At 36.2% G+C, this 65677-nt stretch overlaps 1 protein-coding gene, 2 long non-coding RNA genes and 1 pseudogene across 3 annotated transcripts; 2 read left to right on the top strand and 2 right to left on the bottom strand.

The window, feature by feature from the left end:
* Window positions 1–2417: 2417 nt before the first annotated feature.
* Window positions 2418–3554, bottom strand: LOC112034491 (STOREKEEPER protein-like; annotated as a pseudogene).
* Window positions 3555–11979: 8425 nt separating this feature from the next.
* Window positions 11980–16685, top strand: LOC112001571 (uncharacterized). The gene is made up of 3 exons (XR_002881798.2): window positions 11980–12130; window positions 15179–15558; window positions 16347–16685. It is a non-coding gene; the product is annotated as an uncharacterized LOC112001571 (long non-coding RNA).
* A 16520-nt stretch (window positions 16686–33205) lies between these two features.
* On the top strand, window positions 33206–34259 carry LOC136062113 (abscisic acid receptor PYL2-like). Its single transcript, XM_065760803.1, has one exon. It carries the CDS (start codon window positions 33397–33399, stop codon window positions 34009–34011), a length of 615 nt encoding a protein of 204 aa, XP_065616875.1. The 5' UTR covers window positions 33206–33396; the 3' UTR covers window positions 34012–34259.
* A 17267-nt stretch (window positions 34260–51526) lies between these two features.
* Window positions 51527–52836, bottom strand: LOC136062106 (uncharacterized). Its single transcript, XR_010623937.1, has 6 exons — window positions 52545–52836; window positions 52255–52347; window positions 52025–52138; window positions 51861–51926; window positions 51677–51746; window positions 51527–51603 (listed from the first exon to the last, which is right to left on the bottom strand). It is a non-coding gene; the product is annotated as an uncharacterized LOC136062106 (long non-coding RNA).
* Between the last annotated feature and the right edge of the window lie 12841 nt (window positions 52837–65677).

Genomic DNA, 65677 nt, shown 5'->3' with positions numbered 1-65677 from the left:
AAGCTTATTCTCCTGGATCCACGCCGAGGATACCTTGTCCTCGGCCTGACAAAGGTGATTTTGGGGAGAGGTTAACCCCAAAGTAAGCTGTCACTATCGCATTGAATGCACTCAACCAACCCCCCTGGCCGCATTAATGGGGAGGTAACCCCTTGGCAGGATAACGTTGGTTAGAGTGAGCCACTTGAGTGCCGATAAGGCCTCTGATGGGACGGACAACCAGAAGGAAAGCAAATAGACGATCAACAGATGGAAGCAGGAGATAGGAAGATGAAAACTATAAAAGAAGAGCTAGTTAAGCCAAAAGGAGGGGGGAAAACCTGAAGGCCTCCTCGGCCTATGGCCGAGGAGCATTCCCCTATTTGTAAGGAAACACTTAGCCTTTTTTATAAGAAAAAGTTTGAGCGTGGTGATCGACGGCCAGCACCTAAACCTGTCAACCCACTCTCTATAAATTTATTGTTTGGGCTTATTGGGCTGAAACCCAACACTCAATTCAAATTGGGTCCCTACATTAGTTATTAGAAAACAAAATAAAAAAATTATTGATGATAAATAAATGTTAAAAATAAAATAAAAAATAAAAAACCAAAAGAAGCTATTTCTATCTTTTAACGTGTAGTAATAAATAAATAAATAAAGGATTAGATGGACCTAAACCTTTACTTTAAGTATGTTTGGCACTGGCTTAATAAGCTAGCTTTTTTTTTACTATTTAGCTTATTTTTGCTACTATTCATGGTTCTCGTTGCACTTTTTGATACTATTCATGAATCCTATTGTACAATTTCAACTACCTTTTAACTTTATTTATAATTCTTTTAGCAAAAAAAAAAATAGTTTTAGCTAAATAAGTTGTTTCCAAATGAACTCTAAGACAAAGATTAGATGAAGAATTTGGATTGTAATCAAATTAAGATTCTTATTAACTTAAAAATTATAGGAGATGAAGATAAGGAAAAAAAATTTATATTTATTTTTTTATAAATCTAAAAAAAAAATTCTGCAATTTTTACATGTAGTAATATAATTTAAAATATATATATATATATATATGGATTAGATGGACCTTTTTAATATGTACTATGTTTCTTCTTCTTTTTAATTAATATTTTTTTTATAACTTATGTATTAAGAAAATGATTAGATGAAGAATTTGGATTATAATCAAATTAAGATTTTTATCAACTTAAAAATATAGGAGAAGAAAAATTATATATATTTTTAAAAATATAAAATAACACAATACGAAAGAACGTATAAAAAAATAAATTAATACACGTCACTACAAAGCCTAAACATTCAACATCTATACACACAAAACACAAAAGAGAAAAGAAAAGCCTAAATATTAGCTCTACTTGCCAAGAAGAAAAAGAAAACCCTAGAAAAGAAAAAAAGAAAATATTGATAGTATATTTTGTGGTTTTATTGTGTTTGGACTCAAAAATTAATTTCTTAGTTAATTAGACATGCATGAAAGTTCAATTTCTTATATATTTTCTCAACAATCAAACTGACAGTTTAATAATAAAAAATTAAATACAAACAAAAATAAAAGTATGCAATCTGTAACAATTCTCTAAATTGGATTAAACTTAAGGACATTAGCTTAAACAATTGACAAAAAATACACAAAATCTATTCAATTTGATGGAAAAAAAAAAAAAAGTAGAGTAAACAAATACATACTTGCAAGGTTATAGGTAGAAGAAGAGAAGAATAGAGCAAAAGAACCGTATGATTTTGGTAACAATTATGAGTTACTTGATATATATATATATATCTCCACATTGAAGAATTTGAAATGAAAAGAAAGTCTAATGTTAATCTAATATTAGTCTGTAACCCTGTGCGTATGCATGACTAGAATTAAAAAAATTCACAATTATACACACATCTGAGGTTAAGTTTTTGGGGCTAAATCAAATCTAACACCTAGCTATTTTGGTGATTGGCAAATGCGTAAGTTTTTGGGTTTACCCTACCCAATAGGAAATTCAGGTATTGGGAATGGACATTTTTCCAACACATCAGAGGTGTGATAAATTGTTATTGGCTTTAATTTAAATTCACAACTTAAATTACTTGTATGTCCTCTCATAACATCCTATCACTTATTAGCATAAACAAAGCTAAAGAGCATAAACATTACGAACAAAGCAAAAGCTCACAGCCAACAGAGTACAGACACTTTGAATAATACTATCGACAGTAACACCAAAATATTAAAGCCAAACTACAAACAAGGATGATAGCATAGTTGCTAGGAGCTACTCCTAATTCTAATATTCCAAATTTTAAATACTCTTTAATCCCAAAATCTTTTCCTATCTACCTCATCAAGCTTGCCATATAGCAAACCAACATTTGGGGTACATCTTTCAAAAGATCATTATAGCTGCATAACTGTAATCCACCAAAATCAAGGAATAAATCTTTGGTATTAAGGCTAAGATTCCTCTGGACAAAGTCAGCAAATCACAGAGGCTGAGTCTTCAAATAGAGACTGACAGGGCATCATCAGAAGTTCAATAAAGAAAATTGCATAATCGGAAAAACTAACAAACAATTTGAGGAAACAAAACAAACAACTTTACCTGGCCTTTGTATGCCTCGAGTATCAAGCTGGCCTGGTCCCTAATCAACTCGGCCTGAGTGACATACATTTGCAACTCAGCCAACTCCACCCTCTTCCACCTCTCCTCCAATTCCAGCCTCTTCTGTTGACCAATCAATTCAAGTCCTTTCTTTATCAACCTCTCTTCCAACACCACATTCTTATTAAAGCTTAACATCCTATTCAAACATCTCCCCGAAACCCCATCAGCGGCAGCGCAGCCCCAAATTTTCTTCGACAGTTCATATGTCTTTCACTCGTGGGGTTTCGAAAAGGTTGGGTCTTTACCTTTCTTTCCTCGCCCAGCATTATTGCTGTACTTCTTCCTTAACCTTTTCATCTTATCCACCAGTTGGGCCTTCGTAACTTCCACGTGGAGACTCTTCTTAACGAACTCGTAAAACGCAGCGCCATTTGCGGCGGGATCCGAGTCGTGTATAGCTCGGTAATCAAGCATCCCTTTTAGTAATTCTATTTCATTGTCATCGCTCCACAGCCTCTGGAAAAGCTTCTTCTCTTCCGCACCGCCCTGGGATTTTGGTTCCGGGTCTGGGTCTTTCTTCTTGACCCGCTTCGACGGCGTCGCATCCCTTTCACTGTTTGGATGCTTCTTCTTCATGATGGAGGATCTCGTGGATCTGGCGTGTGTGGCTTTTACCGGAGTCGATTCCGGTTCCATGGGTTTGGCTTTTGATCCGGATGATGAAGAAGAGGGTTTCCTCGGTGGAGTGGATGGTTCTTCTTCTTCAGATGAACTTTGTTTTCCTCCTTCTTCTTCTTCTTCTTCTTCTTCTTCTCCTCCTGCTGCTTCTTCTTCTTCTTCTTCTTCTTCTTCTTCTTCGTCGTCATCAGAGAAAGTTTCTTCTTCTTCTTCATTAGAAGATGAAACAGCCGGTGGATCATCCCGATGAGATGGGCGTTGTTTCCGAGCCATTAGAGAGAGATATTTGTTAGGGTTTTGGAAGTTTTTTTTTATTATTATGATGTTAGGGTTTTGTGAATCCGTGGTGTATTTGTACTTGTAGAGTTGTACTTGTATTTGACGATGCGAAGGAGAAAAGAGAAGTGAGTTCTGGCCATTTTATATTTAGTTTTAAGACTTACTGGGTCTGTTTAGATACAGCTAAAAATTAAAAATTAAAAATTAAAAACTAAATACACGATAGTAAAATAATTTTTAAATATATGAATAATATCATGAAACTCATTTTTAATGAAAAAATTACTAAAAAGTAAAAATTATGGGTTCATAAATAGTGCATAAATGCACTGTTTATGACAAAAAGTCCACAAGTGCGGCTACTGTTCATTGAACAATATTCGCACAGTAACCACTTACTCCCTCACGCGCCTAAAAAAGAAAAAAGTCCAAAACGTGATTTTGGAAACGCAGCCACAAGTTTCATCACAATCCAAACACTTACATTGGGTCTGTTTGAATACAGTTGAAAACTGAAAACACTATAGTAAAATAATTTTTAAATATGTAAATAACACCGTGAGACCTATTTTTAACGAAAAAGTTATTAAAAAGTGAAAATTGTGAGTCCATGAACAGTGCACAGATGCACTGTGCATAAACAAAAAGTCAACAAATACTGTTTAATGAACAATAGCCACACAGTAACCACTTACTCCCTCACAAGCCTGGAAAAAAAAATGTGATTTTGGAAATGCAACCGCAAGTTTTATCACAATCCAAACGCTCACATTCTTGACCTTTGGGTACCATTCGTGGAAGCTGAAAAGCTTGAAATTTTTAAAATTGGGCTTTGTGCCTAGAGGCATGGGGTGTTGTAAAATTGTAATTCACAACTATTATGTATTGGCTTTGATTCTGTGCTAAATTTAATTGTAATTTTATTCAGTCATTTTTTTCGGTATTTATGTGAGGTTTTTAATTGTAAGAGTTGTGTATGAGAGACTGTGAATGCTCAAACTTAAAGTGAAAAACAAGTGGATTTCGCGAAAAGTTCACAAGAAGCTATCTCACGAAATAGCCACATGTAGAGCACATGACTAGAATGCGAAAAGTCATGACAGCCTAGAGTTTTCGCGAGTGTCTCGCGGGTAAGACTTTCCTACGAAATACTCACGAAACATTTTGTTTGGCTATTTTGCCATGTTTGCTTTGTCAAGTCTTTACCCACACTATATGTACTCTCATTACCCCTATATTGTAATGAGTGTTTTTCAGAGAGAAAATCCTAAAAAATATACTCGAGAGTTAAAAATTGTTATACCCACAATCATCTATTCATTTCCTTGTGGTTTTCCTCTACTCCTACCTCTCCATATCCAAATCCTTAAGAAATTGATAGCTTAAACACTTATCACATCCAATCTGAGTGTAAAGTGAGATTTTGGTGCTACTGGGAAGTATTGGAAGAAGTCAATCGTTAGCGGATGCAATCGGGTTGAATTGTGAGATCCAGGAAAGTTAGAGAAGACAAGATTCTGAGAAGCCAATTGGTAGCAAGAGATTGGAGGGCTCAAGTAAATGGGGTAGACTAGGCTTGGAGGGTCTTTTGTTATTCATGTACTCCAACTTGTTCTCTAGTGGATTAATTTACTGCTTGGAGGGCAGCGGTGAGGTTTTTCGCTGAATTCTTCGATTTCCTCTTCGATAACACGTCTCGGTATTATCTTGTGTTTGCATCCTTTTTCCTTACTCTTTTATCTTTCATTTTATTGTTGATATTTGATAAATATGGCTTAGAGTAGTTTTATTAGTTGTTTGCATGCTTTTACTCTTATTCCACACTTTATTTAAGTTAGAGTAAAAGTAATCTAACCGTAATTTTTAATTGGGAGTTTAAACAAGTTCTTGTGTATTCACACAAATTCGAGCTTTCAGGTGTGAACTCTTATGATTGGTTCAGAGGTCCACATGGAGGCGTAGAGTTTCAAAGCCTACACCAGCAGGCAGGCAGGCACCTTATAAGTGGAATTTTTTATTTTATTTTTTTTAAACCTTCAACTTCTATATTCTATATATCTATCTATCTATATAACCTTTCCCAAAAAAAAAAAAAAAAAATCTATCTATCTATAGTTTATAATTTATAATCTACAAAATCAACTAATCTACTTCTACTTGGAAACACTTTTAATCTTTACTTCAATTTCACTTATGCCCAAGAAGTGTAGTATCTCAATCAGTTTATATGTATGTGTTCAAGGGAGAATAAGAGAGTGGTTTACACTCACATACACACCATTTTCATGCTACACAAAATTCTGTATGTTTCTCAAACTACACAAAAGTAAAATAAATTAGTAGATTTTTCCTGGAGGATTTTTTTTTTTTGGTGCATGCTACAACCTTAAAGAGTAGAAGTGTTCAAAAAAAAAAAAATTGCTNTACGACCTAGGATCCTTGGCTCTGATCACGTATTTAGGAGTGAGAAAGACTTTTGGATCGGTTTGTACCCGAGGATCTTGTGAGCGACTCTAACTTGGTTGTCAGCTTCGTTCACAAATACCTCTGTCCTAAGTACATTTTCCAAGTCTTCCTTGTTAACCAAATGGAAGTGCCGTTCAAAGACATGTGGGTCTGCAAAAGAAAAAACATGTTCTTATTAGCAACCAAACAATGCAAATTGCGATAGCACAAAGGGCTAAATCTCTCCTACTCTAATACCCCACCTGGCTCCCCCTCTACTGTCGGGTAATGGAGGCCGTCATGCCACTCCACCGACACGATGGGAAAGTCCCTATTTAACCCCTTGCTGGACTTGGGGAGGCACTGAATAAGTCGAACCCTATCGTCTCTTGTCTTCATGTAGTAAGATTTACCCTTTAGGTGTTGGAGGTTATAGCACAAATTTACATCGTGGTGGTTAACCTCAACCCCATTTTCTCATTTAAGGCGTCCACACAACCCAGAATCCTGAACACGTTGGTGGCACACTGGGTGGGAGCCAATCGGAAGTGCCTAAGGTAGTCTCTCATCACTGGCCTATAGGGATGCTCATATCACTACGTCACTAACTTCCCTCCTAATATACCAATAGGGAGAAATAGATCAAAAGGGTGGGGGGGGGGAACCAGGCTCATTCAACAATTATCACAAAGCTCCTTGGACTATGTTGAGGATAAACTTTCTTAGATAATCTCAGTTCATCTATGTATGATTGTGATGACTATCGTATTGACTGTTGTCCATGCACTAAAGTCTAGTTCTTTGTCCCACTATCTACAAATTCATTGTATTGGGCTAGTTGGATTTGGACTCACTCGTCCAGCGAAAGAAGTGCTCAAATCCAGTCCCTACAGATGTATATAGACATGACTTAGTTGTGCCAAGTAAAAGAATATAGAGCAGTACCTAGAACCAGTTCAGAACATTCAATTGTCGATGGACAAACTTAGCTATATGCAAGAAGAAGACAAGGTTGGGTTTGAAAAAAGTATGCTTAAATAGTTCCCCCTAAAACAATTGGGTTATAGTTAATGTAAATGATAATCCATATTTGATGGAGAACTTATGCCTGTAAGGTCTAAATGAAGAGTTTCGTAGACTAATTGAATCATAACTTAACCTCAATCCCATTACGATATAATGATATAAAGCAACATTATGATATCATCTATAATTCAATACTAAGTTTTACCAAAGCCAAAACCTCTTGTATGAATTGTGTTCAAGCACAGGAATTGCATGATTAAGTTGAATCTATGATACTTGGAAAATAAGGAAGATTTCATCAAAGTAGTGTAATGCTAACTTAAGCTTCTCCAATACTTATAGTTTTTATTATTTTTTTTTTCTACAAAACAATATTTTTTAGTATTCATGGTGTTTTTCGCACACCTATTTCTAGTTTGGATTTCCTAATATATGCACATTCTTCTAATGGTTTCCCTTTATTTAGATATTTTATTTACTGCGATCATAATTAGCCCATAATAGAGATCTTAGGCATGTAATCGTTACTCCTCATAATAGGGCGTGATGTTCATTCTTTTCTTCTTTTTTTTTTTTTTTTTTCCTAATGGGAGTAATGCTCGTTATTAATACTTTCTCTCGGCATTCTTCCATAGGCGACTAATGCTGGACTTAATGGTAAGGTTGCTTACGTGTCATGATATCAAGGCTCTCTTTTTTTCTTTCCTTTTTTTTTTTTTTTTTTTTTTTTTTGGAATTGATATCAAGGCTATTGTATGTATAAGTTGGTTGATTCTCTTTTGCACATCAGATTGAGTGATAATCTAATCTCAAGCTTGTATCATAACTTAAGTTGGACAAAACTTAAATATAGTTCTTTTAAGTGTTTTATCTTAAATATTATTGTTGAATGATATTTGAACATTGAATATTTCAATTGAAAATGCTAGAAAGTGTCAAATAAGTTACAAAGTTTTTGACACAATATGGTTGTATTGACAAGACAACGAAAATGGTGCTATTTTTTCTAAGTACAATCAAATTAAAATATGTTATTAATTAGTCAATAAAACCACATTATTAGATTTAATTGAAAAATATAAGGTATGACACTCCAATAAATGAAAAATCACATTTTACTCTACGTTTTCCTTCTTCCATTCTCCATTCTCTCTATTTCCACCCCAATTCCTTCTTCCATTCCCCATTATCTCTATTTTCACCCCAGCCATACATTGGGGAATCCAATTTTTCCAAAGAATTGAATGCAGCACTGCTGCACTCAGCACTAGGCCACCTCAATAACCAGCTACTCAAAAATAAAAGTCCTGGGGTGATTGTATTTGTATCAGAAAGACAGTTACTTTTTTCTCAAAAAAAGAAAGAAACTCAAAAAATGAAATTAAAGGAATATCAGACGTTGTAGGCGCAGGACACACTTTTTCCTACTGTATACATATGCTCCAAAGGCAGATGTAAAGTAATAAGTTTTTAATTTTTTTTTTTTTTATAATGTACCCTCAAAACTTTCAACCAAAAATTAATTACTGTTCACAACAAGTGAGGCCTATAGTGAGGTAAATTACTGGCTCAGAAATTTTTTTAAAGTGCAAGTAGCCGGACTTGAACTAAAAAGCATATCTAATCGAACCCGGTACAAGCACTTTAAGACCCAGTATTCAAGCAACTCGGCCAACCCCCGGATTTTAATAAAATCTTTAACCCCAAAAAAAAAAGTTTTTAATAAAGTCTGATGGACAAAAAGGTCTTTAACCATTCAAGTCATAGTGAATGCTCGATATTACAAATGATTAGAGTTTGTTTAAAGCCCAAATTTTAATTACAGTTTGATTAATTTTAATCTAAACACACTTGATGTGAAATATACATAATTAGCAAAAGAATCAATCAAAGCACTCAACGATTGCATGGATTAATATATAAGTGCAAGACAAATATGTAAAGGGCAGTAGGTAAAAGAAACTTAAACCTAAGATAACGTGACGATGTGTTATCGAAGAGGAAAACCGAATAACTAAGTGTAAAAATCTCTTTGCAACCCTTAAAACTGAAATGATTCACTAGTGAATAAGTTGGAGTACAAAGATATCAAAAGGACTCTCAAAACCTAATTTATTCAAAGTACTTGAGCATTTTAAGCTCCAGCTACCATTGGACTTCATTAGTTATTGGGATCCCGCAATATCACTCAATTAAACCGCCAAGCCTCATTGGCTTATTTTGGCAAATTTAAAAAAAAAACTTTTTTTTTTTTGGTGTTTTTAACCAAGACGTTTCCGATTTAAAAAATTATAATTGTTATTAGGTTTGGGCTGATTGACAGCCCACCAAATCATGGGCTCCTTCCTGCATGCAAGCTTTGAATGGAATCCCTTGCTTTTGCGAACTCCAAGATCCAAACATATGAAAAGGAGTTTCACAAGCTGACCTTGGCCCATATCTATTGGGCCCAACTTCGTCACATGTACTCCTTGATCTAATATGGGCGTATGAAGTGGAAAATGCAGAACGCCTTGGCCCAACGGAAAGAGTCACTACAATTCTTATCCGGTTGTCCTAGAAGTCTAAGACCCCTGCCCCCTTCCCAAACCCTCCCCAAAAAAATAAAAAAAATTCAAGTTGCAAAGCTCATTACGTGAAATTTATTGTGTTTTATTTTATTTTATTTTTTTTTAAATCGAGGGTGTCCGAAACTTGTACTCCTATTGCTTCCTTGAGTCCTCGTTCCACATATACTATGTAATTACTTTAGAAACTATTAGGCTAACTCTTTTGAAGTTATGTATTGTGTTAATTAGATGACACAAAAAATGTCTATTTTTACATCACTAGGAGGTCAAATCAATTCTCCACAAATTGAAATTATTTAGTGTAGCAACAACTATCAAAGTTTGTCATGACACATGCACTCAATATTTGTGAATGAGTGCGTTATTTCTATCAACCAAAAAAAAAAAAAAACATCTTTCTATAATTGTCCCATTTGAGACTTGTAAGTTGTGACCCTTCTTGTTAAAATCTCTCTTTCTTTATAAAGTAAAAACTATAGTATCTTCGTTCTTTTTTTAAAATATAGAACTTATTAAAAAAAAATTTGGATTTTAAATAAAAAATTATTAATGAATTAATTACAGAAAAATGACTAGTTGATGCCTTTAAATATTATACTATGTGCGCGTTTGCCTAGCAATGAATGTGCATTTCAGCTGCTTTTGGGGTTTTTTTGGGGTTCTCATGGCACTGTTCATGGAACCACCAAACTCAACAAAACATGCATACCCATGCATTTTTGGGTCATACAGCACTATTCATGCCTTTAAAAATTATTTTGCTACAGTGTTTTCAGCAATAAATCTTCAATTTTCAACAAATAAGCGGTATCTAAATAGACCTTATGTGTTAGGTTATGGTTTTTACATAACGTTTATGTTGTCTTTATTCTGTGACAAAAAATGTTGTAATTTCATTCATTTATTTCCTTGTATTTTGTGGGATTTAATTGTAATGGGTTAAGATTTAAGTGGTGAAGATTTGATCAAAACAGTTGAATGTCACATAAGGAGCATATGTCGCAAGCTGAAGAGTCAATATATCTTGCAAGTGATCTTGCACTTGGCCAACCCATGAGATGACCTGCGAGATGCAGACGGATATTAGGATTTAAGTGTGACTCTTATACCCTTCACTTATACTATATATATCTTTATTAACCACAAAATTGTAAGACAACTATTCAGAGAAAACTCTAGAGATGTTTCTACAACACCCACCATTTTAGAGAGAGTACTCATCCTTAAGTGAGAATTTATTTATAGTCTCTTCTTTTTCCCATCTTTCATTGTCATACCTTGAGAGAAGATTTGTATCTAAACACAACTCACACATATTCAAAGTTTAAAGAGTGTTTTGGAGCTTAGGAAGCATTGGGTATTTATTTTATAAACACACCAAAAAAAAAAAAAAAAAAGAAAAGAAAAAAAGTTATGCTACTAACTAGTTCTTACAAAAATAAAAAATAAAATTGCTACTGCCTATAAAAAAGAAAAGAAAACTAAGGTTATATTTGGTAACAATTTTTTGTTTTTTATTTTTAAAAACTTGTTTTTGGGAATATAAAGAAAAAAAATTTATTGTATTTTTGGAATAAAAAGCATGTTTGGTTAGTTGAAATTAAAAAAATAGTTTTTTTGAAGAAAAGACAAAAATACTAAAAATGTGTTGTTCTTAAGATTTGAACTCTAATGTTAACTTATTAAATGAGACAAATTTATTAAATCAAATGCATATTTTCTTTGACTTTTGAAAACTAGTAACTGAAAATAGATTGTTTTCAGTTTCCTTCACAAATTAAGTTTTAAGAATAGTTTTTATTTTCTGTCTATTTTGAAATGTCAAACAAGTTTTTTAGTTTCAAAAATAAAAAAAAAATTGTTTTTGAAAATAGAAAATAAGGAAAAAAAACAGTTACCAAACATACCCTAAGATAATATGTATAATAGAAGGACTATATTAAAAGAGAAGCATAATAATTTAAACCCTAAATAATTTGTTTGTTACGACCATAAGTATCTACAATAACAAATGGAACTAGAAAATGCAAAGATCATTGCTTGCATGCAAGAAGAAACCCACTGTTTGTGGCTAATAATTAACCTGCATTCACCTCGGTCATTTTCACATTTAATTAGCCAAAGTGAAGATTGGTAAAAACATTAATGCATTATTTGGTTACAAAAGAGGGAAGAGAAAAGAAAAGAAATGAACAATAGAAAGGAAATGAGAAAGGGGTCATTCTATAATACCCACCTTTTTTTTTTTTTGCGTGGGTACGGTACCCACCCATTGATCTAACCCTTTATTAGTTTATTTCACTTGTTTTCATCCTAGCCGTTTATGTGATTTTAATGAATTACCAGTTACCAGTTAAGCAGGTAACCTATAAAATCAAACACAGGAAAAAAACAGACGTTTCTTTTTTCTTTTTTCTCTCTCACCTCACCGTCTCGCGTGCTCTCTCTACTTCTTTGTTGCGTTCTTTTAATTTTGCTTCTCCTCATCGTTCTTGGCCGATCTTCACCTCAACTTCATACAAATCTCAGGTAACCATTCTTCATACATTTTCCCTGGATTTATCATCAAGATTTGGGTTTTTGAATGATGGATTTAATTAATGATTTATTTAAATTGAATGTGTGAGTAGGATAGGTTTTTTCTTCATCCCTTCTCCCTTTTTCCTAAATTTATCGTCAAGATTTGGGCCTTTTTTTTCCTCTCTCTCTCTCTCTCTAAGAATTTTGGAGTAGCAATGTTGTGAAATCTGAATTGAAGTTTCGTAATAGGCAGATTCGAATTGCAAATCAAGCCACTTGCTTCGAAATTTCCGCCAATGGAAACCCCATGTGAAAATTTCCCATTGAAGAATCCTTTAGCAAGTTTGTAATGTGAAACTTTAATTTTTACGTATTTATTTAATATATAGAAAATTTGATTTCATGACATAAATCTTAGCACTCATTCTGGTTTTTCATTTATGATTGCTAGTGTATCTTTCTTTTTGTTCAATGGCTTTGAAGTTCTAAACTATGTAAATTAGTCAGTATGGTGCATAGAGGTGGAGGATCCCAGTATATGTCATTCAATGATAAATTGACACACATAGTAGTTGGATCTCCTTCAAAGATGTAATAAGTCCTTGACTCTTTTAAGCAAAAAGATTATTTGTAAAAAAAAAAATTTGGTTCTTTCTTTAAGCAATTCTTTAAGGTCCCTTGCTAGTATGGTGACTTATGACATTGATGTGATATTCCTTTTATTCGTATTGGCTCTTTGTTATGTTTGCTGTGTTGGGGAATATCTTCCCTTATTTGTATTAGCTTCATCTCTCATTTGCTTTTGTAATTTCTTAGTGAGAAAAAGGAGTTAAGGAGCCTTGTAGCTTTGGGTGTTATTTATGTAGTTAAACACTGCAGGGGCCTTTTTTGCTATGTTGGGCCAGGCTGGCCCTTTGTGAATGTAGGCCCAAGTGTTCTGGGTTGCAGGAGTCGAGACCGGGCCAACTGGAACTCAACTTGGTTGGTTTGTGCGCGAACTATGCCTCGTCTGCCAGGAGAGTACTTACTGCAAACTGAGCTGCTCCAGAGAAGAGCTTGCGGCAGGCAGATACAATTGACAAAACAAAATCATATGTTCTGGAATGACCAGATAGTTCTTTTAACAAGAAATGACCAAACTACAATAACATTCAACAATCTTTGACAAATGAACAGTAAGGGCAAATAGTAATGAAGATTTAATCCACAGTTTATGTAAATAAATTTAGTTTTGGCCCGCAGGAGTAAGGCCAAAGAGAAAGAACGCCCCTTCTCAACGCGATTAACCTCCGAGGAAAGGAAAACGGGATTCCTGCTGTGGAAGTTAATAGGTTTGAGAGAGGTGGGCCTGAATGGGGACTTCTCAAAATAACTGTAGAAGAGAGCAGTGATTCGAGAGGGAGAGAAGGGAAGGGGCCTATCGGTGCATGCCACTCTCACTCGCTCCGTTTTTTCTCTCTTTCGCTCTTTCTTTCCTAGTCCTTTTTTAGTGATTTTCCACTTTTATCATTTTTAGTATTATCTTCCTCTGTTTTTCTAAGCAAGTTACAGAGTATTCCTTTGTTAAGTTGCATAGTATTGCTCTCGTACCTCCTCACCTTTCTTCCTCCTTTTCTTCTTTTTTTTTACACATGGCAGAGGCGCCCTTTTATAGAGCCTGCCGAGGTCGATTTTTTACTATTCTACCCTTTAACCGTTTTTCGTCTAGTCTGGGCGCACTCGCAGACCCTTACTGTTGTTTGCGAGCCCCTCTGCCACAGACATAGACAACGATTTGTCTGTTAGTGCGCCGTGGCACCTTGTCCTGCCGCGGTGATGTTTCTCTCTCTTATCCCTTATGGCATGCACCCATTGGTCCCACTCAGCCTTGCCTCTTTTGGGTGATATGCCATCCCAGCAGGATGTACTCCCCAAAAGAGTCTGAGTAGGGACCTCAAAACAGGTCTTCCCCTCTCCCCACCTCCAAACCATGCCCTCTTACCTCTGACCCATGACCCTACCATGCCCTGTATTGGCTGGGTACAGGCTGGTGGTTTCTGGCCTTGTGCGTGGTTTATGTCTGAAGGCTACCTGCTGTTCATGCATCTGCCGTGGGCTGGAGACATTGCTTGCATTTGCCTGCTGTCCGCTTCTGGCTTCCCGCGAGTTGCTGCTCTGATTTCCTATCCCCATAAGGCCTGGGCTTTGCTGTGTACTGGGCCTTGTATTCCTTTTCAACCCAATTCTTTTCCCACTGTGTTGTTTGGCCTTTCCTGCCGTGGCAATTTGTTCCTGCTAGGCCTCTTTTCAGGCCTGCCGTTCCTTTCTTTCCCCCAGTGGCTTAATATGGCCACTGGTGTCCTTGCTCGTGGGCTCCAGCGTCCCTCTCTTTTCACTTGGGCTTATCCGGCCCTTTTACTTCTTTTGGACTCCCTTGGTCCATTTACTAATTTTGTATCCCATGGGCATTTACTAACTCAATTGGGCTTCCTCGGCTCAATTTCCTCGTTCTCATCCTTGGGGCTCATGGGCTTGCCATTATCCCCTACTTTCTTTGTTTACATTGCTTTAGGCCTGCTGCGGCCCATTCTTACTTTTTCATAACATACGTTGCCCATGGGTGTCTTTTCTTACTTTCCGGACCCATTGGGCCCGCTTGCTTCCTCAAGACCCATTTATTCATGTTATGGGCCTGTGTCCTACCTTTCCTACCGCTTGGGCGTAACAGTCTTATTTCATGCTTGCCACCTTTATTGCCTGTTTTGCTGGGTTGGGCTGGCTTTATAGAAATGACCCTCAACAAACACACATGGCTAGAAGATTGTGATTGCGAAAAGTAAGAGTCCATGTCCTACTGAGATACATAGCCTATGATCTACTTCTTCCAAAAGGTTTGCTTATTTCTATATTAAAAGTTCTGGTTTGTGTGCGAGTGTTTTAAATTTCACATCCTAGTTCAAGCCGAACTTATATCGTTATGTGGGCTGTTTTATTTCTTTCATTTGTTTGATTGGTACTTGTCAAACTTTTGAATATGTTATACATTTTAATCTTACCTTGTAAATTGTGATTACATAGATTCTGTTTGCTGCACAAAAAGAGCAATGGTTTGAGCAGCCAGCATAAATCAAAGTAAAAACTCCATAGTTCATCCTGACATTTCATCTAATCAAGTACTGGGGAATAGGAACTCTGGAATTAGATAGCTGTCATTGGAGAAAAACAAAGAAGAGAGGTTAGAAATCAACATGAACCGAGATAGTTCTCTTAAAGCAACTTCAAAATTTTTTGAACAAAGTCAACTTCCTATTATAAATGGTAAAGGTAATGGTCAATTGATGGATAAAAAAAAAGGGTCAAAGAAGACACAACATGATTCAAGTGTTAAAAATGAGAAGCCATCAAGTTTGTTCAAGACGAGAGTATTTTGCTTCTCAAAATCCTTTCCTGAGGATAGGGTAAGTTGTTAAAATTCCTTCAATTTTGAACTAAAAAAACCATGGCCTTTGTATAATTATCACTATTTAGAAGTTCACTTATGTGCCTTTGGTTGTAAATGTGTATGTTAAATTGTAAATGTAGGGAAATGTACACTGGTATTTTTAATAATTCTTGAAAATATTATCAATGTCATTTGCAAAAAGAAAATTTGTGCACTAAATAGGACTTGGAATGTGAAACTTGAACTTGCAATCTTGCAAACCTGCCTAAAACTAAAGGTCTCTGGTTGCTATGTTAAGAATTCTATATTTAATGGTAGAGAACATATTGCTTATATATTAAATAATTTGGTTTGGATTAGGCTTCTGAGTTCTTTCCATTAACTTGAAATCAACCTCTTAATATTTTTCATCATAATGTTATATACACATACACACATTGAATCCCCCTAGGTCTGGGGCTTTAGTTTGTGTGTATCTTAATTAAAGTTGGCGCTATAAATTATCAAATAAGATTCTATAGATTGGCTTGAACACTGGAAGCAATTATGGATATGTTGTCAGATTTTAAAAGAAAAAGTATTTGTTGACTTTGAGAACTTGATTGCTCTTTTTACACTTACTAGCGTGCATTTTTTTGGGTTTTGCTAATTGTTTCTGATTCTTAATATATATATATATATATATTTTTGGTTAAATATATTTTTTATTATGTTCTTTCATTTTTTTGGTATGTAGTAATCAATTTGAGACAAGTATTAAATATTCAAATGTGTTTAACTGTTAGCTATGATCTCTTCTCTCAGAGGGCTGAAATTGTTCAATGGGTAATAAGGAGGAGGATTGGTAGTGGATGATCCTGTGAAACAAAATATGCATGTTACATTTTCTACACATGTAGATGGATAGTGAAGCTAGTCATCAACTATAGCTGGAAGGTTTAAGGACAAGGTGGACGCCATCCATTGACAAGATATTTACAGACTTGGTTGTTAAGTATATACAACTTTTGAAAGAGCAAATTAGTTTTAGTTGTTGAGAAAATGTAGCTATAGTGCATGGATTCTAGTATGATATTATAGAGTTTTTAGCCAAAACAAAGTTATTAGCAAAACTTGATTCAATGGCGAAACTTAATTCATTCATGCTTGGACTTCATTTGTATGTTAAAAGTTAAACTATGACATTTTTTGTTGAAACTATTAACTTAAAATTTAACTATTAACTTGAAACTATTAACTGGTATTGCGGTTCATGACCTTCAAATTTAACTTAGGAGTACAGTTATGTGTAAATTCAAAGTTTTGTAATCTTAAAATGAATCATAACTTACCCACAATGCATTCCAATGGCATCTTCCACTAATTATGATGCTATAAGGAAGGGGTGGACAAGAGGAAAGAGAAGGTTTGGACTTTTTAGATACCTAAATAATTTATGCATTATTTCTTGCAATGCTAGTAGTGATGGATTATTTCTTGGTAACAGTGCCATACTAATGAATGAATGATGATAACAGATAAAAAGAATTCAGTGGTGATGGATTATTTCTTGGTAACAGTGCCATACTAATGAATAAATGGTGATAACAGATAAAAAGAATCCACTTCATTCTAAGTATATCACAAATCAAGATAAGTATGCTTAAGAAATTCTATAAAGCCCAATAGTATTTTAGAACACATTTCCTAATGTTCCATCAGTTAAATAGAGGATAATTCCATTGACAAGACAAACTTATCCAAATAAAAGTGGTTTCTTCCATCTACAACACATCAGAAAATAAAGATTATTATAGAATTTTGTACATTCACACACTACTTTTAGAAAATTGACCTTTTAACAGCCAATTATGTTCAAATTACACATTCCAATATTTTATAGGAACAAATACCAAATGGCTTTAGAGTGAAGAGCTTGTATAAATTTTGTGAAACCCTGAGAGAGAGAGAGAGAGAGAGAGAGAGAGAGAGAGAGAGAGAGAGAAATAACTGCTTTGTGGCATTGATAAATCTTCAACAACGAAAACATTTCATTGCCATTAAGGTTCTCTCAGACTTAGCTAATGGAGGCTCTGCTGACTCAAATGAGGCTCACACTTATCGTTATGGTCGAAATGCTAAACTCTTGATGACAAAATTATTTTGATAAATTTTTTTAAAAGGATTAGGTTATTTGTTTTGGGTAAAATTGGTCAATTGTGCTTAATTGTTTTTAGCTTTTCTATTGGTAATTTTTGTTATTGTGGAAAATTTTTGGGATGTTTATTTTGTTTTAGATGGGTCTAAATGTAATAATAATTTTATGAAACAAAATTGCGTAAACACTTTAGTTGGGGTGGTTATACTTGTGTTAGACACAGTTATTTGGGACACTTCTGCACACGTGGATCTAATGAAAATGCCTAAAAAATATATAACTTGGTGTAGTAGCCTTGATTGATGACTATTTCATACTGGATTTGTAGTTTAAATTCAAATGTTTACTAAAAATTTTAAAATTGTTAACAATCTTTGGATTGGATTTTTTGCATAACTTACTGTAAGGACTCAATTTGGATTGGACCCAGAATATGAATGGGTTTTCAGCCCAACAAGCCCAAATAATAAATTTGTAGAGAATGGATTGAAGATTTAGGCGCTGGCCGTCGTTCACCAAGCATGAACTCTCTTCTTTTATTAAAAAATACTTAGAACTTATTTACAACTGGGGGGATGCTCCTCGGCTCGTGGCCGAGGAGCCCTTTTTCTTCTTTCTCCTTTTTTCCCCCTTTTTACTTTACTCGCTTTTCTTATATAGTCTTCATCGTCCTATCTTGTTCTTCCATCTGTTGATCATTCATTCGCCTTTCTTCTGGCCGTTCGTCCCATCAGAGGCCTTATCAGTACTCAAGTGGTTCACTCTGATCAACGTTGCCCTGTTAAGGGGTTATATCCCCATTAATGTGGTCAGAGGGGTTAGGTGAATGCATTAAGCGTGAGGGTGACAGTTTGCTCTGGGCCTAGCCTTTCTCAAAATTATCCTTAGCATGCCGAGGACGAAGAGGTCCTTGGCGTGGATCCAAAAAAGAGGTTTTCCCCAACTTAGCCTTGGATGGTCAGTCTTTCTCGGCGTGGGCCTTAGGCCTACTATACGATGGACTGAGGCTATCAGGCCCACGGGCCCCACAATAGCCCTTCAAAACCCTGCTGCACGTTCCCTTGGACGGGGAGGAGGGTTTTGATACCCACGAGCCCTCTAGACTAATCGCCCCACTTCGGTTCGTGCTAATGCTGGCGACTTTTCGACTGCCCGATGTGCGTTTTTGGCATTTCAAGACTTAATGTGTGCCCACATTAAATTTTGGCGGCTCCACGTCTCCCACTTTCAACGGTGTGATGGTAATTGTTCAGTGGGGATCTCCTGCTTTTATGGGCAGGCGGTTACATTTGGGGAACCTAAGAGGGAGTATAAGTATCTGTTTGAACAGCCTGGTTTCCTCATTTTCGCGCTTACAACCATTGATGCGTATGATTTGAATCTGGTTCAACTTGCACACTAACTGAATAGAATCATCATATTTCTGTAAGTCTTCTTCTTCCAGTGACCCCAAATTTTCCTTGATTCTATTCCTCCTTTTCTTCTTCTGGAATCTTTAGTCGTCCTTAGGGGATGGGTAAGTTTAAGAAGTTGGTTGAGTCCGTCGAGATGATGAACAAATTCATTGTTGACTATAGAATACCCAATAATGTGAGTTTGAAGTACTGTGAAGAAGGGGAGTGGTACATTAAGAGGAGAGAGGGTGAAGTCGTGATCCCGATAGTCGTTTTCGTAGAGGGGGGGATGAGAATCCCTATGAGGCCAGTGACTCTCAATTACCTTAGGCATTTCCGCCTGGCTCCTACCCAATGTGCCATGAATGTATTTAGGATATTAGGGTGTGTAGATACCTTGAATGAGAAAATGGGACTGAGACTGACTCACCACGATGTGAACTGGTGTTACAACCTTCATCACCTAAAGGGTAAGACGTACTATATGAAGACAAGGGACGATAGGGTCCGTCTCATCCAGTGTCTTCCTGATTCCAATAAGGGGTTGACTCAAGATTTCCTCATAGTGTCGGGAGAGTGGCACAACGGTTTTCATTGCCCAACAGTGGAGGGGGAGCCAGGTAGGGTATCCGAAGTAGGAGACAATCTAGGTTTCAGTATTTTTATTTGTTTACAACTGTATATCCGCTTTGGTTGATTGACCACAGGAGTTTCACCTTTCTTTTCGCAGATCCGCACGCCTTTGCACGTCATTTCCACCTGGTTAACAAAGCGGACTTGGAAACTGTTCTTAGGTCAGAACTTTTCCTGAACGAAACTGATAACCAGGTCAGAGCTGCTCACAAAATTCTCGGGTGCGACCCAGCTCAGAAATCATTCCCAGTCCCAAAGCACGTGATTAGAGCTCGCGACCCTCGGCTTACGCAGATTACCGTGGTGGAGGACGGTTTTGCATTTTTTGAGGGGTCTTACATACTTGAAGGCATTCTGCTAGCAGGTCCCTCCTTATCCCAACAAGTAACGGTGGCCGAGGAAGGACTATCTAAGAAGGCAGGGGAGGTGGTTGAACTGAGCTCTTCTGAGGACGAATATAGTGTGTTCAATCTAGCTGATCAGTCCGAGGATCCCTCTGGTGATCTAGGAGACCCTCATCTATCCGAAGCCGATCTCCGGTCCCTAGGAGTTGGTACTCAGGCTGAGATGGGTTTAAAAAGACAGCCCCAAACCAACCTTTTTGACCTGCTCGAAGGCGATGCCAAGAAGGGTACACCGGAAGAGTTGCAGCCCCAGCCCCCAATACCTCCGCCCCAGATTTTAATTGTGCAAACCAGGTCATCTTCTGTCCCCATAGTATCAGACCCTCAGACCGAGTCTCATGACCCAAAAAGGAAGAGACTTTCCAAGGGTAAGGAGCCAATGGATGGGAGCAAATCCCATTCCCCGCCCGAGGAGGGTGGATTTCGCAGGCCTCCAAAGCAACTGAAACTCGGTGGTCAACAGAAAGGTAAAAAGATCATCCAGCAGTCCGAGGCTCAAGCCTGGCTGCCTGCTGCCATGCTCCATGATCAGCCCCTGATGGATAACGCATCGATATGGGAATCTCAAGGAGCTGAGGGGGCTCTCATAGTCGATGCCCTGGAGAAATCTCTTCTTCTTCCCACTGACATTGTCGAGCTAAGAAATATGAGTGGGTCAGAGGTTGTCCTTGACCTTAAGAAATATCTAGGCATGGTGGGTCCTTTGGTACCTATTTACTTTATTCGAACTTTGTCGCTTATTACTCTCCTTTCTCTTTACGGAGTTACTTATTTTTATTGGCAGGCTATCCAGGCTCTTTTCAGGTTAGACGAGGAGGTCGATGGCCAGAGCGGTGCCTTAGCGCAAGAGCGTGACAAGTTCTTGAAAGCTGCCAGTACCCTCAAGAGATCTAAGGCCGACCTAAAAAAGGCGACTGAGGATCTGGAGGAGATGACAAAGGCCAGGGACACTGCTGCCTCCGACCTAGCTGTGGCTAGGAAGCAAGCTGAGGATCAAACCAATAGCTTGCAAGACGTTGCGAGCCAACTACAGACTGCCAAAGGGGATATTACCTACCTGAAGAAAAAGTTGACCGAGGCAATCCATGAGAAAGGTATTGCCGAGTATGCCAGGGACGAGACTGTGAGAGCCAAAGATGAGGCGATATTTGCAAAAATAGACGCTGAGCGCTCTGTAGAACAGGCGGAGGAGGAGGCTTTCGCAAATGGGGTGGCTAAGACTGAAGCCACCCTTCGGGCTCAAGTTCCTGCAGTGTGCAGGCATTACTGCTTTCAGACCTGGCATAAAACCCTCAACCAAGCAGGGGTTGATGCCTCATCTGACCTTAGGAGGGAAGATAGGGTATATTCCCCTATTGCAATTCGCGAGACTGCCCCTGCTGCTCCCGAGGAGGGGTCCTCATTACCAGCGACTGAGAGTCACAATAAGACCGCCGAGGATATAACTTCAGCTGACCAACCCCCCAAGGAGGTTGAACCCCAGAGAACGTTGGGGGGAGTTAGAATCGAGGGTCAGGAAATACTACAAGACGTGGCGAGGCCTCCTACGGACCCTTCGAGACAAAGCCCTTAGGCCTTGGCTAAAGCCTTTGATTTGCTTATCGAATTAATTTTCCTACTGAGTTGGGGAGACTGGTGTATGACATAGGATAATTCTGTTTATTTTCTCTTTTATTTCATTTTGTTTCTTGCATCGGTGGCGTTGTAAGGAAATTGTATACTTTCTGTTTGAACTGAATGCTCAATACTTTGCCTCCAACTACAGATATTTTCTTTTACTTGCTTTACTCTAATATTCTGCTCAATATTTGTATTCTATTCTGGAGTTAGTCTCATGAGATCATCTGTTCTCCTTCAAATATAAATCTAAAGACCGTATTATAGCTTGACTCTAGGTAACGCTTTGGTTTTTCTCCAGATAGTTATTTTCTCCATAGGTTTGGGTCCAAGGACCATGTAATACCTTGGTTCTGTCTAGTACTTCTATTTTTCTGTAAGTATCTAGTTTTCCATAGGTTTAGGTCCGAGGACCATGCAATACCTTGGTTTTGTCTAGTACTTCTATTTTTCTGTAAGTATCTAGTTTTCCATAGGTTTGGGTCTGAGGACCATGCAATATCTTGGTTCTGTCTAGTACTTCTATTTTTCTGTAAGTATCTAGTTTTCCATAGGTTTGGGTCTGAGGACCATGCAATACCTTGGTTCTGTCTAGTACTTCTATTTTTCTGTAAGTATCTAGTTTTTCGTAGGTTTAGGTCCGAGGACCATGCAATACCTTGGTTCTGTTTAGTACCCAGGTATAACGGTGTGAATAGTTTTACATAGGCTTGGGTCCGAGGACCATGCAATGCCTTGGTTCTGTCTACCACTTCTATTTTTCTGTAAGTATCTAGTTTCCCCATAGGTTTGAGTCCGAGGACCATGCAATACCTTGGTTCTGTCTAGTACCTAGGTATAACGGTGTGAATAGTTTTACATAGGCTTGGGTCCGAGGACCATGCAATGCTTTGGTTCTGTCTACCACTTCTATTTTTCTGTAAGTATCTAGTTTCCCCATAGGTTTGAGTCCGAGGACTATGCAATACCTTGGTTCTGTCTAGTACCCAAGTATAACGGTGTGAATAGTTTTACCATAGGCTTGGGTCCGAGGACCATGCAATGCCTTGGTTCTGTCTACCACTTCTATTTTTCTGTAAGTATCTAGTTTCCCCATAGGTTTGAGTCCGAGGACCATGCAATACCTTGGTTCTGTCTAGTACCCAGGTATAACGTGTGAATAGTTTTACCATAGGCTTAGGTCCGAGGACCATGCAATGCCTTGGTTCTGTCTACCACTTATATTTTTCTGTAAGTATCTAGTTTCCCCATAGGTTTGAGTCCGAGGATCATGCAATACCTTGGTTCTGTCTAGTACCCAAGTATAACGGTGTGAATAGTTTTACCATAGGCTTGGGTCCGAGGACCATGCAATGCCTTGGTTCTGTCTACCACTTCTATTTTTCTGTAAGTATCTAGTTTCCCATAGTTTGAGTCCGAGGACCATGCAATACCTTGGTTCTGTCTAGTACCCAGGTATAACGGTGTGAATAGTTTTACCATAGGCTTGGGTTCAGGACCATGCAATGCCTTGGTTCTGTCTACCACTTCTATTTTTCTGTAAGTAGGGGTTTGTCCTCGGGCCGCTTTTACTGGAGATGATTCTCTTTGGGTCGGATTATGATCTTTACACGTGGCGTTGATCTCGCCTCCAGCTCGAGCCCCATCTTTTTCATTTGTGAAGCGTCCTTTGTCCGTTCGTGTTCCGCGCTTGCTTCAGTGCGCGAAACGCGCCTTCATTAAGGTCCTCGTGAATTAACACGAGTCCAACGGTCTACGGCCCCTTGGAATTTGGTAGCTTCGTTATTAGCCCTGCTGATAACTCTCTTTTCGAATTCTGCATGAATTAATTCTCACCAACCCTCATCCCCTATATAAGGTGGGGGGATGGTTTCTCCATAATCCATGATCCTCCCAACACAAAACAGAAAGAACATACCCTTTCAGCTCTCCAAGCCCCTTTAACAACCCCGCCGGAATTGTGACTGGAGTTGGCAAATATGAGGCAGCTTTGGGCGGGTGTGAGGACATCCGAGCCAAGAGCCATTATGGCCGCAGCCTCCACTGGGCTTCTGGTGCGGCAGAATCTAGGCGTAACCCCGATGGCGCCATACAAGGTGGTCCGGAGGGATGTCGTTGAAGTACCTAACATCTCTCCTCGGAGCGCACCCCTGACGAAGGAGACGTGCGAATTCATGTCATGGGCGATGCCCGAGTGTTGCCGTCTCCCACGGCCAACGCTCGTGAGAAGTGGAGAGAATCAAGGGAACATCACGGGGAGGGTGTCCCGGAGCCCCTGCATCTGCTCCTCGCTTTGTTCAAGCTCAGCTGCTCCGAGAAAGGAGTTGTTGGTGGCCTTAAAACAAGCTGGCCCTTCCCCTTCCCTGCTTTTATTGTCAAGTTCTCCCATTCTCTTGATGCCAATAAAAGCATGGGTTGACACTTCCCTCTGGCTAGTTTTTTAAGGCGGGTCCACCTGGGCCTCTGATTGTAGAACTAGCTGGTAGGATTAGCTTGTAAATTTGTTTGTAAAACACGCCTGCCTGAGCCTCTGATTGTAATTTGTACTGTTTCTATTTATGAAATAATATCAAGATTTCTCTTTTCGCTGTCAACTCTTCTATTTTTTTTTTTTAACTTCGCCAACCTACTGTAAAATGACCACTTAGAACAATCGCCTGGTGCGCCGGCCAGCGCACTAATCCTTCCCACAGACGGTGCCAATTGTAAGGACTCAATTTGGATTGGACCAGAATATGAATGGGTTTTCAGCCCAACAAGCCCAAACAATAAATTTGTAGAGAATGGATTGAAGATTTAGGCGCGGCCGTCGTTCACCAAGCATGAACTCTCTTCTTTTATTAAAAAATACTTAGAACTTATTTACAACTGGGGGGATGCTCCTCGGCTCGTGGCCGAGGAGCCCTTTTTCTTCTTTCTCCTTTTTCCCCCTCTTACTTTACTCGCTTTTCTTATATAGTCTTCATCGTCCTATCTCGTTCTTCCATCTGTTGATCATTTATTCGCCTTTCTTCTGGCCGTCCGTCCTATCAGAGGCCTTATCAGTACTCAAGTGGTTCACTCTGATCAACGTTGCCCTGCTAAGGGGTTATATCCCTATTAATGCGGCCAGAGGCGTTAGGTGAATGCATTAAGTGTGAGGGTGACAGCTTGCTCTGGGCCTGGCCTTTCCAAAATTATCCTTAGCATGCCGAGGACGAAGAGGTTCTCGGCGTGGATCTAAAAAAAGGTTTTTCCCAACTTAGCCTTGGATGGTCAGTCTTCCTCGGCGTGGGCCTTGGCCTACTACACGATGGACTGAGGCTATCAGGCCCACGGGCCCCACACTTGCTAATTGTATAATCACCCTATTTTCAACCTTGGAGACCACAATAAACACACAACTATGATTAAGTTGCAGATGTTGCATAAGAACAATTAGAGAGCACATAAGGTTATACTTCTTCGATTTTATGGTATATATAAATAATAAAAAAACAAACATCAAGAGAGTGACCTCAACTCTGTTATTTTATAGTGAGGTATGCCCTGAATGTGATGGAAGCTACCAAAGGAGATATGTAGGAAGTTAATTGGTATATTCAAATATTTGTGGAAGAAAGCATAGTAAATCCAGTTGATTTTTTTTTTTTTTTTTGTGTGAACAAAAGTAATTATTGTGGTTGGGCTAATTCTTGGGATACTTTTTTTTTTTTTTTTTTTTTTTAATTTTTTTAATTTTTTATAGATTTTAGATCTAAATTTTTTAATAACTTTAAAAAAATTACTATTGTGATGAGTGGTTATTAGTAATTAAAAAAGTGACTTCAGTGGTGGACCCAAATGTAAAATTATGATCAGATATGATATTGGTACTGCCTACTGTGACGATTGTACTATCAATTGTAAGGAAAAAAAGAGAGTACCACCGAGTGTGACAAAAGTATGGTTAGAAGTAATGTTGGTATTGCCCAATGTAATAATGAAAATGTCAAATTTGAGAATAAAAAATTGGGTAACACTAAATGTGGCAAAAATAGAGTCAGATGCGATGTTGGTATTGCTTAATATGACAATGGAACCATTAAATTTGAGAAAAAAAAAAATAAAGGAACCACTATATGTGACAGAAGAACTGTCAAATTTGATATTGGAACTGCACAATATGATAATGAAATCAACAAATTTGAGAAACAAATAAGGGAATCGCTAAATGTGACAAAAGAAATGTCAAATGTGATGTTGGAACTGCATAATGTGAGGATAGAAGCGTTAGATGTGAGAAAAAAGTAAGCGAATCACCAAATGTGAGAAAAGAGCTGTCACATGTAATGTTGGAACTGCACAATGTGAAGATGGAACGTCAAATGTGAGAAAAAAAAAAAAGGAAACCACCGAATGTGAGAAAAGAATTGTCACATGTGATGTTGGAATTACACAATGTGAGGATGGAATCGTCAAATGTGAAAAAAAAATGAAGGAACTACCCAATGTAACAAAAAAATTGTCACATGTGACAAAAATATAGTAAATGTGATGTTGGTACTGCTTAATATGACAATAAAATCATTAGATTTGAGAAAAAAAAAAAAAAAAGGAACCACTATATGTTATAAAAAATCTGTCAAATGTGATATTGAAATTGTACAATGTGATAATGGAACCGTTAAATGTAAAAAAAATTAAGGGAACCACCAAATGTGACAAAAGAATTGTTAAATGTAATGTTGGAACTACACAATGTGAGGATAAAACTGTCAAATGTGAGAGAAAAGTAAGGGAGCCACCAAATGTGAGAAAAGAACTGTCACATGTGAGAATAGAACCACCAAATGTGAGAATAGAACCATTAAATGTGAGAAAAATAGTAAGAGAACCACCAAATATGAGAAAAAAACTAGTATATGTGATGTTGGAACTGCACAATGTGAGGATGAAATCGTTAAATGTGAGAAAAAAAGTAGCGGAACCACTAATTGTGAGAAAAGAATTGTCACATATAATATTGAAATTGCACATGTGAANTAGTAATTAAAAAAGTGACTTCAGTGGTGGACCCAAATGTAAAATTATGATCAGATATGATATTGGTACTGCCTACTGTGACGATTGTACTATCAATTGTAAGGAAAAAAAGAGAGTACCACCGAGTGTGACAAAAGTATGGTTAGAAGTAATGTTGGTATTGCCCAATGTAATAATGAAAATGTCAAATTTGAGAATAAAAATTGGGTAACACTAAATGTGGCAAAAATAGAGTCAGATGCGATGTTGGTATTGCTTAATATGACAATGGAACCATTAAATTTGAGAAAAAAAAAAATAAAGGAACCACTATATGTGACAGAAGAACTGTCAAATTTGATATTGGAACTGCACAATATGATAATGAAATCAACAAATTTGAGAAACAAATAAGGGAATCGCTAAATGTGACAAAAGAAATGTCAAATGTGATGTTGGAACTGCATAATGTGAGGATAGAAGCGTTAGATGTGAGAAAAAAGTAAGCGAATCACCAAATGTGAGAAAAGAGCTGTCACATGTAATGTTGGAACTGCACAATGTGAAGATGGAACCGTCAAATGTGAGAAAAAAAAAAAGGAAACCACCGAATGTGAGAAAAGAATTGTCACATGTGATGTTGGAATTACACAATGTGAGGATGGAATCGTCAAATGTGAAAAAAAAATGAAGGAACTACCCAATGTAACAAAAAAATTGTCACATGTGACAAAAATATAGTAAATGTGATGTTGGTACTGCTTAATATGACAATAAAATCATTAGATTTGAGAAAAAAAAAAAAAAAAAACCACTATATGTTATAAAAAATCTGTCAAATGTGATATTGAAATTGTACAATGTGATAATGGAACCGTTAAATGTAAAAAAAAATTAAGGGAACCACCAAATGTGACAAAAGAATTGTTAAATGTAATGTTGGAACTACACAATGTGAGGATAAAACTGTCAAATGTGAGAGAAAAGTAAGGGAGCCACCAAATGTGAGAAAAGAACTGTCACATGTGAGAATAGAACCACCAAATGTGAGAATAGAACCATTAAATGTGAGAAAAATAGTAAGAGAACCACCAAATATGAGAAAAAAACTAGTATATGTGATGTTGGAACTGCACAATGTGAGGATGAAATCGTTAAATGTGAGAAAAAAAGTAGCGGAACCACTAATTGTGAGAAAAGAATTGTCACATATAATATTGAAATTGCACAATGTGAGGATGAAACCGTTAAATGTGAGAAAAAAGTAAGGGAACTACCAAATGTGAAAAAAGAACTATCACATGTGATGTTGGAATTGTACAATTGAGGATGTAATCGTCAAATGTGAGGAAAAAAAGTAAGGGAACTACCAAATGTGAGAAAAGAATTATTACATGTGATGTTAGAACTGCACAATATGAGGATGAAACTGTTAAATGTGAGAAAAAAAGTAAGAAAACCACCAAATGTGAGAAAAGAACTATCATATGTGAGATTGAAACTGCACAATGTGAGGATGGAACCGTCAAATGTGAGAAAAAAAGTAAGGGAACTACCAAATGTGAGAAAAGAATTGTTACATGTGATGTTAGAATTGTACAATGTGAGGATGTAACTGTCAAATGTGAGAAAAAAAGTAAGGGAACAACCAAATGTAAGAAAAAAATTATCACATGTGATGTTGGAACTGCACAATATGAGGATGAAATTATTAAATGTGAGAAAAAAAGTAAGGGAATCACTAAATGTGAGAAAAGAATTATCATATGTGAAGTTGAAACTGCATAATGTGAGAATGTAATAATCAAATATGAGAAAAAAGTAGCCTTGTATAACAGGTTACCCACTAGTAAGTACTATACCCCCATTTTTTTTAGGGTACCGTAGAATTACCCATGAGAAAGAAAAGAAAAGAAATTGGATCTCTTATCTATGTTTGGAAATAATCAAATAAGGAGAGAAGGGAAAAAGAAAAGAGAAAAATTTCTTTATTTGGTTTGCAATAAGAAAGAAAATGAAAAGAAAATATATGTTTTTTTTTTTTTAAACTTTTTTGCTCATTTAATGTGAAAGATACACAAAAATTATGGACAAATATATAACTATAGATCATATTATATTATTTATATGGACCCCAGTTTTTTAAAACCATGGTCTCCCCTTAAATCTGCCCAAATTGGACGGATTGTAAATATGTGGGCTTATGGAAAAGGTTTCTACTGTTTTGTTAACGGAGAAAAAGACAACATTTTCTATCACATTTCTCTTCTTTTCCTCTCTCTATTTTACAGTTTCCAAGCACACTGTAAGTTCTTTTATTTCATTTCAACTTCTAGAAGTATAAACTTTGTCAACCAAAATTATATTCTAGAGAACCAACTTTAAAATTAAAAACATTGTTTGGTTAAACTTACAGTATTTTACATATACTGCTTGTTTAGTAGCTCCAAAATCAATGCCATCCTAATTCTTGTATTTGGCTATTAATATCAGATGAAGGCACCATTTTGTCGGTGAATCTTTATTTCAAGTTCGTTCATACTCCTTCTCAAAAAAAAAAAAAAAAATCGTTCATACTAATTTAATATATATATATATATATATTTTATACAAGATAGAGAATTTCTACTCTAATATAATCTAAATGTATATGTGTGTGAAACTCCCTTCTGAAAATTTGAATTTCGACCCTTACCCCTTCACACTCCACAAGTATTCATACTTATAGAGTGACCACTGTACTAAAAGTGCGCAATGGTCATGCTAATTTAATAATAACACTTAAAAGTGTTCACTTTTTATTACGTAAAATCAGAAGTATTTTTAAATTTAATCACGCACCCCAAAAAATATGTATTCTTATTAATTTAGTTCACCACAGGGCACAGAGGCTCAACTTGACAAATTTCTGGCCAAAATAAAACCAATAATTGTTACCATAATTCATAACAAATTTCTGGCACGGTTGTATTAGTATTGTGGGGGAAAAAGGGGTCAGGCCCAAGTTAATGGGCCGAATGCCCATGAGAGGACTGTTTCACATCCGAAAAGAGGGATGCGGAGAAGACAAGGCCCAGAGTGGAGTGGAATCCTCTTGGTGAAGGATCATCTCTGTCCGAGGAGGATATCTCTAGTCCGAGGAGGACATCTCCTGTCCGAGGAGGATGTTGTGCTCTGATATGATATCGGAGATTAATTGAGTAGGGGAAAAACCTGAATGACTGTCCGAGGACTCCACCTGATCAAGATAAGCTCAAAGCCTATTCAGGAACGATAAGGATGGGGAAATATCTGAGGGAAAGGCTGCTGCCACCGTATTCAATGCATTGCAACAGCTTTTCTGGCCGCATTTATGTGGAGAAGACCTCTGAACAGTGCATCCTAACCTACCGCCACTCACACAGAGATGAAAAGAACCTGCCTGACGTGACAGGTATTTGGGCAAGTTCATGGATGGGGAGCATGTGGACGATGGAGATGAGGGTAAAAGTGAATATATAATAGAGGGGAGCACCTGTCAATGAGACCCCAGAGGAAGAGGAAGAGGGAGAGAAAAGAGAGAAGAAAAACAATAGAGTGTTTGAGACTATCAATATATACAAACTGATCAATGCACAGTTGAAAGGGCTATGATCCATTGTTATTAATCCCTTACTAATTCTAGTTCTTTGACCCATACTCTACAAATTAATTGTCTTTGGGTTTACGTAAAGAAACTGAACCCTACAAGTATTATTATTTTTTTAAATCATATAGATTTTTTAAAACCATATTGATAATAATATGTAGGTGAAAACATTATTTTGGTCCCTATATTTTGGGGTCACAATTAATTTGATTCCAACATTTTGGTACAAGTTAATTTAGTCCCTATTATTTTTAACTCACACTCAATTTGGTTCTTACCGTTAACTCTTTCATATTCAAGTATAGGTTAATGGTAGGAATCAAATTGAGTGTAAGTTAAAAATAACAAGAACTAAAATGATTGACACTAAAATGTAGAGATCAAATTAACTGTGATCTCAAATTGACTATTATTTTCAACTTACACTTAATTTGGTCCCTACAGTTAATTCACTTATATTCAAGTATAAGTTAATGGTAGGAACCAAATTAAGTATAAATTGAAAATAACAAGAACTAAATTAACTGGCACCAAAATGTAGAAAACAAATTAATTGTGACTCCAAAATATAGGAACCAAAATGGTGTTTTCGCCTAATATATAAACACTCTTCCCATATTTGTAAACATTAGTACTAAAGAAATTAACAACATATATGTAGTCATTTTGATTTTCTAAATTGTTACCATAAAAATGTGCTGATATCATAAATGATAACACTGTGTTAATTGCTATTATTTACCATGATTGTAATCATAAATTTACGCTAAGAAATTTACCATGATTGTAATCAGAAATTTACCATGATTGTAATCATAAATTTACCATGACAACAAATTTACGCTAAGAAATTTCTATAAATAAATAAAAGGCTTAAAATATTGCAGTTGACAATGGGTTGGACCTGAGGAATCTTGCATTTCGGAGTTTTGATTAAACCAAAAAAAAAAAAAAGTCAGAATCACGCGAGAGTTTGTTAGGGTTTTCACATGATCCACGAATCTCCAGCCTGCCCTTTCAACGATTGCGACCACTAACTTCTTCTCGAGTTTATTGGTCTTCTTCTCCATTTCCCTTCTTACCCCATATACCCCTCATACATCTTCATTTTACACATTTTTTATTATTATTTATATTTGCTATATATATATATATATATGTATGTATATATTTTGCTTCTTACCATTTTTAATATTTGAGTCAATAGCTTAGGACTGTAACAAACATTGTCATATTCTAATTCAGATTTTAGGGGTTGATATGTGGAGATTGTTTCGTTTGATGTAGCGTTGTTTGATTTGAACGGTTGTTTTGGTTTCTCAGACTTTCGATCTATGGGTTTGGGTTTTGATTTTGTGGGTTCTAAATCTAGCTTGTGGTTGTGAGTGTTGGAGTTCGACCGACCGTATCGATCAAAATGGTGGTTGACAATGTTAGGGAGAGCCGATCTACACGGTGACTAGGTGGTTCCAATGGTGCAAACACCTTTTGGTGGTGTGCCTTATAAACCTCCCCAAAATCGTCCTGCTTTGAACCGTTTTCACCCACCCCTAGTTTAGGTTAGATTAGGTTTTGGGTTTTGGATTGAGAATTTGAGATCTTTTTTACTTTATAGTAGAGATTGTCTATTTTTTTTTTGTAAAATTTTAAATTTTTGCGAATAAAGATGTATATAGTACTACATTATTTTAAATTTTATTTTACCCAATAAAAAAAGAACTTCATTTCATATGACATGTGTTCTTTGGCATAAACTTATTTTACTCTTTGTTGAAAGTGAATTAAAGTATACTTATATTTTAAAAATATAAGATTCTAAAAAACTGTACATAATAACAATTTATATATTTTTAGATTCATAAAATAAAATCTTAATTGTGAAATAAACTCTATTTATTCTCAATATTTATGTTTATAAGCTTTTTGTAATTGAACTTGTGGTGCATTTTCCATCTTCTAAAGGGATAAATCGAAAAATCAGTTATATTCTTGACATAGACCAAGGGCAACTTCATGCGAGTTTTAAATGAATTTTGGTTGACACTGTGGCATTATTGTCTAAACCCATTCATGAATCATGAGGTTGAGAATTGCCACTCCAAAATTTATGTGATGATTAGAAGTAATCTGTTGATTAAAACCTTCTAATAAATAAGTCCTCATAAAGCTCCTCTACCTCGGGTCCCTCATAGCCGCCTGAGCAAGTATATTTATTTCCCTTTAACAATGCTCACCATGTCATGTTCCCAATAGACAGGGCAATATAACTAAGTTTCATAAAGACAGGCCCTTTCCTTTCCTAATATAGTTATGTTGTGTCCACTTCTATATTCTCTTAATTTAAACTCAAATACAATTTTAAGTTCAAGGACAAACATTGTACCGACAACTTATAAATGAAAAATAAAAATATATAATTCGAACCTTTTTTTTTTTTTTTTCTTAAGACTATTGATTTGACTGTTGACGTTGGTACCTAATAAAAATAATGTTAGGACACATTTATTTCTACATTCAATTTCATAATTTGTAAATTTGTACCATTGTGAATTTCAACCCAAAGTGATAGACTTATGTAAATAAAAGTAACAAAAAAGTGTTTACTACTCATAGCCTTATATATCAAATATATTATGAAATTATGTGCAAAATCAGGTATATTCTTAGAATTATTCTGACAAAAATAATAATTAACAATGAATTATGCCTAAATGATGTTCCTATAATCATCAAATTATGAAAAAAAAATATAAAAAATTGTATGTTCCTCACATTATTATTAAAAATAATAATAAAATTGCCAAAGGGCATATATGTCTAGAAGAAAGGGATAGTCCCAAAGAATAAAAAGCTCCCTCATGTGTGTTCTCATTTGATTGCTCACTATTTTCCTCCATGAACACTACCAAAAGCCTTACTTTTCTGCACTAGAAAGCAACCTTCTCTACCTCCTCCTCTTCTTCTTCTTCTTCGTCTTTCATTCTAAATTTGCTTCAAAAAATAGTTACTTTACAATACGTATTAGAGAGTGGTGCTATACTGCTATCCCATATTGGCCATGGACCCAAACCAAGTTCCCCCTCATGGTCTAACCCAAGAACAATACCTCGAGCTCGAGCCCATCATTCACAACTACCACCAGTTCGAACCCTCACCCAACACATGCTCATCCCTAATAACACAACTTATCGATGCTCCAGCACATGCTGTATGGCCTTTCCTTCGGAGCTTCGAAAACCCTCATAAATACAAGCATTTCGTCAAAAGTTGCAACATGAAAGGTGATGGTGGGGTTGGAAGCATAAGAGAGGTCACAGTGTGTTCGGGGCTTCCAGCCTCGACAAGCACCGAGAGGCTTGAGATTTTGGATGATGAAAAGCATGTATTGAGCTTTAGGGTTGTGGGGGGTGAGCACAGGCTCAACAACTATAGGTCAGTCACTTCTGTGAACGAGTTTAACAAGGAAGACAAGGTGTACACCATTGTGTTAGAGTCTTATATTGTAGATATACCAGCTGGGAATACAGGCGAGGATACGAAGATGTTTGTGGACACTGTCATAAAGTTGAACCTTCAGAAGCTTGCCTCAGTTGCCATGGCTTCATTGCATGGACATGAATTCGATGGTTGCAGTGGTGGTGGTGGTGATGGCGGTGGTTTAGATTCTGTTTAAATTTTTACTGGTCGGCGACCAACCTGCAGAAATGGGAGATTGTGTATTGAGTACCACTTGTTTATATTATTTTTAAAGTATTGTTTTTTAAGTTGGATCTTAATGCCTTTTGTTTAATGGTTAGATAGTTGGGATTGGTTTCTATATTTGGGTTTGTTGGGTGAATTATTTCAGTCGTATTGTTAAATGCTAATATTTAAGTTGTTTTCATTTTTCTCTTCAATAAAATGCTGAAAGTTTTTTTTTTTTTTTTTTTTGGGGGAAGGAAATGCTGAAAGTTAAACCAGAAATATCTACGTTTTTGTTTATTTTTTTGAGAGAGAGAGAACCGCACTTTAATTCAACAATAATGTTTCAGTTATTAAAATATCATATCAATCTTCATTTTGTAATTGTTTTTAAATTAGCGAAGTTTTATTTGTTAGGATTCATATATATAGTCAATTCTGAGAAATTTGAGATTAAAGCTTTGTTATTGTAGTTTCATTTGTTTTATTGCTGACGATAAGAATTATTGAGGTCATGATTACATGATGATCAGTTTTGCCTTTTCTATTTGCTTTTGTACATACTTATAATAATCTTAGCAAATTATTTGACCTTATATGATTTTGTCCTTAAGTTTGCTTCATTGCTTTTAAGTTGTATACTATTTTATCTGCAGCCAAATGGTTCAGCTTGAGTGTCAGCTGTTATTTACTTCCAATTTACTCAGTGACTCTATATGACATTTTGATCTTTCCCCCTCTTTAAACGTTGCCACCAAAACATCCAAACACACCCTTTTTAACTTGTGTTATTTTTTCCTAATACTTAAGTCAAGTAAGTTAACCCACATTAGAGTTCAAACTTGCAACTTGCAAGTAAAGAAAAATCTTTGTTGAAAAATAATGCTAGTCCAGCCTAGTGACTCCATCCTTTTCAAACTTAGCCATACTTATCATTTTGATGTTGAAATATAGCTGGCTTAATTAGAACTTAAACACCAAATGCATGCACTTTCTTGTCCTAAACACGTGAAAAGGTCGCTTTAATACACTTAACTTATATAAAAAAAGTCAGTTTAATGGTCCTAATTATGAAGACAGATAACGTGTAGAGAGACTAATGTTAATCAAATTTAAAATGATGTTGTAAAAATACAATCAGCCGCATATATATACCAATCATGTGTACTAATTATGGTACAACACGCAATAAAGACCGCTTTCAATTTGGAAGATAATGTGGGCAAAAATCATAAGGAGAACGAGGAGGAATCCAAATCTTCTGTCTCACTTTTCCTACTCCACTTTATACTCCACCAATAAATACTTGCCACGTGATACTATTAATTAATAACTGTAAGATTAATAAGTCAATAATGATAATATTTAATTAATTAGGTGAACACGTGGTAAGTATTTATTGGTGGAGTATAAAATGGAGCAGGAAAAGTGGGACAGAAGATTTGGACTCAACGAGGAGTCCTCGACCTCTAACAGATATAGAGGAGGATTTATTGAATCACATATTTTATTTTATTTTTTTATGAAACCTTTAACAACAAGAAATTGACCTAATATTTCTTAAAAAAAAAATTGACCTAATAATGCAGTTTTTTGACCTTCAAAAATTTTAAAGGATCACTAACTAGCTAACTTAAGTATGTGTTTTTATCTAGAAAGTAGACTTAATGACTGAGCATAAGTCATACTTAAAAAGCTTTCCCCATTTTTACAATAAAATATTTTTATTTTAATTTAGATTTGCACATTTACTTAATTCAGAAAAGTTGATATATGATAATATAAGTGATTGACAAGGTTGATGCATTGATGAGGCTTCATGGTCACATGTATCCTCTCTAAGGTTGAGCTCACAAGTCACAAAAGTAAATATCCTTTGTTCTTGCCGTTGAATTCAGGGTTGACATTAAAGCCACACGAAAATGTGTTGCACACTTGCACCAAGTTGCTTACCAACTAGTACTATCCCAGTCCTCTTAAAATCCCAATCTTCTCATTATACATGCATAAGGGCAAAAGGCTATCACTTCTTTTCCCACCGAATAAGCTTTACCCATTTTCTAGTTGGAGTACACGAAAAGATACAAGTGCTTGTGCCATTTCATGCACATCAAATAAGATGCTGAGATTTTCATGTTTAAGAATTTATACAATATATTAATTTACTTTTAGAACCATGCTTGAGGGTCATAATCTTAATTATAAAATTATCGACGGCTGCTAAGGGCTTTGTAGTTTAGTGGCCTTGCCTAGTTCTCTTACAGATTTAAAAAATCACCAAATGAAGCAATAAACAATAAAATAAAGCACGTATTAATCTGATGATGAAGTGGAAAACTTATAAACGGATTCATAGGAAAAACCACTAGGAGTGGTTAACCATCTATCCCAATGAATAATTCATTATTTGAATTAAAATTTTACAATTGAATCATTCCCACGATTCTCATTGCTACCGGTAGTAGAACTTGCATTATGACTGCACACTATTTCAAGCACTTTTGAACTCTTCCAATATGGATCACCCATTATAGACTATCTTTGAGATTTCGAAGACCTCCTCAAAGAGTTCTTCATAGCGGTAATAATTTATCATGGTTTGCTAACATTAGTAGAACCTAACATATTTTTTTAGGGGAAATATAAATGATTTTTTTTTTCTTTCTAAAATTAACCTAGTTACTTTTCTAGAGAAGAGGGAAATTTGAGTGTTAAATTAATACTTCTTACAAATGCAAAACATACAAAAATTGACATATTGTACTGAAAACTGTAAAGTTAGATTTTCCATGGAAGTCATGATTTTTGAGAATTTGATTATATAAACAACCAAGTTAGTAATCCTTAAAAGTTATGATTCTCCTTATCAATAATGGACACTTGAAGAAAGACGTACTTACTTTGGCAACGAGACATGGTCAATAGAGAATATAATACACAATCGAAGCCAGGGCTAGATATTATATTTATCACCATTCCTACAACAGTACAACACAACAGGGTTATCGATTCGTCATGGTGTGGCAAAGGGAAACAAAGCAATCATTCAGCCCAAAAACAAGGAGGACGTGAAAAAACTAAGCATTTACTTAGAAGTTAGTTCTGGGCCAGAATTAAGGGTGGTCGATAGGCTTGGGCTTAGTTGAGTTGCAATGTGGTATTTTGGGCTTTGAGAGTGGACTCAGCCTTGCTGGGTTTAATCTTCTTTGAGTTGGGTATGACTTAAGAGGAAGAGAAGAGATTTTATTTTTTGATAATATGATAGTTGAGAGAAGTAAGATTTGAATTCGAATGTTCTCGTTGAAAATATAAGAAAGTATCAATTGAAAAATCTTGAAATACAATCGATGATGAGAAGGGAAATTATCTGATGAGAAGGGAAATTATTAAAAATTTGATCTATTTAAGCCCTCGAGAGAAGCCCAATTAGGCTTGCCTAGGTCCACAAGAAAGATGAGCTTATTGCTTCAACAATTGTGAGTGGGCCGCAGTGGTTTGGGCATACCTTGCTCTAAATTTGCTTACTAGAAATTTGTAGTGGCACAAAGAGCTTTCTGCTTGTTCCCAACTCCATGGTACAAATTTTTTCGAATAAATTATTTATGTAATTTGAAGAGCTTGCAGTTTTGATGTCAATAAAAGATTAGTCTAATGGGATTTCTCATTCTTATAATCATTGATTGTCAACTAGGGATTAGCTTGACATAACTAACACTTGGTCCTGCAGGTTTCAAAAACTGACACATGATTTTGCGTATATAATTAAACATGATGCTACTCTTATGCTTCTTGACAATGATTCAACGATAGCATATAATCTTTAATTACTATATCATTCAAGTAATGGACTAATGGTCAGTGTGTTATGCTTGCGAACGTTATATATGTAAAAGCTAATGCATATATATGATGTGCTTTTATCATGCATCTCGCCTAAAAATAAAAGTTATGGTCTATATTTTATTTTAACTTCATATAATTCTGTCCCTCAAAAAAAAAAAAACTTCATATAATTCTATTCTTCAGTTTTTATAATGTTTGTGAATTTTTTTTAAATTACATATAATTTTTAATTAATCTATATGCAACACACGGACATACTGCAAGTAAATAGTAATACAAAATGTATTAATTTAAAAAAAAAAATTTAGAGAGATTAATTAATTATCCACTATTCAACATTGTTTGATAATTAAAAAAAAAAAATTTGACAAAAGTTTTTGTAATTATTCATTTGCTTTCTTCTTCTTTTTGATAATTATATGTGAAAGCTCGAATATGTGTTGAAAACAAAAAAACTGTTTAGACCCCCAAATTAAAGTTACGGCTTAATAGATTTTACACTAATTTAATACTAAGTGCGGAATAGTATAAATGCGAGTGGATAAACAAACAAGTTACTCTAATTCATAATCATAGCAACACAGCAGTAAAATAGAATGTAAAAGAGTAGGGAAAAAAGATGCAAACACAAGATAACACGCTGATATGTTATTGAAGAAGAAACCAAAGAACTCGGCGAAAAACCTTTCCGCCGCCCTCCAAGCGGTAATCGATCCACTAGACAATCAGTTAGGATACATGGGTTAGTAAGAGACCTTCCAAGCCTAATCTACCCGATGTACTTAAGCCCTTCAAGCTCCTACTCCAACAAGGTTTCTTGGAACCGTGTCTTCTCTAACTCTCTAGATCCCGCAACAAGCTCCATGTTGCATCTGCCATCCTTGGCTTCTTCTAATACTTCCCAATAACACCAAAACCTCACTTGACACTCTGAAAGGGTGTGGTAAGTGTTTGGGCTATCAACCTCTCAATGGTATGGAAATTGAGAGATAGGAGTTGAGGAAATTCCACAAGCAAATGTGTAGAGGATTGTGGGTATAACAATATCTAACTCTTAAGGTGTTTAGCTAGGATTTTCTCTCAGAAGCACTCTTTAACATTTGTGGGTAATGTGAGTATATATAGTGTGGGCACTGTGGGTATATATAGTGTGGGCACAGAAAGTGTGTATCAAATAGTATAAATTGGTAGAACAGAATGTCTCGCAGGTGTCTCGTGGGAAGGCTTTACCTGCGAGATACTCGCGAAACACAGCTGTTGCCATCTGTCCTAACTTTTCGCATTCCAGTCATGTACAGGGTATGGCTCACTTCGCAGGATGCTTAGTCGCGAGATACCCGCGAGAGCTCCTCAGTCTTTAGTTGCTTGAGTCTTCACACTCTCTTTCTCTATCACACAACTCTTACAATCAAATCACACAATAAATAAAAGGTACAAAAGATTGAATGAAATTACAATCAAATTTGACACAGAATAAAAGCCAACAAAACACATAGTTGTAAATCACAACTTTACAATCTCCCCCTTTGGCTATTCCATGACAAAACCCCTAAAATAGACTCTAAAAAAAACTTGAGTTTGGGAACAGTGGCAAAATTCACTCACACCTAATCTAGAAGCTGTGAAGCACTTGCTCGTATATACTTGTAATCTAAAACACTTGCACACAAACAAAACTTTCATTAAGCTTATGACAAGTTGAACACAAGGTACGTACATGAGCAAGTAAAGTGCGATGAAGTTTATAAACACTATAAAACATGTAAGCATATCTTGATCAAACATGAACAGTCATTAAAGAATGACTACAATGAACATTTAGCTAGTAAATGCTCACCTGGACACGCAATGCAATAAAGAACAATCCCAAGGATCAATTGCATGTTCAACACTCAACTAATGCAAATATGCGAAGTATTTGCATCTAGGATACAAAGTACTACTAGGGTACAAGAGTGAGGTACTTAAGACATTATCAATATCTTGAAAGTACAAAAAATGCTACAAAGCAGTAAGGTAAGCACAAATATTGAATATAAACTGAAATTAAAAACAGAGTATTAAAGCTTTAAACAAAAGCAGTAAAAACTGTAAACAAACGACAATTTTTTTTAACTTCTCCTCCCCCTATCATTACACTCCCTCTATCAACTACACTCCCCTATCAGCAACACCATCTCCCCCTTTTTGTCATGGAATAGCTAATCTCTATGTTCTTCTAGCTTCCTTTGAATTTGGTCCATCTGAGTTTGGAGAGAAGTGAACTTAGTGCTGAAGCGAATGTGCTGGGAGTGCATGATGGTAGCTAACCCAGATATTTTGTTATTAATTTCTTGAAGTGCAGCCATGATGTTGTTTAGCTATTTATCATAGACATGGGAGGTAGAGGTTGAACTTCTAGGAGCAGCATGGATTTCTTGCTTGTTACTCTTCTTGGTGTGACTCATACTTGCATGAAGAGTACAAATGTTAATTGGACTTGGCCTTGGATATGGACGCTCATTTTCCGAGGGATGGACAACTTAGAGCTTTAAAATCCTTGAGATAAGTTGACAAAAAGGAATACAATTCCTTGAGACAGTCTGGTCAACTGTCTTTGCCAGAATGTGAAAGATATGAGAGCACACATCAATCTCTTCGTTAGTGATTAAATCATGTAAGAATAATGCTCGACCGAGATTCATGTACCCGATGCTTAACAAAGGATAGAGGTTGCTACACATGATCATTATGAGCAGTCTCAATTCGGGAGAAAGAGATGCCACACTAATTGACTTCCTATTGGAGGAAAATTTCAAATTAGCTCCTAAAGCTTTTCTAAGAACCTCTTCATTTGGATTCAGCTTATCATATATCGGTGGTATGGGGAGTATTGACTAGTTAATGTGTAAAATTTCTGCCAAATAAACCAGTGTTACTGAGAAACTCTTTCCTCTAACCCAACATTTTAGTTCCTCTCCGTCAACAATGGCATTGGCATAGAACTCTTTCACCAAATTTTCATATGCGTCATCAAGATTGGAAATGAGAAAGTTCCAGTCCTTGGTGGCAAACCATTGTGGAATATTGGTGTTAAAGAGAGATGGCTGTCAGCAGCTCTTTCAACTAACAATGGAGCTTCCATAAAGTAGTTCTCAAAGTTCTGAGATGCAGCATAGGATCTGAAATAGTTCTGATAAAAAATTCCTATCAGTGATTGAGTCCTCTTTGGCCTTGGTGAAAGGTTATCAACATCAATCGTAGGCTACTTTCCTTTGCTGTTGTCTCCTTTCACTGCTGAAGTCTTGAATGGAGACATCTGCATAAGGAAACACAGAAGAGAAAAGAAATAGGTGCAAAAACACAAAACAAAATACAAAGCTTGATTAGATTTAAGTTAGTTAAAAAACATAGGTAAAACAACCAAAAACAGAGCATAACAAACTCAAAATAACATGCTAAAACAGATAAAGCCAGTAAACATAAACACAATGCATGAAATTGAGTAGCTGTGCATATGTGTGCATATGTGTGCATGGGCTGATGCATGAGGATGCAGCATGAGATGCATGAGGTGTGCCCAGTGGGGCCTAGTGTGTGCCTAGTGTGTGCATAGCATGGCATTTTGGCACAAAATGGGCAAAGTGTGTAAAACACACAAATACTGACCAAAACATGATAAACATGACCAATCAAAAGGAAACCCAAGTATTGGAACTCATTTGAGTCCAATTCAACACAAAAATATCACTAGGACATTTTGTCAAACACCTAACGTGCAATAATGCATGAACATGGTGAAAACTTGCCTTAATACATGCTAAATTGTCACATGGGGCCAACATAGATGCACAAAGATTAAGTGGGACTCAGCCCAATCAAAGTTTTGGAAAAATTTTCACAAAATTGAGAAACCCATCTCTTTTTCGAAAAAATCCCCAATTTTTAAAACCCTAAGCTAAAATTTGCAGAATTTAAGGAAAAATGAAAGCAATGTTTAGAAAAACATACCTTGAAGTGATTTTACAGAGATTTTTGCTAGAAAATGATGGGGTTTGAGTGAAAAATGATTTTGGGTTGAGAAGGGTTCAAAGAGAGGTAGTGTGAGGAAAGAAAGATGTTTTGAAAAATTGTCACATTTGCTACATAAAAACTGGAAATATGCATTTTTCACGGGTTAGACAGTAGCAAAACAGTCGCGAGAATGGCCACTGAAGCACAAAAGCTTTCGTGAGAAGCTTTTAATCGAGAATAAGTCACAAGACAGTTACGATATTCTCTATATGAATTGAAGAATTTCCAGTTTTTGCCTAAAAACATTTCGCAAGAAGTTTTTAGTCGCGAAATACTTGCGAGGCAGTAGCAAGAGTCTTTGTATGAAAATGTGACTTTTTAATTTCCTTTAAGCACATTTTGCAGGAAGCTCTAAGTAGCGAGCTTCTCGCTAAACAACCTCTGAACTAGTTTTTGAAGAAAAACACAAAAAATGCATTTTGAACAAAAACTAAAGACACGAAAGTATAAAATTACTTTCAAAAATATATAAAACACTCAAAATCTTTTTGGGTTTGATCAGCAAGTACATGAGCATACACATCACATTTGAACATGTATAATCACACAAATGAGATAAGCATTAATTGAATCAAAGTCTTGTGTGTTGTGGGTGAGTATCAAATGTGAAATAGTCTTTAGACCAGAGTGAAGTTTTAATGATCAATTCAATTAAGTCATACACAACTGGTACTAAATCAAGTGGTCTATCTCAATTATAGAAATGAATATATATAACCTCCCACAAATTGATTACAAATCTTAGAAGCTTTTCATTTAGCTTCTGCATAAATCATAATATTTGATCCTTTTTGGATAATACATCTCTTTTTGAGATCGGTGCTTGAAATTTTTGATATTTCAACATTAAGAGTTAGCTTTTGGCTTTTTGAGCACTATACATTTCAATACAAAAGTCGCTTTCCCTTTTTTCTAGTCAAATACTAGTATGTGCGACAGGCTTTTGCAGCTCATTATCTCTTTTCATTTGGAGATTTACATTTGGTGAGCTCTTTTGCAAAAACATAAAAAAATAACGTGGGAAGAGATATAGGCACAAGTCTATGCAAGTATCAAGACCATCAAGACTATTGACCAATTATTCATGACAAGCTTGATGATCTATTTATAACAATTACACATAGTTTTCAAGATTTTTTCCATACATATAAAGGTGCATACATAACAAGCTAAGCTCGTAAATGCACTACACCATTAGTACGAAGGTACCAGGCCAAACTCACATGTGATATACATAACACAAGCGATCAAACTTTTTAAAGATTTTTCAATTTTTATGGGTTTTTGAATTTTTGAACACACTAAAAAACAAAACAAGTAAAGTAAGATTAACAAAAACAAGTACAAACCAAAACAAGTAAAAGAAACATGCTATAAACCATAAGCAATTGACACAAAGTGAATTATGCATGTCGTGATGCATGAACATATACCCCTAAACATCGGAAGAATTAATGCTTGGGCATGTTGTAATACTTATGCATGAGTACCCCTCTTCGCCCACACGGCACGTGCATTTGGGGTGATATACCTATAGGATTGGGTACGAGTGTTATGGCCTCTAAACCTTCTAGTGAAGCTTTCCAAGCATGTGGTGAATGTACCAATCATTTTCATCACATCCATCATTCCTGAATCACCATCTTGATCTCTTGATTGCTCAACACACAAGTCCTCTTGTCATTTCTTGGTCCTCTTGACCTTTGATCACTTGCATTTTTCAATGCTCTCAGCTTATGACAGTTTGGTTTGGTGTGTCCTTGAAGTCTATAATGATGCAGAAGTGTTGAGTTCTCGGACCTCTTTGTGACTTTGGGAGTGATTTCTCATTACCCTTAGGTTTGACCACTGATTGTTTAGGAGGCTTTGTCATAAACCTTTGGTCAGTCACATTCTTCTTCTTCTCATCCTCTACTTTCTTAGGAGTAGAGGCAGCCACTACTGGTTTTTTGGCTTGCACAAACTTCACTTTCTTGTTACTTTGACAGTTGAATTACTTTCTCCAGTATATCCCAATCCGATTTTGTCAGATAAAGGTTTTTGATGAGAGAGGACTTCATCAAGCTTCTTGGAGGAGACTCGCTCTATTTTAGCATTAGCTTGAACCACCTCAAGCTCAAGGAATTTTATCTTTGAGTAGGCTTCGGTTAGCTCTCCATTCAGCGTCTCTATTTCACATTTGGCCTCCTTGTATGGCACTAGGAGGCTTCTATAGTCCTCCTCTTCTTCTTCATCTTTTTAATGGTTGCCTTGGCCACCCTTGTATATTTTTCTAACTTCTTAAGGAGTGAATTGTAGTTTCTTGAAGACCCTCTGTACTTCATCTTCTTCAACATTTGATTCTTCTACAATTCCCATTGATTCCTCACCACTATGCTCACCGAGCTTTTCCACTAGCAAACTCAAGTCCTCTGAGGACTCAACATAAGCAATAGTCATAAAAGCGGAGTAATTCCCTTCTCCATCACAGCTCTCTTCTGAATCTGAATTGGAAGAATTTGAATCACTAATTGTTGTGGCATATGCCTTGCCTTTCCCTCTTAGATAGTTGGGACACTCCTTCTTGAGATGTCTATGGTCATTGCATTCATAACACACAATGCCTTGAGGAGATTGAGTATCCTTCCCATATTTCTTTTTAAACTTCTTCCTATCACCTTTGGAGGATGAAAACTTCCATCTGCTGAACGGTTTCCCACTGTTCTTCATCCTCAAAAATTTTTGGAAGTTCTTTGCAAGAAATGCTACCTCCTTCTCCACTCCATCTTCTTCAGAGGAATCATCCATTCTTTCGGTAATGGTTTTAAGTGCGAGAGATTTACTCAACTTATGAGAAGACAGTCTCAGCTCATATGTTTGGAGAGATCTAATGAGCTCTTGGATTTTGATCTCATCCAAATATTTACTTTCCTCTATAGCTGTGACTTTTGCTCGAAAGCTCTCTGGAAATGATCGAAGGATTTTCCTCACTATCTTTGAGTTCTCCGTTTTCTGATCCAAGTTGAACTTGCCAATAACCACTTCATTCAACTTACTATAGAAAGAGTCAAATGACTCGTCCTTACTCATTTTCAGCTCCTCAAATCTGGTGGTTAGCATCTGCAACTTTGTATCCTTTACTTTCTTTGTTCCTTCATATGTGGTCTCCAATATCTCCCAAGCTTCTTTGGCTACTGTTATGTGAGAAATCCTGTGAAACTCATCTAGAGAAACACCACAAAAAATTGCATTTAAAGCTTTACTATTAGCGTTAACTACTGTAAGTGCTGCTTTATCCCAAGTAGATTTAGCAGCCTCTAGCATAGTCCATCTTACTTTTATCGCATCCCAAACAGTATCATCAATTGAACACAAGAATGCCCTCATTCAGGCTTTCCAAAAGGCATAATCACCACCATCAAAATATGGTGGAACATTTAAAGATTGAGACCGGTCCATCTCAAACGGGGTCAAGGATCACACTAAGGTAATTAAACCATAGCTAGTGCACCTGCTCTGATACCAATTGAAATCTTGAAAATGTGTTGAAAATACAAGAGCTGTTTAGACCCCCAAATTAAAGTTACGGCTTGATAGATTTTACACTAACTTAATACTAAGTACGGAATAGTGTAAATGCGAGCAGATAAACAAACAAGCTACTCTAATCTACAATCATAGTAACACAGTAGTAAAATGGAATGTAAAAGAGTAGGGAAGAAAGATGCAAACACAAGATAACATGCCGATATGTTATTAAAGAAGAAACTGAAGAACTCGGTGAAAAACCTCTTCACGGCCATCCAAGTGGTAATCAATCCACTAGACAATCAGTTGGGATACATGGGTTAGCAAGAGACCCTCAAAGCCTAATCTACCTGATGTACCTAAACCCTTTAAGCTCCTACTCCAACAAGGCTTCTCGGAACTGTGTCTTGTTTAGCTCTCCGGATCCTGCAACAAGCTCCATGTTGTATCTGTCATCCTTGGCTTCTTCCAATACTTTCCAGTAGCACCAAAACCTCACTTGACACTTTGAAAGGGTGTGGTAAGTGTTTGGGCTATCAACCTCTTAATGGTATGAAAATGGAGTGGTAGAAGTTGAGGAAATTCCACAAGCAAATGTATAGAGGATTGTAGGTATAACAATCTCTAACTCTCAAGGTGTTTGGCTAGGGTTTTCTCTCAGAAGCATTCCTCAACATTTGTGGGTAATGTGGGTATATATAGAGTGTGCATAGAAAGTGTGTATCAAATAATACAGTCTAGCAGAATAGAATGTCTTGCGGGTCACAAAACACAGCTATCGCCATCTGTCCTGACTCTTCGCATTCTAGTCATGTGCAAGGCACATGGCTTACTTCGCGGGATGCTTAGTTGTGAGATACCCACGAGAGCTCCTTAGTCTTCAGTTGCTTGAGTCTTCACACACACTCTCTCTATCACATAACCCTTACAATCAAATCCCACAATAAATACATGGTACAAAAGATTGAATGAAATTATAATTAAATTTGGCACAGAATAAAAGCCAACAAAACACATAGGGTCCGTTTGGATACAACTTATTGTTGCTTATTATTGCTGAAAACTGATTGTTGCTGAAAATACTGTAGTAAAATAATTTTTAAATGTATAAATAGTATCTTGAGACCCATTTTTAATATTTTTTAATGTATGAACAGTGCATGAACAGTGTGTGAACAGTGCCACACTGTTTATGCACAGTAATATTTGTCCCTCAAAAGTCAAACAATGCGGCAAAAAAAAAAAAAAAAAAGAAAAAAAAAAGGAGAAAACGCAACTGAGGTAAAACGCACCGCAACTATTAGCTCTATCCAAACCCTCACATAGTTGTAAATCACAACTTTACAATATGCTTTCCTCTAGAATCACCATGATATATACCAAAGTGTATTTCAAGTTTTTGTGAGACTTTGGAGGTTGAAGTCATGGAAAAATACATCTCTTTGTCTAGTTGACTGATATATGGTTAATGATTATTATGCAATAGAAAGTGAAATTAATTATAAAGTTAAAAACTTGGGAAAGAAAGTAGAAACAAGCTTTTCTCATAGTCCTACAAAAAGGAGGTCTAAGAAAATTAAAGAAAGATAAAATATAATCATGCAATTAATCGAGAGACACTCTGCAACAACCTAGTTCTAGTCTTCTAGAATTAGGAATGGGATAAAATATAATCATGCAATTAAAGATAGACACTCTGCAACAACCTAGTTCTAGTCTTCTAGAATTAGGAATGGATTGTGATGTAATCTTCATGATTCAGTCATTCAACTTTGGGCGACATTATAACCCATAATCAAATTTAATAACATAATGCTTTTAGTACTAATTATACAATAGCTTATAAAATACATTATCTTATTATATGCAAAAGAGGCCGTGAATTGCATATGCATGCATCCTATGTTTGTTGTGGTTGTAGACTTGTAGTTGTATCCTTTGTTTTGTGGACAATGACCACTTGTGGGTCTCCTTTTTGACAAAAATTAAAAAAAAAAAAAAAAGAAAAAAAAAAGGAGAAAACGCAACTGAGGTAAAACGCACCGCAACTATTAGCTCTATCCAAACCCTCACATAGTTGTAAATCACAACTTTACAATATGCTTTCCTCTAGAATCACCATGATATATACCAAAGTGTATTTCAAGTTTTTGTGAGACTTTGGAGGTTGAAGTCATGGAAAAATACATCTCTTTGTCTAGTTGACTGATATATGGTTAATGATTATTATGCAATAGAAAGTGAAATTAATTATAAAGTTAAAAACTTGGGAAAGAAAGTAGAAACAAGCTTTTCTCATAGTCCTACAAAAAGGAGGTCTAAGAAAATTAAAGAAAGATAAAATATAATCATGCAATTAATCGAGAGACACTCTGCAACAACCTAGTTCTAGTCTTCTAGAATTAGGAATGGGATAAAATATAATCATGCAATTAAAGATAGACACTCTGCAACAACCTAGTTCTAGTCTTCTAGAATTAGGAATGGATTGTGATGTAATCTTCATGATTCAGTCATTCAACTTTGGGCGACATTATAACCCATAATCAAATTTAATAACATAATGCTTTTAGTACTAATTATACAATAGCTTATAAAATACATTATCTTATTATATGCAAAAGAGGCCGTGAATTGCATATGCATGCATCCTATGTTTGTTGTGGTTGTAGACTTGTAGTTGTATCCTTTGTTTTGTGGACAATGACCACTTGTGGGTCTCCTTTTTGACAAAAATTAAAAATTTACAATGTCTTGAGGATCACACTTGGGAAGGAAAATTAGTTGTTGCCTTGTTTTTTAAGATATCATGTTTATAGACATTGCTTTGTTTTTAGAGAGGGTGGGATTTGTTTTTAATTATGGGTTAGTTACCACTATTCACTTTCAATTACGATGATATTTGCAACTTATATTTTATATTGTAAAATCTTGGATCCAAAACTCTAATTTGAAAATAATTTTAATGTTCATCTCTCTCTCTCTCTATTAAAATTAGTGTCTAATAAATAGATTAGTAGGTAGATTAATCTCAATGCAACACTCCTAGGTTAGAGGATGGATTAATATCGAGTATGCATGTTACAAATACTCTTATAGGTAATATCAAGTATGCATGAGACACGCCAAATTGAGTAGGAACCAATATTAGTGAAAAAGGATGCTTCCTCCCTTAATTTATGAATAAAGGATCACAAATTTATATCATGTATAAATTACCTTTACCATGATATAAGAATTTTTATTGGGAAGAAGAATTATTATGTTAACTTATAGTATCAAAAATAGTTGCCCAAAATCACTCAAAAAGAATGCACCAAGTCTTATATGCATCAATGACATAATCTAGGTTTTGTTTAATCTTAAGATAGTAGAGAGAGAGAGAATAGGAACCAAGTCCAAACAAAGAAGGTGAGATCAGATCCACAAAACCATCGAGAGCTTTCAAGTATGTGGATTAAACTTTAATCTAACTCTTAATTAATTTGTATATATATATATTAAGCTTAATGCAATGCTAATGGGAAATTTTTGGTTAAGTAGTTTATTTGAGTTGGGTGCAAAAAATAGTCTTTTATTGAGTTGATATGAACCTTTACCAGTTAAATATTTTCCAATCTTTTAATTGTGCAAGATGACATAAGTTGATCAATTTTGTAGTTGAACGCTATTAATCGTGGAAACCAACGTGAAACAAGTGTACACTTCCAAACTAAAAAATAAAAAAAATAAAAATGACTCTTCACCATATTAATCATTAGGGCGCGGTGGATTCCTTGTATGTGAACAGGTTAAAACATGTTTTCCTTTATAAACAAAAAAAAATGTTGATTTCTGTTTCAATTCTCTTCTTATGCATGCACGTTCAAAATGTTCACTCGAGAACATTCATGACTCTGTATTTATAACTTTAGACTAGTGAGGGAGCTATTATATGGTATATTTTTTTTGTATTATCTTATGTTGTAAAACTTATCAGGAGAAAAAGAAAAGTTATCTTTTATGTTCGTTTCATCTTTCTTATAGTCAGTATTTCCTCTACATACCTGTAGAATCCACAAAGTGTAAGAGGCCCGCTGCATAAAATGGGTGCGGGAGATAATTATTACTAGGGAGCCAAGAGAGAAAAAAGAAAAAAAGAAAACAACCCTAGATGACTCTTACTAGTTTTCACCTACCAAGGTGCCATGACTTCAAGTCAAAACTGTGAACCTAACATCCTACTAGTTAAACCTAACATCCTACTATATTGTTGTATTTTCAAGCACATATTAAAAGGTTTACAATCCTACCAACAATAAACCATTGGGAAAACTCGATAGTAATATTTTTTATGTGGATTCGGATATGGTACCCATATCCATAGAAAGAAGAATACAAAGTTGTTGGGAAATTACCAATCAGAAATTCCCTAACTTTCTTAGGATCTTAGTACTAGCTATTAATTAATGTATTTACTAGTGTATGCCATCTGAATTAGCATATATACTTTCTTGCGGTTTCATGAACAAAGGATTGAAGCTCACTAGCTAATAAGTATATATGCAACAAGAGCAAGACTTAATACAATATTTAGACACTGTTTTTTAAGTTCTCCTCTTAAGATTCTATCATGTGACTTTTTTCTCATGAGATGAAAGTACATTTTTTATTTAAGTGATCACATGACATAATTTTAAGAGAGGATTTTAAACAACAATATCTAAGGTACTGAATCATAAGCTTTGTCCATGCGAAACTGTATCCAAGGTACTTTAGTTGTTTTTGTTTTTGGTTTTTTTTTTTTTTTTTGGATAATGGGATCATTACCTTGCGACACATTGCCTTATGAGCTATGACCCAATCATTAGTTGTTTAGATTGCCAATTGAGATTAGCATCACATTAATATGTGTGTATGGGACAGGGCCCCAGGCCCATTTTTACTAGAACCCTAGCCTTATGGTGCCGCCCCAGGCCCGTGGGGCCTTGGGCCCTAGCCTTGTGATATAATATATGACCCTGTCCTCGTTGACCTATAACCTTGACCCAGACACACTTTAAGGCCCAATCTGAGCCTAAAAACTGTAATCAGACCATTCTGTCTTGAATGTCAAAAGAGACCTCCCGATCAACTTTAGCTTGGTCGGGAGTGTGATTGCTCGGCTGGGCATTGCCTTGGAGAATATCGTTGCTGAACAGTCTTTTGGAGGTAGGAACCAGTTCCAATGCCACTACCACTGTTCCCAACATATCATCCACTTAGAACTGATGGAATAGGACCCCCATTCACATGAGTGAGGTTAGAAGTAATCATAACACCTCCACTTATCACAAGCTATAAATAAGAAGATTTAGTGAGAGGTTGTGGGGTTGGCAATTTTGGAGAGAAAACAGAAAGAAAAGAGTAGTTATGTTAAGAGAAAAGGGAGCAATTCTATGAAAAATAGAGAGGGGTTCGCAAAAACAAGAGTGTGCAATTGGGTCTCCGAACAAAGGACTACCCATAGTAGGGAACCCAAAACCCATAATATAAATAGGTTGTGAGCCCAAGTATAGGTTGAGCTCGTTAACCGTATAATAGGTGTGCACAATTGGCGTCGTTTGTGGGGACCTCCTATGTAGCTGTGGTTCTGCTAAGACTCACGCGGGGAAATGTTTGAAGGTCAGTCAATTTTTTTTTTTTTTTTTTTTTTTTTTTTTTTTGTGGTTTAAATATGCTAGTAGAAGAATTTTAGAAGATATATATGGATTAGTAGATGCTTTCTAAGGACTGCAATAGTGTAATTTGGCAAGGGGTATGCCCCATAATATTGTAAAGATAGTTGGTGTAAATAACCAAAATATGGCAATGTGACATCAACATAATGAGGATCAAGCTTGATCTTAGCATGTCTATCTGCAGTGTAGTAACAACACTTGTAGCATATCCAAATGATTAATGCTGTTTATATGATGTTATTGTGTTCCATAAACACTAAGCTGGTCTGTATTTGGCCCAAGACATCCACTTCCCCAAAATTGATTTGGAAGACTCTACAAATTCAAATTTAATTAAACAAAGAAAAGTTACTTTAAAAACTCTTAACAAGTATAACATTGAATAAAAGTTAAGGAATTACTGATAGTTGGTGTATATTGCTTCCCGAAATGCCAAAATATCTTGGGTTAGTACTAGTTACCACTCTTTGATTAGGAAGACCCTGCAATCAAATTATATATATTGGCAAAAGACAAATAAATAGTATAAAATGAATTATAAATGATAAACAATACCTGCATTTGGTTTCTAGGAAATAAAGGAGTGCCAAAATATGGCATCATATATCCATCGCTTGAAACTTGACTTGGATGACACAATGTGCAATTGAAAATAAATCTTAAAAATTTAATATCAATCACAGAGAAAAAATTATGCAAAGGAAAAAATAAAATAAAATAAAACGCATAAAAACTTTACCTAGAGTTGGTTTAAACTAGAATTTATTGACGGTAGCCCAACAAAACCAGCTCCATGAAGCTAAAACTATTTGCCTATAATAAAATGCAATCATGTTAATTATTTACATAGTAGAAAAAAAATCTCAAATAATTAATCTCGTAGTTTTTTCTTATTTTTAATACCTGAACATTATTTCTCTCTTGTGTTCTCATTCCATAATCTTGTTGTGGAGTGCTTAAAGTAGGCAAACCAATTTCACTTGTATCAACTTCAATTTCTTGTGTTACTTGAGAATTCTTTCATTAGAAAGAAAATAGATGAATTAGACAAGTAGTTCAGATAAACAATATATAATACAACAACAAAGAAACTAATAAAATAGATTAGTAGCTAAAATTAAATAACCAAGTACCCGTTTTCCTTTTCTTTTTCCTTTTTTCATGCTCTTTTTCTTTAATCTCTAACTTTTGCTCATTTTCTTCTTTATCAATGACAATTCTTCATCCTGAAAACATAGTTTTCATTGTTTGACAATCACATGATTGTTTCCATTAGATATACTATTCAATTATCTAGTGAAAAAAATATATAAACTTTAGACTAGTATTGAATTTAGAAACATTAAAAATAAAATGACTAAACTATAAAATTAAAATTAAGTAATTTATTTAATAAAAAAAATACAAGTAGTTGAAGAATTACCAAAAATAGAAGACTTAGAAGCATCAGATAGCATTGCGAGAGCATCATTCTCAACCATGGCTCCGATAGCTTCTACAGAGAATTCGGCGACTTGTGTGGCGGCGGCATGCACCAAAGTGTGGCGGGGTGGAGGCATAGGCAAGAGGAAGCAGATTGTAAATTTGGGATTTGAGACCAAAGAGGCAAGGAGGGAGGGAGGCAGAGAAGCTTGAAGGTTTTAGATTTCAACTAATACGTTTTGTGTTTAGGGGTTTTTTTTTTTTTTTTTTTTTTTAAATTTGGGTTTGTTAATATCTTATGTGGCATTTTAGTTTTTAAAAAACATACAAGCCTACCATATCAGCAGTTTGTAAAATGTTTGTAGAATAGTTTGTGTTTGTAACATTACTCTTTTTTATATTAATATTCTAGTATCTTTTACTTAAAAAATGAACATTATGTGTTCTCAAGTGTATATATATTTCCTTCTAGAAAAAAAAAAGTGTATATATATTTCCCTATAAAAAAATTGTATATATATATATTCCTATAGAAACCAGGAAAGGCAACTCCAATTCCCTGCGGATTAAACTTTCCAAGTTTCTATATAAATACATATTCTACGGTATTTGGACTCCAATTATCAGTAAATTTATTGGAAATCAGGTTTTTTTGTTTTGTATTTTTTTTATGCATATTATAAAGGGGGACTTCTTATTCTGATAATATATATATATATATATATATAATAGATACTGTTCAAAGTTATTCAAGAAAATAAGGAGAAATGTAAATTTTGGCAATGATATTACCGAAATTGTGAGAAAAAGTAAAAGAGAGAAAAGAGAAATGATGTGACAAAAGGGAGAGAGAGAGAGAGAAAAAGTGATTTTGGCAATAGTATTGCCGAAACATCTACCCAATTTTTTGCTGCCAAACTGCTGACCTGACCAACTAACATGACGAAAATATGGAGAGAGAAAAAAAATTGAATTGTGGCAATGATATTGCCGAAATAGAAGGAGAGAGGAGAGAAAAAAAAATTGAACTATGACAATGGCATTGCAAAAATAAAAGGAGAGAGGAGAGGGGAAAAAATGAAATGTAAAAAAATAAAAATAACTATTTAGTATCTCATACATAAATAAACGGGTCACAAACCGTCAAATTGAATGAGGGCAAATATGATCCAAATACCAATCTTTTAAGACTTTTACTATTATATACTTATATTAAGTCTCTCTCTCTCTCACTCTCTCAATTTAGATCTACCATTTTAACATAATCACATACATATAAACGTACAACACTCTAGCCAGCATGCAAAGGAAAAAAGATCAAAGACAAAAATAGTAAAAGTCTTACAAGATTGGTATTTGGATCATATTTGCCATTTATTCAATTTGATGGTTTGTGATCCGTTTATATATTTATGGGATATTAAATAGTTATTTATAGTTTTCTACATTTCAAAAAAAATTTCTCTCTCATCTTTCCTCCTATTTCGGCAATGTCATTGCCATAATTCTTTTTTTTTTCTCTCTCCTCACTCCTCTTATTTCAGCAATGCCATTGCCACAATTCAATTTTTTCCTCTCAGGTCAGTTGGTCAAGTCAAGTAGCAAAAAACTTGCAGATATTTTGACAATACTATTGCTGAAATTACTTTTTCTCTCCCTCCCTTTTGTCACATCATTTCTCTCCCCTCTCTTTTACTTCTCTCACGATTTCGGCAATACCATTGTCAAAATTACATCTCTCCTCATTTCCCTAAATAACTTTGAACAGTACTCATATCACAAACAATATTTAGGCAAAAGACTCATATATGTATATATATATATATATATAGGGGTCATTCTACCGTACCTCTCTATTTTTTTGGGAACGACACACAACTAAATCTAAACCATCAAATTAATGTTATTTTGTTCTTGACTATTCATTTAATTTAGGAGGATACTTGATCACCGGCCATATTTTATTTATTTTTTCTAGTAGGGTCATTGACCAAATTTGACGGCTTTGCCATCCCAGCTCTCCTTTTTTTTCTTTTTTTTCTTTTTGGTGGGTTCAATTCATCCCAGCTTTTCTTCAGTATTCTTTGTTCATGATCTTGTTAAATCATGTATATAATACGTGTAGACACTCAATTTTGCACTCATAATTTAATCAATGAAGATGGCTATAATGATCAATCATATTCCGAAAATTCATGGTTGCATTACATGCATTAATTTATTCATTGCATATCATAAAAATGATTTTGAGATTCTGATGGTTGCGACAATCTGTCCGATTTCCAAATCAAATCGTCAAATTGAAACATATTGCATGATCAAGTTTGCATGGTTAGCATGCATTGTGTGTAGGTAGAACCAACCACATATGATTAATTTAAATTAATTCTGGTTGGCTAGATAATTACAATTAATTAAATAATTTTATGATTGGTTGTTAGTGAGTGTCAAAAATAGGCTTGCTTGCATGGGAATAAAGGGGATAATCAGATAACTACAAAATTGTGGATAATAAAAACATTTTAGAGTATTTATCTACAAGATAATCATTGCTAAAAATACCTAAATTATTAGAAAAAGAGTTTAATTTTTAGAATATAGATTAAGAACGAGTCTAAGTGCAAGTCTTGGCTCAAAAAATGAGTCCAAAATGGACCAAAACTCGAACACGGGGCCGACACCCAAAAGGGCCATTTGGCACTTTTGGAGTGCCAATTGGAACTTTTGGAGTGCCAATTGGCACAAACTCGGGCCTTGGCCTGAGGGCACTAGGATTAGGTTAAAACACATCCTTTTCAATTTTTTAGAGATAAGAACGCGTCTCTGTTTATGTTCTGATCATTTAGCTATTTTTTCGAGCCTCCCAACCTTTATAAATAGAGGAGGTCTCTTAAAATTCAACACTTTTTCACACTTTCAGATTTCCCTTCTTTCTGACTCTCCTTTCTATTATTTTCTCTCTTACTTTAAAGACAATCTGGAGGCTCTAGCCTTAAGAATTTCTTTTCTGTAAGCAAGGTATTTTAGGTTTCAAAGATAATTGAACAAATTTCTTTGAACCTTAAAATACTCCCTCAAGAAGAAGAGTACGTCCATGCAAGAGGTGGTTTTTCTTTACCATTTTTTTTTGTTTTCTTTTATTTGGATGATGCATGATGTAGATATTCTTTTAGTTTCAATTTCTAATGTTCATGCCATGTGTTGTTAATATTTTTGTTGAAATATGTTCTTAATGCTTTTGTTGTCATGATTTACCTTTTGAGTTTCAAAAATCTGCACATTATCACATTTTTTTTCAAAACCAAAAATAGATCTGGATCTTCGTTAGATGCAGATCTGAATTTTTTCTAGTAGAAAAACTTATTTGTATCTTTTTTAGATGAAGACCCAAATTTTTTCTAATACAAAAACTGATATGTATCTTCTTTAGATGCAAGTTTGAATTTTTTTAACACAAAAAACTGATCTATATCTTCCTTAGATGCAGATCTAAATTTTTTTAACACAAAATATAGATTTGTATTTTCCTTAGATGCATATTTGAATTTTTTCAACACAAAAATAGATTTGTATCTTCCTTAGATGCAGATCTGAATTTTTTTAACATAAAAACAGATTTATATCTTCTTTAGATGCAGATCTGAATTTTTTAAACACAAAAAACTGATCTGTATCTTCTTTAGATGCAGATCTGAATTTTTGTTAAAAGCACAACAGATGTTTAAATAAAAAATGGAAGTTATAAGTAGTGATGTTTTGTTTATTTTGTTTGATGTAAGTAGCGTAAGTTTGTTTTATGAATATAGTCCTCTTCTAAAAAATATTTTTCTTATTTTACATAAAAAAATAGATCTGATTTTTCTAGTTCTTTACAAATCTAGATTTTCTAAGTTACAAAACAGATTTGATTTTTTGACATAAAAACAGAGGCAGGGGCAATAAAGGAGGTTTTCTTTCTAGAGTGGCTAGCGAATACCGTAGTGGTAAAGAAGAAGAACGAAAAATGGAGGGTTTGTATTGATTTTACTGATTTAAATCGGGCATGCCCAAAAGACCTATTCCCCATGCTGAAGATCGATCAACTAGTAGATGCCACATATGAGCACCCGAGGATGAGTTTTTTGGACACCTTCCAGGGTTATCATCAAATTGCCCTAGCCACTGAGGACCAGGAGAAGACAACGTTCATATCCCATTATGCCAATTTCCAATATATTGTAATGTTGTCTGAGCTAAAGAATGTTGGAGCCACTTATCAGCGGATGATGAGGAGAATGTTTAGAGATAAGATTGGGCATACGGTGGAGGTGTACATTGACGATATGGTAGTTAAAAGCAAACGGGAGGCACATCATATTGACAATCTTAAAGAGGTGTTCGAAGTGCTCTAAAAACACAAGTTGCGCCTCAATGTCGACAAGTGTGCTTTTGGGGTGGAGGTTGGCAAGTTCTTAGGGTATATGATCACTAACCTAGGAATAGAGGTCAACCCCAATCAGATTGAAGTGTAGAGTGCCTCAAGCCACCGAGTAATCCAAAGGAAGTCTAAGTACTAATCGATATGTTAACTGCACTTAACTAGTACATTTCCAAGTTTGCCAACGGGAGCTGGGGCCGAAATTGTCATCATTACCTCGGAAAGGATAAGATTGGAACATTCTTTGAGGTTGGGTTTTAGGGCTTCCAACAATGAAGCCAAGTATGAAGCCTTGCTTGCCAGGTTGAAAGATGTTCGGGATATGGGTGCTCGAGAAGTTGAGGTTTATTCGGATTCCTGGTTGGTGGATAATCAGGTGCAAGGTAGTTTTGAAGCGAGGAATCCATAAATAATGGAGTACTTGTGGGCAATAAGGCAAGTTATGAACCAGTTTTTAAAGGCAAAGGTGATTCAAGTGGCCAGGGGGCAAAATCGACATGTGGACTCTCTAGCCACTTTAGTGTCATCATTGACTAAGGAGGTGCATCGATTAATCAAAGTGGAGCTGGTCAAGGAACCAAATATAAATGCAAGGGTAGATGTCTCAGTGGTGGCAACATCCGAGCCATGCTGGATGGACCCGATCATTGACTTTTTGGCCGAGGATCGAGTGCCGGGCGACAAAAAAGAAGCTAACTAGGTGTGCAGGGTAGCTGCTCGATATTGGTTATTAGTGGACCGTAAGCTGTACCGTAGGTCTTTTGGGGGGCCGTATCTTCTATGTTTGCACCCCGACAAAGTCAATGAGCTCTTGACCAAACTCCATGAAGGGGTGTGCAGCAGTCATGTTGGGGGACACGTATTGGCATATTGAGTAATGACCTAGAGATTTTGGTGGCCACAGATGCAGAAGGTTACTACTGAATATGAGCCAAAATGTGAACAGTGTCAAAAGCATGTCCCATTGATCCATCAGCAAGCAAGAAGTTTGAACCCCATAAGTAGCCCATGGCCCTCTACACAGTGGGGGCTAGACATTGTTGGTCCATTCCCTCAGACTACAAGTAATCGCAGGTTTGTGTTATTGACTATAGACTACTTCACTAAGTGGGCAAAGGCTGAGGCACTGGCTGATATCCGAGATGCATATGTTAAGAAGTTTGTGTGGAGAAACATAGTAACGAGATTTGGGGTGCCGGAGTCCTTGGTATCTGACAATGGGTTACAATTCGATAGCAAAACCTTTCACAAGTTTTGCAGCGATCTCGGTATTAAGAACAGGTATTCCACCCCAATGTATCCGCAGAGTAACGGTTGTTAGGGTACTTTTTTTTTTAACACCTAATTTTATTTAATTACCACCTATTATACCACTAATAAGTTATTGGGTTTTCCAAAATATTTTTTGCTCTATTATTATTTTAACCACAAATATTTCATATCTCATTATCTAAATTGGGTAATGATATAAACTATCACAAAAAGCCCAAAAACTCATGTTTTATCCAATTTTATTATCATTATTTAGCTAAGCCCAAAACCGGCCTTATGAACTCAATACACACATCCTATTCTATTTAAAGCCAAGAATATTTGTGCTTAGCAATATTTGAAAAGCTCATGATTCAAATCCATGACAAAACAATTTTATCAATGAAATTCAAATCCATAATCAAAGCCCATGGTTTAAACCCGTGGCAATTTATTTATCCAAAACCCAATTCACATTAACAATATCAAAACCCAGTTCTCACTGGCAATATTTGAAGCCCAATTCTCACTGGCAATATTAAAGCCCAGTTCTCATTGGCAATATTTAAAGCCCAATTCTCATTGGCAATATTAAAACCCAGTTCTCACTGGCAATGTTTAAAACCTATTTCTCATTGGCAATATCAAAGCCCAGTTCTCACTGGCAATATTTAAAGCCAATTCTCATTGGCAATATCAAAAGCCCAACTTACGTTGGCATTATTAAAAGCCTAGACTAACTACTTGGCACTATTTTATCGAAAGCTCAAGGTTATTAATACTTGGCAAAATACTATATCATAGTTATTTCACTTAAAAGTCTAATAATGAACAATGCTTTAGATTCTTAAACCTATTACTATAATATTACAAGCTCATGGAATTTATGAAGTATCTATTCTCAAAACCCATGACAATCATCCTATAAGAGCCCATGGAAAGTTATGATTATTACACCCATGATATTTATTTATTTCATATTATAAACTCATGTCCACTATTTATCTTACATCACAATATCCATAATATTTATTACCAAAACTCATGGTAATTATTCGTCCTACATGTCCATTATGATTTTCTATAGAGAAACTTATGAGAACATCACATTATTCCATTACAGTGGTTGTTACCATATTTATTTAAAAACCCATGGTAAATATTATTCTAAAGAAAATATCGGAGGTCATTATTTAACAAGCCCCAAAGAAAATATCATTTACAAAGTAATCCATAGCAAAAATTATGAGAAATTGTACAAGTTGTTATGAAAATTAATACCCAAAATCTACCATAAATATTTATTAAAGCTCATAGATTCATTTTATTTCTACTAACAACTAAAGCCCATGAAGAGTAAAAAAAAACCCATGGCAAAGAATGTTTTTAATGCCCATTTTGTAGGCCTAAGAATCTCAGGAAGTAGGGAACAAGCCCAAGCAAAGAAAGGGTTATGTGGCTCAACTAAAAGTGCTGAAATGGAGCAAAGTTCTAGCCTAAAAAGATCCCCAGCAAGAGGCTTGAAAGTGGGCAACCAGCCCTTGTTCATCTCTAACCAAAAAACAACTAGAGACCCCTACAAGAGAACCAAGCCTTTGAGGATGAACTAAGGGCTGTCCCATTAGTTTTTGCCACCCTTTGCCTAGTGTGAATAGTGCCTAAGGGCTATTATATCAGCTGAAATCTGAAGGATGATGGAACTCTATTATCTTCCTCAAGATTGTACCTCTAGCAGAAAGGGAGTTGAAACCAAGTTATCCAAATTTCAACATATTGATGCTATGAACATAAAAAACGTTCAAGACATGATTCACGTGCCAAGCCCATGAATCTTAAAGGGGAAAAATTGGGAACATGTGGTTTGGAGGGTATAAAAGGATATTCAGCAGAACCCCCTGAAGTAGACTTAGAGCTTGACACCTAGCTTGGGGTGTTGAATCTTACTTCTTGGGAGTCCAAATCTCAGTTGTAGCATTAGGATTTGCTCTTGATACATGCCTTAATCACATTGATTAGGCTCAGCCCTTGAAATCCTGGCATTTAATGCAAAACACTCTAAAATTCCATCATTACCTAAAGAAGCAAGGCAGCCCCTAAAGTAAATCTCCTACTTTTGAACAAAAATTCTAGGAAGATTAACCTTGATTCACTACCTCTGATTAGTCATACGTTTTTTGGATTCTTGTTAATTAATACTTCTCTAAAGCTCCATTATAAAAACATACACACCTCAGCCCACAAGGGGACTGGTCCCATCTCTAAAACTCTTGGTTTGTTTACTACTTTGTTCGTGGTTTTGCTTTCCTCAAGCTCACCACTCATCATCTTTAGCCCACACTCATCTAATTTCAGATACTCTTTTTCCCCTTTCACACAATCACAGCCCATAAATGTCTCTCAACTAGTCATAAACATACCACCATTCACAAAAAGCCTTGATCTTAGTATTAATCTCATCTCACCAAAAAAAAGCTCACATTCATCTCATTCATGCCTTATAAATACACACTTACCAAAATCTTAGCTTAATTCTTGCTGCACTGAGTTTTGATCTCTCTCTCTCTTCATACCATGCCAAATAACTCATTTTTCATCACTATGCGGCCACTAATATTTACTTATTGTTTTACTATGGGAGGCTACAATGTATTTGAGACTTTTTGAAATTTTTTCTTCATATTAATATAATGATGGTTGAAAGTACAATAAATTTCTCTTGAATGAGACATACAAGGACCCTCAAGAGTTAAAATTTTCCTAAATTTATCTAATTATTGATTGCCGGACCATGTAATTTCACTCCTACCGTTGGACAATTTATCCTTTGGACTTAAGTGTAACTTCACCCTTATCGCTGGAGAATTTATTTCCCTTTAACTATCAGAACAGGACCACTCATGCACTAACTAAGTATTGTAAAGTATTTTCCATTGGGCTTTTGTTGCTGTTTTTTCAAGTGCAGCCTTTGTTTTCTTGCTTGGATAGGCTTGTCATCGTACCGAAAGCCTTTGGGTGTCATCTCAAGAGCCCATAGTCGAGTTTTAGCTTGGTTTCCCAACATTTTATTCAGAAGCATCAATTTCCCCCTTAACAACGGACAAGATGAGACCACTAATAAAGCAATCGTAAGCGAGTTAGGGAAAAGATTAGAGGACGCTAAGGGTAGATGGGCCGAGGAGCTGCCCAGTGTTTTGTAGGCACACCAGACAACTCCTAGGAGATCCACGAGAGAAACTCCATTTTTCCTTATGTATGGAGCAGAAGCGGTCATACCGGCCGAGGTGAATTTTAGTTGTGCTCGGGTGGCAGGATTTGTCTTTGCCAAGAATGATGAATTAATGGTGAAGCATCTGGACTAGTTAGAAGAGTGCTAGGAATTGGCTACCATATGGCTAGTGGAGTACCAACAGAAGCTTGAGCGGAGGTATAATAGGGATGTGAAGAGGAGGGAATTTAGTGCTAGAGACTTCGAAAGGCGGTAGGAAATACGTGGGACGTCAATGTAGGAAAGTTCGCCCTTACCTAGGAATGGCCTTATAGAGTTATTGCCATTGCTAGCGCAGGTGCATATTATCTGGAAGACTTCGACGAAAGACCACTTCCCTAACCATGGAACATTCACAACTTGAAGAAGTTTTCACTGACCATCAGTACGCATGAGTATGGGTTGAGTATAATGTCATATGTGTACAATATTGAGTAATATGAGAGCAATGTTTGTCCATGCAGGTGTATTCATACTTTTGGCTCCATCATTATTAACTTTTAAACCCCGATCAACAAACGCAAAGGAAATTAAATATCAGACTATTCTAGGGATTGAAGTCTGCTCCCGGTTCGATCCTAATCACTGAGCGGGTGGAAACCTTACATCAAATTATTCTAAGGACTGAAGCCTGCTCCTTGTTCATTCCTAATCATTGAGTAGGTGAAAACCTTACATCAAATTATTCTAAGGACTGAAACCTATTCCTGATTCGATCCTAATCACCAAGTAAGTGGAAACCTTATAATAAATATTACCTAACGATGAAAATCCCGTTCTCGGCTAGGCCCAATCACTTAACAGATGGGAACCTAACACCTAGTCTCCTTAAGAATGAAAGCCTGGCATTCATTTTCATTAAATATACAAGCATGCATCAAATTCAATCTTTATTGAGTGGGCACGAGCTTGGTGCTAATTTTTCCTAGACAAAGCAAACCTCCTTCAGTTCGGTTCTGGCCTCCAAATAGATAAAGATATAGCCTATCTATTCGAAGACAAGTGAGATTTGTCTTTATCGCTGATCATAGGCAAGCCTTGATTAGGCTACTCGGTCATCAGGAGTGAAAAGACAAAGCACATAAAAAAAAATAACTTAGTGACAATGTGATGATCATCTATAAATATAACTAAAGTAAATGTTCGGTTGCTAATCAAATAAAGCAAATGGAAGTAAAAGTTAAACCATTGTTCAGTCACCTAACAGATGGGAACCTAACACCTAGTCTCCTTAAGAATGGAAGCTTGGAATTCATTTTCATTAAATATACAAGCATGAGTCAAATTCAATCTTCATTGCTGAGTGGGTGTGAGCTTGTTGCTAATTTTTCCTAGACACAGCAAGCCTCTATCAGCTTGGTTCCATCCTCCAAATAGATAAAGATATAGCCTATCTATTCAAAGACAAGTGAAAGTTGTCTTTACCACCGATCAGAGGCAAGCCTTGATTAGGCTACCTGGTCATCAGGAATGAAAAGATAAAGCATGGCAATAAAAATAACTTAGTGACAATGTGATGATCATTTATAAATATAGCTAAAGTAAATGTTTGGTTGCTAATCAAATAAAGCAAATAGAAATAAAAGTTAAACCATTTTTCTGTCACCACAACCCGGTGACTATGGGTAAACCAAACAAATGAAAGGGAAAATTAAATACAAGTAAAAAACAAAGGTAGGATAAAATCTAAGTATCAAATTGAAGGATTAGTGGGCGGGAGCTGGATTGCGTCCTCGGCTTGCCGTTCCAGTGTATCCTTGGTTGGTTGATCGGCGGGAAGTGGCTGGGCTTGTACATCCTCGACGGTATTGAGGTTGCTGATGACCTCGAGATCAACCATCTCCACGTGGGTGTCAATCATGCGCACCAACTCCCTCATGCTGGGGGTGTCCTTTTCGTCAACAACACTAGCTTGACTTTGAACGGGGGGAGGAGGAGTTGGGTATGGAATTTGCTCAGGGTTCCTTAGTGGGAAATCTTCTGCCATTCCCATTGCTTGTAAGGTTGCTAGCCACCCTTCCCCGAACCTATGATGCTGGGCTTGATGGATAATAGGCTCTACGGAGTTTTCAGCATCCCCGAAGCCTTCATTGTACCACTTTTCCTCTTAGGTTTCAAGGGCCGCTTTAAGGTCAGCGATCTCGTCAGCTTAGGCCAAGTTTAGGCTTTTTGCCTCCACCAATTTGAGCTTTGTGCCCCCCAACTTAACCTCCATCTTAGTCAACTCTTTCTCCGCCATCAACCGAGCTTTCTCAGCAGACTGTGCCTTCTTCTTGGCAACCTCAGCAACTTTGCCCTTTTCCTTCACCGTGGCAACCATAACGTCTTTGAGGGCCTTCTCCTGTTCGGCATCCTTGATGGTCTCCTTTAACCTCTCGTTAATGACGTGGGTCAATTGCGTAGCCTGATAACGCAATAATGACAAGTATGAAGGCAAAGGGAATACACATGCATCAAAACAAATGGAAAAGGACAGGATAGAAAGTTACCGCTATGGTATGCCACTGCAGTCATTTAGCCAGCGATTTCTCAGTCCCGCCTGAGAAGAAGTGAACATCCTCGGGCAATAGAAGGCCCTGCACCAAGCTTTGGGCGACCCACCCCCATTTGACCTGGGCCCACGTCCTTACGCTAGCAGACACTAGTAGAGGCTCGTCACCAAGTCTGAAGGTGTTCGGCCAACCCACCTTAGGCTGAGAAGAGGATGCCACGTTGGTCCCAACCTAGGCAGTTGGTCGAGAACCACCACTCGGCTCTTGGATCTTGATCTCGCTAGATGCTTGAGGAGGGGTCCTTGAGGGAGCATTGCTTGGAACCCTGGGTGGTTGATCGGCAGTGCACTGCCTCTTTTTGGTATGGCCAACAGAGGAGGAGGAGTCTGATCCCTACCTTGGGGTTGTTGTGGCTGAGCCACAGGACGAGTGCTAGGAAAGAACCGGTCAATGGTCATTGTTCGCTTAGTCACCATCTCTCCTCCTTGATCGGCCTCTGCTTCTGAGAAATTAACCGACTCGGCTGCTATTGGCTCGACTATTCGGGCTAGAGCTCTGAGCTCCAATGGGTACGTGGACTCTACGGCTTTGGGATATGAGATAAGTCGAGGCATCCCTTACCGTTGCAAGAGAATTTGCAGTAGTGTACCAGGGGCCGAGGTCTCTAGCTTCACCAACAGTTAACTAGGGGGAAGGAGGTTGGCGTGCCGTACGTCTATATACAACAACAAGGGGCTGTCCACCAGTAAAGCTTGCTCGAAAAGCTGCCAAGTCATGTAAATGGGAGCGAAGCCGAGTATAAGGTGCGGCGCCTGGATTTGCCCGTTGGAATTCATGATATTTCAGATCAGAGCACGAAATTTAATCCCTCACGTGCACTACTCTAATGTCTGGTCTAAACCTTTTTCCGTCTACATGAAATTAATACAAAAACTAGTTAGTGTCTATTTAAGCAAAAAAATCACGAACAAAACACGATTAAAAGAATTAAAGGTGCTCAGTACCAACCAACTTCAAGTGGCGAAAATGGGTAGGGGAGCTCGTCGACAAGCCAGTTGCCATTCACCCGAACGTATTCCCCTACTGAGTTTCTATTAGAATCAGGAAGGCATGAAATAAGCCGTACCCGTACACCCCTAGCCTTTAAGTAATAGTTAGACTTAATGTTACCACACAAATTGTACATAAAGTTTATGTCATGATAGTTTAACTATAACCTGTATATTTGATTCAATCTACTGACACAACTTATGACTCAGTAAAAGTTAGGAGGAAGTTGATCAGGACATAAACCATAAAATCTAAAGGTACTAAGTAAAAGAGGGTCCACGGGAAACCTAACCCCTCCCTCTAAGATAGCCATCAAAGGAAAAAACACTGTGTTGGACCCAGAATGTCGATGGACAGTGATGTCGCCCTCGTGACAATAAGCCACATCCACATCCCCAAGGATGTTTGAAACCTCTCTAAAGTTAGCTAAAGACGCCTCAATAGACAAAAGATGGGAAAATCCCATTCTTAAACTCTAAAGTGAAGGAAAAAAAATTGAAAGAAGAGGAAGGAGTAGAGAAACTTACTGTGGGCTCTAGGAATGGGTGATCTTGATTGAAGAATTTATGCACGGGAGAAGAATGCTCGGCAGAGAGAAATTTTGAAGAGTAGGAAAGCAAAAAGTGATCTCAGGAAGGAATAGGGATTATTTATAGGAT

Source organism: Quercus suber, unplaced genomic scaffold (genome assembly GCF_002906115.3).
Source record: "Quercus suber isolate HL8 unplaced genomic scaffold, Cork oak 2.0 scaffold_382, whole genome shotgun sequence".
In the NCBI taxonomy this organism is placed as follows: Eukaryota; Viridiplantae; Streptophyta; class Magnoliopsida; order Fagales; family Fagaceae; genus Quercus; species Quercus suber.
The sequence above is the reverse complement of the archived record's forward strand: the minus strand, read 5'-3'. Positions and strand labels throughout refer to the sequence as shown.

Coding starts and splice junctions, on each gene's coding strand:
- LOC136062113 (XM_065760803.1), top strand. CDS start 33,397: ATGGACCCAAACCAAGTTCCCCCTCATGGTCTAACCCAAGAACAATAC.